This window comes from Impatiens glandulifera, chromosome 4 (assembly GCF_907164915.1).
Source record: "Impatiens glandulifera chromosome 4, dImpGla2.1, whole genome shotgun sequence".
NCBI lineage: Eukaryota > Viridiplantae > Streptophyta > Magnoliopsida > Ericales > Balsaminaceae > Impatiens > Impatiens glandulifera.
The window spans coordinates 37,120,442-37,192,530 of NC_061865.1; the positions used below are offsets into that span (position 1 = coordinate 37,120,442).

The 72,089-nt window shown below is 38.6% G+C and overlaps 2 protein-coding genes and 1 long non-coding RNA gene across 4 annotated transcripts; all 3 read right to left on the bottom strand.

Annotated features, from left to right (window-relative positions):
* Positions 1-13,408: 13,408 nt before the first annotated feature.
* On the bottom strand, positions 13,409-14,957 carry LOC124933511. Its single transcript, XR_007098987.1, has 3 exons — positions 14,759-14,957; positions 14,592-14,656; positions 13,409-13,693 (listed from the first exon to the last, which is right to left on the bottom strand). It is a non-coding gene; the product is annotated as an uncharacterized LOC124933511 (long non-coding RNA).
* A 9,952-nt stretch (positions 14,958-24,909) lies between these two features.
* Positions 24,910-27,105, bottom strand: LOC124935880. Its single transcript, XM_047476313.1, has 3 exons — positions 26,687-27,105; positions 25,320-25,467; positions 24,910-25,226 (listed from the first exon to the last, which is right to left on the bottom strand). The coding sequence occupies exons 1-3, from the start codon at positions 27,062-27,064 to the stop codon at positions 24,985-24,987; spliced, it is 768 nt and encodes a 255-aa protein (XP_047332269.1). The 5' UTR covers positions 27,065-27,105; the 3' UTR covers positions 24,910-24,984.
* Positions 27,106-45,938: 18,833 nt separating this feature from the next.
* LOC124934123 (probable glycosyltransferase At5g03795) lies at positions 45,939-50,021 on the bottom strand. Of its 2 annotated transcripts, none has more exons than XM_047474595.1 (3): positions 49,644-50,021; positions 48,881-49,451; positions 45,939-46,548 (listed from the first exon to the last, which is right to left on the bottom strand). In XM_047474595.1, exons 1-3 carry the CDS (start codon positions 49,951-49,953, stop codon positions 46,041-46,043), a joined length of 1,389 nt encoding a protein of 462 aa, XP_047330551.1. In that variant the 5' UTR covers positions 49,954-50,021; the 3' UTR covers positions 45,939-46,040. The 2 variants fall into 2 exon arrangements, with proteins under 2 accessions (XP_047330551.1, XP_047330550.1); XM_047474594.1 differs by having other exon boundaries at positions 49,596-50,021.
* Between the last annotated feature and the right edge of the window lie 22,068 nt (positions 50,022-72,089).

Consider the following 72,089-nt stretch of genomic DNA (forward strand, 5'->3'; position numbering starts at 1 on the left):
CTGGCGGTCAATCTCAGACCTGGCGGTCAATCTCAGACCTGGCGATCTGTTCTTCCGGTGTGTAAGACAAACCTGCTAGGTTTGTCTTTTACTCAATGTGGACACTGTCTGTTAGACAGTTGTCTGTACTTGGAAGATCTCCTTTCTGACTTATCCCGAAGTGGAAAGATCCTGTAGGACTGTCTTCTGCAGCCTGCAGACTTTCCTCAGACTTGTATGGATATGGAAGTGTTCAGTCTGTTCCTTTGGTATCATTCTCAACAGATACTCGAATTGACTTCTTGTATTGGTCGGTCATTCGACTTAACCTGATGGCTTCCGGTGTGAGTAGTTTAACCGGACATCTTCCGGTTATTTCTCTGTCTTGTGGCTGATCGGTTGTCTGATGTTTCCTGTTTTAAGCTTTGGCCGATCATTTCTTTATGCGGTCATGTTCCAAGTGTTCCTGGTCGGTTTAGTAGCTTGACCGACTAGTCTGCTTAGCCGGTTTAATTGTTTGACCGGTCCGGTTCCTTGTTCCTGCATGGAAGGTTTATTTAAGTTAGGTTATGTGAACCGGTCTAATTTTATCTAACAATTTCTCCCTTTTTGATTATTTTATTTAAAATTATCAAAACAATGTAAGTTTGCAAACGTAGGCCGGTTCTTTCTTTGACCGGATTTTTGAAACTGAATTGGGAGAGTTTTTCGAAAAATTTGGAAAAATTTTGAGAAAATTTTTGGAAAAGTCTTATCTTTTTATCCTATCAATTTCTCCCATTTTGATTATTTTATTTAAAATTATCAAAACAATGTAAGTTTACAAACGTAGACCGGTTTCAAAAATAACTTTATATATATTATAGATAACCGAAACTAATATATAGAAATACTAAGACAAGCATAGGTAAAAGAAAGAGAGCCCCTATTCCGAGTCCGAGAAGTCATAGTTGGCCATCAGATCGTTGTTCCGCTTTTTCTTTTCCGGTTGCGGTCGACTTGTCGATTCGGAGACTCGTTGTCTTGTAGACCGCCGCTGTAGGTGCACTTCATCTTCATCTTCGTTGTGAGTAGCCGGGTCCGGTTGATTCTGAATAACCGTTTCAGTGACCTCGTTCAGCAGCCCAGTTACTAGGTCCTTCTTAGATGGTTTTCTTTTCCGCTTTGCCGGTATCGAAGAGGCAGAGGCCTCCTTTTTCTTTTTGTTAGCGGCTGTAAAGCCTTCTAGCCTCTGTCTTTCCCTTTCTAACCGCTCAGCATCCTTCGCAGCTTGAGCGGCTACCGACTTTGCAAATCCCGGAAACTTAGCCTCTGTCGTTCGTACTCGCTCGGCTTCTTCCTCTTCGGTAAGTTGCGGTGGCTCCTTCTCTGTTCTTGCTTCGTCGTCCAGCGCATCATGGACCTTCTTAGCCGCTTGGGCATTTGCCTCCACAACCGCGGCATCCGCATTTATTTTTACTTTGAGTAATTCAGCAACCTGTGCGGAAAGCGTCTTGAGTTCGGCCTCGAGACCTGCATTCTTCTTTTCAAGGTCGGATACCCTTCCAAGTGTTGTGCCGACCAGATCCTCAGTAACCTCCGTCAATCGTTGATCAGTCTCTCTTTGAAGCCGGTCGAAGTTCTCTTTTATCTCGGAGGTCGTATCTTCCAAAATCACGGTTCTCCGAAGGTGGTTGCTGCGCAAAACCGCTTCTTCCTGTTGATCATCTTCGATTTCTGAGAACCGGTCATCTGTTCTTAACAAAAGTTGCCTTGTAGTGTTGGCGAACCGGAGTGCCGAGCTAACGGTTCTCTTGAATTTCTCCTCCAATGGGTGAACCGCGGAGTCTGCAAACTCTTGAAAAAGGCCATTGACCCATTCTTTTGTAACGCCCGGTTCGGAAGCCCCGGTTTGTTCAGTTTGTTGTTGCGCTGTAAGAGGGGTCTCCGTCCTTTAATCGGTTTCATTTGTTGCCGGATTCGCCCTTGGAGGGGTTGCCCCATTAGTTTGACCCTTTTCGATTCGTGGAGGTATATAGTGCGGTATTTCTATTTGTTTGTACATCACCTCCAGCCGCTCTATTTCTTTAACGAGTTCCTCTCTCGCTTTCTCAAGCCTTTCCAACACCAACGGTGTTAAGGTGTCCTCTGATGTTACCTCTTCGAATTTTGCCGTAATCTTCCGGATCCGTATGGTTAGCTTCCGTAGCTGTGCTCGCGGTCTTAAGAGGCAGGTTCGGCCCAGGGCCTCGTGAATGGTTTCGGAGTTTGTGAGGTCCATGACTACGTCCTCTACTTCCCTCAGCCTTTGGAAACATTCCTCGTCGGTGTAGCCCGGTAGGATGTGCTTATACCGTTTGCCGAACCGGTGCTCGTGCCATTCCCGGTATATCTCGCCAACCTTATCAGCTCGCTGTTCAATGACCTTTAGGGTTTTGCGTGCTATCTTATCGGCCTTTGTCGGTTCGTCCTCCTCCTCCTCTTCTTCACTGCTTTCTTCACCGCCCTCGGCGGTCTCAGGATTTGCGCCCGTACCGGTGTTATCGGGACTTGTGCCCGAATGCTCTTCATCATCCGGTCTTTCGTCATCGGTCTTCTCTGATTCGGTTCTTTCAGATGTGGAGGCCGACTCATCCTCCTCCGTTTGTTGGGGCGGTTCTGAGAATACTATCTTCTCTTTCCCCTTGCTTTCGGCTTTTTCTTTCGCCGGGGCCGATTTCTTGTCGGTTGTCTTTTTTCGGCCACCTGTGGAACCGGGGGCCGGTTGCTTCCTTTCCATGAATTGTTTGGCTCTAATTAGGCTTCTTGATGGGATGGTGACGCCGGGACCGATTTTGAGGTTATGGTGAAGGAAGATTTTACCGAGAGGAACAACGTATCCCCATGACCGGGAGGAATCCGGTTTTACCATATCCTTCAAGTTGTTGAACACCTCCTTCGCCCAGTTCACCTTTGTGCCTTCTATCAGGCCGACTAGCATCCTGATTTTGTCCTTGGTTAGGCTGCTGTAGTTTCCTCCTCTTGCTTGAACCGCCTTTGTGAAGATATCACAAATCGGTATATACTCCGGTCGTAACGTCGATTTGTTACCGGATACCTTTATCGGCTCCTTAGTCGCTGAGAGTATCTGGCATGCTGCTTCAAACGTCTTCAGCTCTATATCCGCCGTTGCATCCTGGCCGGGTGTTGGAAGGCGCAGGCTCTCCGCCACCGATTTCTCGGTTAGCTCCAATTCAGTACCGCCTACAGTTGCGGTGATCTTGTCGTCAGAGAGAGTTGCGGTGTTGAAAAATTCTTCAACCGTATCTCTATATAGAATATGAGGACCGCCGAGAAAATACTCCAGACCGGCTTCGGCTACCCGGTCAATGACCCCTTTTGCCGCAGGCGTGCCTCTCTGTCGGATTTCCTCGAAGTCCACTTGAGTCAAGTGTTTGAACAAGACCGAGTTGCGCCCCATCTTAGAGAGTTTAGAGAATTTGAAGAATACAAGAGCAGATAACCGCTTGAGAGAGAGTTTGAAAGCTTAGAGAGAGAAAGCAGTTTCGCGTGAGAGTGAAAGTGAATGGCCGAGATCCCCTTTTATAAGTGCGGTTTGGAAACCCAACCGTCCCATCAACAATGGGCGGGAGATTTCCCTCCAAGCCGAAAGGGCGACAAACCGTGGGCGGGAAACCATGGGCGGTAAACGAAGAGGCGCCAAACTGTGGGCGGGAAACCAGGAGCGGGAGATTTGGGCGGGAGTTTTGGGCGGGAGATTTCCCTCCAAAATTTCCGCTTTCGTTTTGGATGACGCAATCTTTTTTGAGACCGATTGATGCTGCGGTTTTCTAGAATTAACCCGGTTATTTTGAATAAGCATAATTTTGTAGTCTTTTAAGCGGTCTTTCTTTGAGACCGGATAGGAGCGCGGTTATTTTGACAATGTTAACCGTTACTTAGATAGATAGTCAAAGTATTTAGATGACCCGATCATTTAGACTGAAATGAAATTGCATTCAAGAAACATTGCAGAAAGGAAACCGAAAGATAGATCGGTGTGAAAACAAACATAAGATGGAAAAATACAACTTATGTAAAAACCATGTTGGAGATATTTTCTTCCACCGCATCCTTGTATGGAATGTTTGAGGAGGAGGCCGGTGTGCCCGGTCCAAATTCTGGCCTGTATTTAAGAATCAGCTTACTGATGTGAGGTGCATAACCGAGACCTTTCTTGGTCAGCACCATGTTCTTCAGATTTTGAAAAAGGACCGATGACCAGTTGATGGCCGTGTTGCTGTAGATACGGGTCATCATGTTGTAGGTGTTCTTTGAGTACCGCTGATTTGGAGACTGACAGAGAATAGACCGAGTCACAATCTCAAGAAGGAGTTGAGCGTGACGACCGAGGCGGGTTTTCAACCCATAGTTTTCCACCGAATCAATGGTTTCAGAGAGGAGTAGTGTGTAATAAAATGCCGTACTTCCCTCCAGAGTTGGAAAGTTAGAAAACCCTTCTGTGGGCAGGTTGAGTAGGGAGGCAAATTTGGCTTCATCAAGCCAGAAGGTGTGGTCTCTTACCGTAGAGACAATGTAATTGCCCCTGATGCAGGCGCTTCTGAAGAATGCCTTGACATCCTCAATCAGTATGGGACCGGATTCCTCGAGGAAGGTTCGAAGGCCGGTATCAATAAGGGATTCAAACATGATTTTCTTTGCATGATTTCCGTCCCATTCTTCCATGCATGAGTCGAAATCGACGCTCAAAAAGTTTCCTAAAGTTCTGCTCGGCATGTTTCTAAACTTTGATAGTAGAGAGAGAGGGAGTTTAGGATTTGAGGTGTGTTGATTTCATTAGGAAAGCTCCCTTTTTATAGAGCCGGTTTTGGAGGGAAAATGTATGCATTGAATGTCAGTTTGTCTCATTGGGGAAGATAATCTTTATGTTTCCAAGGTGCATTGGGAATAGGCTGATTGCGGAGCTCGAGGTAGGTGTTAGTTAAGAAGTAACCAATTCAGTTGGATATTGATTACTTGTGTTAATTGGGAGTTACCTCATTAATTTAAAGATTCCTTTTTCATTAATGCACTAAATGATGGAAAGTAGTCAAAATAGACCGAAAGAAACATGGATAGATCCGAAGAGAACGTAAATAAAGCTGAAGAGAACATTGATAAAACCGAAGCGATCATAGGTAGATTGAGTGAAGATACACCCGGTACGTGAAGCAAAATGACCGGGTGTAGGAAGAAGTGACTCAGTGTGCGTGGGAGTTGACGACACCGGTAGGGTTGTTGCGGCAGTTCCTCCTCCTCCAAGCCCTCTCAAACCGCTCATAGAAGGAGTCGGTTATCTCTTTGGTCAGCACTTGGGCTTGGTTCAAACCTTCGCCGGGACAGGTCGGAACACCAAGCTCCACAAGAAGGCATCTTAGTTGGGGAATGAGGCCTACTAATCGAATGCCAACCATCCAAATCAGGACGTCAAACAAGACCCTAGACCAGTTCACCGGTGTGCCGGTGGTGATTGCCGCCATCATATTGAAGGTCGCCGTACAGTAGGTGTTAGTGACATCTCTTCCGAAGATGCTCCTACCGATCACATCGTTGAGGAGCTGATATTCAGCTCCCAAGTGTGATTTAGTACCGTGATCCTCAACCGGTTCATCAGACCGTGCAAGGGTGAGGGAGATCTCGGCCTTTATGTTGGCCGGAACATTGAGATCTGTCAACCCTTGCTTTGGCAGGCTAAAGCACCGCGCAAAGTCTTTCTCAGTGAAATCAAAGATGATGCCTCCCACCTTAGATTGGATGTGAGTTTCAAAGTGGGGGGTCCCCCTAAACACCCTGGCGTGGTAGAAAAATTCTAGTATTGATTCAGGATATATGGTGTGCTTGTCGTCCAGGAAGTACCGAAGACCGGTATCTTCCAGGGATTTGATCATCTTATACACCTCATAGTGCTCTGTGCTTGAATAGGATTGAAAATCAACCTGAAGTATGTTGGGGAACTGAGACATCTTTGCCTTAGTGAGAGGATGATCTTTTGTCTTGTGAGTGTTTTGGTGAATGTTTGCTTCACTTAAATAATAGTTTGGGGAGTATCCTATTGTCCAGGTATTACATGAGATGATATCTATTAACTGCAGGATAAGAAGTATTGCATGAAATAGGTATGTTTGCAGTCTAGGGTGTTGGTCATAGACCTGGACTGTGAAAGATATCATCAGATCTTCACGTCTTTTTAGGTGCGACCAGTTTACTTTGAAAGGGAAATGTTTCAGAACAGATATCTTTAAACTGTGATAATTATTCCACTTCCGTTTGAAATTCAAATAATTTAGAATAACCTGCTTCCGAACCGGTCAGTTATCAGTTGTTCATCCCAATGCGGTTATTTGGTGCATGCACCAAGTAGCCGGTCGGTTTACTCTATCTGATACACTGGGCGGTTCTTCCATAGGTACCAAGAAAATTTGAAGTCCAACATCATGCATATAGGGTATTCTACCTTAGTTTTCCAGTCTACCTTGTAAATGTTACCTAACCTATTTTCGGTTAGTAGTATAATACCTTGAGAGTTCTTAACTAAGCATGCATGTTTAAGAAATTCTACCGTGTATCCAGCATCACACATTTGACTGATGCTTAGCAAGTTAAAACGTAGGTTTTCAACCAGAAGTACGTTATCAATAGTAAAATTACCATGGACAATCTTACCCTTGCCCATAGTTCTACCTTTTGAATTGTCACCGAAGGTAATTAGAGCACCGGTTTCTATTCTGATGTCGGTTAGCAGGTTGTTGTTTCCGGTCATATGCCTGGAGCAACCGCTATCCAAGTACCATTCAGAGTTTCCTAGCCGTTTCTTTAGATCCTGCAAAATATACATATTTACAACTATTTGGTACCTACATTTACTTGGGTCCACATGCGATTAGTCCCTTGGGTATCCAAACCTTGACAAACCGGACAACCTTCTTTTCTAAGGTTTTAATCGTCCTTTTGCCACTCGGTTTTGTGTATCTCGGTTTTCCTACAAAGGTCTTAAATGGTGGTGATCTTTGGTTTGACCTATGCGGTTCAGGATTGGCTTTCATATATTTGAGAATTTCGGCTTTTCTTTTCACAGGATCAAGCCACTTTTCAGAGTCGGTTGGACCAACATAGTCGTATTTTAGCTTTTCTTCCCTATAGTATGCGGTCAACTCTTCTTCAGCGGTCCAGGAGCTTTTAAGAAATCTTATAAGAAGGAGGTTACTTCTTGTAAACCTTACTTTCTCTACGGGTTTTTGGTCTTTGGAGCTATCCTCTGTGTATCCTAGGCCAAACTTGCAACGGGGATGTCTGTAATGACTACACATTTTCTTTACTATATCACTAGATCTCTTATATGCAGCCATCTTATATTGGAGTCGGGCATTTTCTTCTTCGGTTAGTTCTCTAGCCGGTTCACTGGGCTGTTCGGTACTAAGTGGTGGTTCAGGTTCTAGCTTGGTTTCTATGCTAGGGATTTCATCAGGTTCTATGATCTCTGATTCGGTTATGATGGGTACTTCTGGTTCTGTCGGAATGGGTACTGTAGGATCGGTTCTAATGTTGAGGTGCTTAGGTAGTATGGCTAGTAGGTTCTTATACTCTTCTACCATGTCATTCAATGCATTATATAACTCATCTTTAGTAAATTCTTCACAGGGAGAGTCAAATACCTGTTCCTCATTTGCCATGAGACATGTGAGTTCATCATCACTGTCACTGTGAGCCCATAAGCTTCCTCCATCATCGGCTATCAGTGCTTTCGGTACCTCACTTCCTTCACCGATTTGTTGATAATTGTTTCGGTTATTTTGGTAATCCGGTTTCCGGTCATCTCTCCTTGGTTTCCTGCATTCCCACTTAAAATGTCCCAAACAGTTACAATTATAACACCTTACATTGGATTTGTCGCCATAGTTGTAGTTGGTCGGTTGGCTTCTTTTCATGAACCTCCCAAACTTTTGTGCAAGCATAGCCATGGCATCCTCGATGAACTGTTCGGCGGTTCTGATCGGTACAGGTGCCGGTGCAGGTGCAGGTGCAGCCGGTTCTGTAGAGATGATTAGTTCTCTGGTTGATGTTGAGGCTGAGACTTCTTCTTCAGTTCTAGACCTCATTTCAAACTCATATGCCTTAAGATCTTCGAATACATCGTGTAGTTTCATCTTACGTAGGCTTTTTGATTCCCTCGTTACCATTGTCTTTATGTCCCATACACTTGGAAGAGATCTCAAAGCTTTCATGATGACCTCTTTGTTGTCATACCTCTTGTCAAGTGTCGCTAGCTCATCTAACACACCAGTGAACCGGTCACTGTACTCCTTCATTGTTTCTCCCGGTTTCATTTTGATGCTTTCAAACTTCTGAGTAGACACCATTATCTTGTTTTCCTTTGTTCTTTCATTTCCCTCAAAGATCTGAATGACCGTATTCCATGTCTCCTTTGCGATCTTACAGTCTCTGATCTTGCAGTACGTATTTCTATCCACACTGTTGGAGATCCGGTTTCTAGCATGGTTATCTAGGTTGTTTCTCCTTCTATCTTCAGCTGTCCATTCCTTTCTGTTCTTATCAATGATTATCGGTCCTTCGGCCAGAATGGACTCCATCTCATCATCCAAAGTGATTAGGTGTAGGTGCATGCGTGCCTTCCAGTTGGCAAAGTCATCACCTTCTAGAATTGGAGGCCTATTCTGAAACATGCTTGCTTGAGTATTGAAACTAACTGCTCTGATACCAATTGTTAGGATCTAGGTAGCCGCTGGAGGACCGGTGTTGGACCGGTTAGCGGTTCTTACTCGAAGGGTGGTGGTTAATCCGGTTAGAGATTAACACCGGGGTTTCAATACTACACAACCTGTCACAAACCCTTGAACTAGGTTCAAGCGCGGAAGAGGTTTGCTTTCAGGTTGAAGAAGCACACTTGTATGATAGGCAGAACCGGTTTCGGATGATGAAGGTTTGAAAATTGATGGGTCGGTTCGGTAACCTGGTAATTCGGCTTGAATAGAGTTAAGTCGGTTATAGCGATACAGGTCGGTTAGAAAATGGAACCGCCAGAAAGTAAATGACAAGACAGATTTTATGGATGTTCGGAGATAAAACTCCTACGTCACCCCTTCCTCTCGAAACCGCGAGAAGGATATTCACTAAGGAATACAAGTACAATCCGATCAAGACTTATTTTCTGCTTGATAACACTCTTACAATTTGCACCGAAATTGTAAGACACACACACTTCAACTTTAGCACTTAGGCTCTCTTTAAAGATAGAACACACTGTTTTCACTTGTAAATTAACTACTCTTAGAATCTCTCTTGTTATCCCGTTTGTCCCACATTTACTCTTCTTCAACTGCCCCCTTTTATAGGTGAAATATGCCAACGGTCATATTTCACTTCCTTGAATCTGATTGGCTGAGCAGAGGTGCAGAGGTTCAGTGATTCAGTGATTTAGACCCTGCGGTCATCTTTTCAGACCTGACGGTCAACCTCAGACCTGGCGGTCAATCTCAGACCTGGCGGTCTGTTCTTCCGGTGTGTAAGACAAACCTGCTAGGTTTGTCTTTTACTCAATGTGGACACTGTCTGTTAGACAATTGTCTGTACTTGGAAGATCTCCTTTCTGACTTATCCCGAAGTGGAAAGATCCTGTAGGACTGTCTTCTGCAGCCTGCAGACTTTCCTCAGACTTGTATGGATATGGAAGTGTTCAGTCTGTTCCTTTGGTATCATTCTCAACAGATACCCGAATTGTCTTCTTGTACTAGTCGGTCATTCGACTTAACCGGATGGCTTCCGGTGTGAGTAGTTTAACCGGACATCTTCCGGTTATTTCTCTGTCTTGTGGCTGATCGGCTGTCTGATGTTTCCGGTTTTAAGCTTTGGCCGATCCTTTCTTTATGCGGTCATGTTCCAAGTGTTCCTGGTCGGTTTAGTAGCTTGACCGACTAGTCTTCTTAGCCGGTTTAATTGTTTGACCGGTCCGGTTCCTTGTTCCTACATGGAAGGTTTATTTAAGTTAGGTTATGTGAACCGGTCTAATTTTATCTAACAATATGTCTCTTTCATTTGTTTTTCTTCCCATTTCTCTTTAGATCTGTTTGTGAATCTGTTCTCAAATCGTCATTATTCATAACTGAAATCCTTAATAGAACAATTTCAATTTTCTAGCATATGAAAAAAATTAAAAATATGAAAAAAATCGGATCAGCGGGTATCCGGCTGGCCGATCCGATCCGGTATTTTCGAATCGGATAGTGGTCGGATACCGGATCAGATACGGATCACAATTTTTGAAAAAAATAGATGCGGATATCCGATCCGAAATAACGGATCGTATCCGATCCGTAGGTTTGTCCACCCCTACTTTTGGCACAAACAATGGTGAAGTATTTCTATTCACCATCTTCACCATTTTTGGTCTCTACCTTTCAAATTCCTAATCTATTTGATTGAACATATAATTTATAGAATACACGAAGTTCTTCTTTAGAGAAAAAGGTCATTCCAAGTTAACTAAAAACAATATGCTAAAGCGATTAACATTTCTCTATAAAATGTTAAGCATGGCTTAGTTCAGCGTTGAACACGCCTCTATTCAACATTGAATATGGCCTTCAAAATTGAATTTTATTTTTTTAAAATAAAAATAGTGTTGAAGCGGCTCAGTTTAGCGCCGTACATGACTCTGTTTAGTGTTGAACATGAAATTAAAACCTGAAATTTCAAGTTATTTTTAGCATAAAAATAGTGTTGAAGCGTTGAACATGGCTCTATACATCATTGAACATGGCCTTCAAACTGAAATTCAAGTTTTTTTTGAAATAAAACAGGCTGTTGAAGTGCTTAACTTGGTTCAGTTAAGCGCAAAACATGGCTCTATTTAGCGCTGAACATTATCTTCAGAATTATAATTTCATTTTTAATTAGTTTAGGTAACTAATTCAATGTTGGAAAAAAGCATTAACAATAAACCTAAAAACAAGCCGTAACAATTTTATTTTCATATTAGAAACAATAAACCTAACTAAATTAGTAACAAAACAACGTTAGAAATAAAGTAATATCAAAGCAATACAACAAAGTATAAGTCTTAACCAAATAATAACACAATAACACTAAAATTTATCAACAAAACTACAAAAGTAATAAAAACGGTACATTTCAGGTTAAACGGACGATTTGTTCAATATTTCATCTTTTGCAACATTATTTTTGTTGTATTCCTGAACATGAAACTTGAACAAGTTTGTTATTTATACAAAATAAAAATAAAAAGTATTTTGTATAATTAGAGCTGAAAAACCTACCATTTTGGCAAAATTTGTAGTCTTTGAGTTCAAGCAATAAATAAATCAAGGAATTTGAGTTTGGAGAAAATTTTCGCTGGAGAGAATTTAGAGAGAGACGTTTGATGACAACGAGCAAAAATATATAATTTAGACATATTTTTTTTTTCTCTCCTACACACGTGACATGGCACGTCAAATTCATGACATTGCTTTCGTTCCCAATTCATTGTCCTATCATTAATAAAGTGCATTATCACAATTAACTTCTTGGTGTTGTCCTACTAATTTATTTTAATTCTTATTATTTTTAATTAAAAAAAAATTGTATTTTGAACTAGTTAAATAGATGAATAATTATTGTTGGTTAAAAGTTCAATTTTTACTCTTATTTTATTTAAATAATATTTTTTATGTTTTTGATCGGTTTGAACAATTTAGTAAAGTTAAATCGATCGAAACACTTAGGATCAGTTTAACCAAAAAAAAAAAAAATAATAATAATAATAACGAATTTGATGATCGGTTTGGTTTGAATGTTTAGTCAGTTTATTTACATCCTTAAAATCAACCATAGTTTACTTCATCCAAATATTTATTTTTCACTATCATTTATAATAATAATGGGTAGGATATTTAGATTCATATATATATTTTTTTCAATTTGTAAGAGCTGTTGGATTTTTATTTTGCTTTCTTCTTTTTGTCATATATATATATATAATATATTGTACTTGTTGACTTCCTTTATTTAATGATGTTATCTCAACGTGTTCATTTAATTATTAAAATTTGACTTTCCAAAATAGTGGATATATATATAATACTAGTGGTATACACAACAACTGCCAACAAAGCTCCACTAAAATTTGCCTGGGAATATACCCTTCAGGCTATAATACAAAAAGTAAAGATCAAATTTTGTATTCAATAACAAATCTTTAAACTTTGGACTTTTTCTTACACATGATTGATGATACCCAAGGGCCAAGGTTTGTCTAGTACAAATTCTCTTCTAATTGAAATGAAACTTCTTTTCTTTTAAACCAATAGGTTAGGTTAGATTAAGAGTTAATAATAGGTGGTTAAGAAATATATTATCTTAGATTCAATTGTCACTTCAAATTTATTAAGTTAAATGGAGCTCATGTTAGTTTGTTAAATTAAAAAAATATACATTATTTTGATTTTTTATTTATTTATTTAGAAGCACTTTTTTAATTTGGATATGTGTTTGAGTTGAATCATATAAAAAAAATATTAGGTGTGTTTAGTAGCTATTGAATTTAAATTGAAATTAAAATTAAAATTAGAATTTTCATAAGATTGGTAGAATATTTAAGATTAAAAATTGATATTAAAATTATAATTTCAATAAATTTTAATAATTATACTGTTTTTAGTTCATAATTATAATTTCAAATTTTCTTGTTTTTTATACAAAAAATATATTATTATTTTATCATTGAAACACAATTAACGCGTTAAACTGATAAAAACAGATTAATTTAGAAAGTTAAAATATTGAACCGTTTTTTTTGTTTAGGAAGTTAAATTCGATATATATTTTTTAAATTGGGTAATTTAACATTTCAAACTAATATTTTTATGAAATGTTTTTATAATTTAGAAAGATAAACGAATATTTTTTTAATTTAGTAAATTAATATGTCTAACACTCGAACCAATATATATATATATATATATATATATATATTTCTTTATGAGAATCGATCTTTAAACAAAAATTCTTAACACTTATTCCTCTTGTGTTAAATAAATATATTAATAATATGTATAATATATATTCAAATTATTTATATTGTATATGTTCAAACATTGAAATTAGAATTGAATTACAATTTTATAATTTTTTCAAATATAAAAATTAAAGTGTAATTTAATATTCAAGTGGAATTCCAGTTCCAGTTCCAATTCCAGTTCCAATTCCAATTCAAATTCCAATTGTCCAAACATATCTATAATAATTAATTAAATTATGTTCAAAAATATTTTATTATATAAATCAAAATCTAAATGAGATTGTTCATTTAAAAAATTTATTTAATATTTTTTCATTTAAAATCTAGTTCTAAAAAAAATGGGTCAAATATTATGAATGAATATATATTAATAGTTATTTAAGCATTTTATAAATATTTTTCAATGACTTTTCATTGAGGAATAGTCCCTTGTTACAAATGACTGGTTTATTATTTGACAAATAACTACTTGAATACTGGCATTCATTGATGCACAAATTAAACAGATGTAACACAAGTATAAATATATTTATTATGAATGGTATTAATTAACAATCAAACAGTTCCCGGAGGTTTTGGATTGTGCTGATTGTTGGCTCCTGTTCCTGGGTAATCTGTTAACTCTATCATCTTTCTTCTTTCCCCAAATCCATCCTTTTGGGTCTTCTGTATTATAAAATTAACATCCAAAATTTCAATCATTTCTGCCTAGAAGAAAATTGATTGTTGCTCTTACATTGTGCACGCACTCAAATCATGCATGTTCTTATCCATTGATTTTTTAATTGCTCAAATGCGTGCACCAAGAAATTCATGTTTATTTATTTGACATTTAATATTGCAAGTGATACTCATATATTAGTTTTCTTTTAAATGTTCAAAATTGAGTTTTTTTTTAAATGGGACTTTGCTAAATGTCGCCACATTGCAACCTTATGATACAAAACTATTTCCCCTCTTCTAGCCTAGCGGCAACAAGAGGTGGATATCCCCATGCCTCCATGAGGTCCTGAGTTCGAGCCCGTCAGACGGCAAGTTCTGCGCCTGGTTAAATGATTAAGTATATTTGCAGGTTATGTACTTAACCCGCGGGGATTAGTCGCACTCCATAGGTGCAGCAGAACCCAGCGTTCTAAAAAAAAACTATTATATATGAAATAAGAAGTAAACAAAAATTCCGCTTAGAATACCCCAAATATCTGGACTGTTAGCTACTGTGTCTAATTATTTATTATTATGTGATCAATCTTAATATCTTGAACCTTATAATCTAACATTGAACTAATTTAGCTGTCCATGTTAATGTGAATTTTGAAATTGACATGAACACTATTAGTTAAGAGAAGCTCATGCTAATTGGCAAGATCAAATTTATAATATGTGACGGTAGACGAATGAGTTCATCAATTCTTTTAAGCTTTTTTGAATGATTGTATTAGTATGCGATTCGGGTTTCTATAAATGATTTTGTCAACAAATATGAAACAGATTTAAATGTTTTCAAAGACAAAAAGAACATGCATATTATATATGTGAATTAGATGTGAGAGAGAAAGTTTACCAGTTGAGGCATGAACTCCTGGAATGATGGATGGATATTATAATCTGCACCTGACTTTAGGCTTCCTGGTTTCATATATATATATATATAATCACAAAACCCATGATTAAAGAATGAATTAAGAATGTTATGGTAATAATTTGGAGGCTTATAAGTTATAATAGTACTTGATGTAGGAACAGCTAAAGAGGAAAAGACGAAAGAGAGGACGAAAAGGAGGATCATGATCAGTAGTTTCGATGTCTTCTTCATCTTGGCTTGGTTTTCTTAGTGAAAGAAGAAAGAAAAAGAAAGTAAGAGAAGATATGGAAAAATAATTTGGTTGTTGGAGGGTTTGTTTTTCTTATATAGACAGAAAACCATTTCTCAACGTGGACAACCACCACCTATATAATATAAAAGAAAAATATAAATTTTCTTTCAAAATGTAGAACTTGAAACTTGTAATCAAGATAGATGATTTCAAAACACCCACCATCGAGTTCCGACCGGGAGATGAGCCAACCGAGATGTGGGATATATAGAGACTCACAAAATTTGGAATCCATAATATTCTTACTAAGTGTTGATACTTGTGATATTGTGTTACGATCCACGAATAAGAAAATGCACCATCCACGGTCCTATGGAACACTTGGCTAGAGACTCGGTCGGGAACTCTGTTTTTATAGCATAATAATATTTTAATTTTGTTTTTCTATTCCCACAAAACTGATTGTTGACTAAGTCCCTAAAGTTGTTATAACATAATTATAACCGACTCTTGGGTAATTCAGCCTCTATAAATGCTGATGCCTACCCCACTTTTTGGGCTATGAATTGAAGTTTGTGAAAGTTGTTTCTCTAAGTTATTCCCTCGACCTTGAACCTCTTTCTTGGACTACTAGGTGTATTCTAGTAGTATTCTTTTCTCACCCCGATTTCTTCTCTCTTTAACCTCGAATTCTCTTATCACGTTATGTCCGCTGCGCTTGATTAAAGAATTCTATACTCGGTCTCATCAATCAAGAATACGTTTCTTGAATCAAGAATTCAGAAAGTCAAGTTATAGTTTCAAGCTTAACATTATTGTCAAAACCACATTTAAAACTCGTTTGTGACTATGGTCTAATGATCATAACTTAATTTTTAATTTTATCCAAAACCAATAGGTTGGTAGAGGATTGAAATCTATCATGATAACATCTACTCATATTGATAAATTGAATTATATATATATAAATAATACATTCTTATTTTAAAACATTTCCTTATACAAAATTCATTACATCTATCGTAAGGATATTATCGGTATATCAAAAATACCATATTATAAAATATTGACAATATCGTCTTTTTTTATACCGAAAAAATGTAAGGTATGATTCTGATATCCAAATTATTATTACGATAAAAATATTAAATTTTTAAAATTTTCGATATAAAAAAATAAATAATGAATAATAAATTATAAATAATTATCCTTAATTTCAATTCAGAAATTAAATTACGCAGCCGTTATGAAATTTTCAGCAAAATCAATTGATTATTAACGAATCAACCAATTTTATTAAATTTATTTTTTTTCTCCAAAAACATATTTGAAACTCATTTAACTTTTGGTCTTTCTAAACTTTCCTAACAAATTTTGTTTTCAAATAAATTTTATATTAATTAATTTATAGAATAAATTTTCAAAATTAAATCAAAATATAATTATATTATTCAATATATAATTATATTATAATATTGTTTAATTATATTTTATATAGAAGATATTAAACTAATTTTATTTCACTATAAAACGTTGAATAGACTAGATGAAGTTTAATATTTTGCCAAGTTAATCTCAAATATAAAATTCAAAGAAATTTAAAACACAAGATTTCATGGCTAAATAAACTATATATTGGGTATTTTCAAAACGGAGTGCCTATGTTCAAAGTTTGGACATGCGTTTTTTCTAAAACCGAGTGTTTTCTATAAATTTTGTCCAAGAGGGGCATTCTGTAGACACTCATTTTTCACCTCCCAAATTTTATAGAAATCTGAGCCTATACAAAAAAAAATTAATTCATTCACGGGCTCATTGCACAATTTATTTTAAAGACGATTATTTTTAGAACAATTAAGTTTTTGAAAATAAATGATTTTGAATTTTTAATAAGTTAAGGTAGTAATTTGTCTATGTTACAACACTTAGGGAAGTTATTATACTTAGAATATTCAAAGTTTTATTTAATTGATTACCATGGATATTTATAAAAAAAATTTAAAAAATATAAACATTCACGTTTTATATAATATTTTTGTATTTTGTTTTTATTAATTAGATTAATTGTTTTGAATTATTAGATTAGTTGTCGACTAGATTAGTTGTTAGATTAAATTTTACGATTTTATTTTTATTAGTTAGTTAGCATTTTTATTAATTAGAATTGTTCCATTGAAATAGGAATAATTAAAAATAAAATTACCTGTTTGTTTTTCAAAAAAATCTTCTTGTTGTAGAATGAAAGGGTGTGTTAAAGGGGATAACGGTGCAAAACAAAAAAGTAACGGTTGAAGAATAAGCGTGAAGTCTCTCCATAACCGTGAGCTAAAATAGTAAAGGAACAAGTGCGATCAAAGGAAAAAAAAGATGTTGCTAAGAAAAAGGGGAAGTTGCCTAGAAAAAAAGAGGAAGTTGCCAAAGGAAGAATGATTCAGCCGCCATGCGTTGAAGAGAAGCATGAAGCCTTGGAATTTTTTTTTTATTAAAATCAAAATGACCAAGTATTGTATCATATATCAATTAAATCTTAAATCCTATTGAATATTGTTAAATGAAGAGAAAGCTTGTATTGAATCGTTATTTATGGTTACATAGATTATGTGTATTATATAGACATTATAATTGACATATAAGGAAACTAAATAATATAATATTGTGTTAAAGCTTGAATTATAACTTAGATTTTTGAGTTCTTTATTTTAAGAATCGAGTTCTTGATCGCTGGGACCAAGTGGGAAATTCTATAATCAAATGGCAGCAGAAAAGATGTTTTGTAGTGGAGAATTTGAGATGAGGGGAAAAGAAGAATCAAGGGTGAGAAAAGAATATTGCTGGTCTATACCAAACAGTTCAAAACAAGGTTCAAAACCTAAAATAAAATATGGGTGAAGAACTTTCACAAGAGAATTCAAATATTTATTTTCATAGCTCCTTGGAGAAGAAAGATCATCCTTATATAGTTGTTGTCTTGCCCCCACAATATTTAGAATTATTGTTGTAACAACATAACAGAATTCAGTTTGAGAAATATAAGAGAAGAGAAACAAAACAGAATATTAAAACAAAAAATAGAAATGTAGCCCAAGTGCACATTAGGACCGATAAAGAGTGCTGAAATTATTCTAGGACCGATGATGAGTGCTGAAATTATTCTAGGACCGATGCATTAATTTGGAGACTATAACATATTGATATTATCAAAATTTATAAATATTGTGATAATATCTTACAAATATATTATATTATACTCTAACATCCATACTCAAACTTACGATGCAACAACAATAAGCATTGAGAGTTTAACCGTCAGAAAACGAAATCATGAACAATAAAAAGTTACGCATCATTCTTAATCTTCTTCTCTTCCTTCTCTTCTCTCTTCTTCCCAATCCAATAACCATCCACCAAAAAAATCAGCTCTTCTTCGATTCAGACCAACCAAAATTAACAATCAAACCAAACTCATTAAACCATCATCCTCCTCAAAAACACCAAAAAATTTCACAACAATCAATCTAAACTCAATAAATCATCCTTCAAAAATACAGGGAAAAACCAAACAAATTCAACTCCCCATTCTTAACAATAACCAAAACCAATCAAACCATGTTTCAAAAACATAGGGAAACTCAAACCAAATTCAACTCTCTATTCTCAACAATAACAACCAAAACCAATCAAAATACCAAGACCAATCAAATCAAAACCAATCAAACCAAACTTCAAAAACTCACTTCTAATTTTCTCTCCTCCAAGACTAATAATAAAACCAACATTATTCTAGACCATTTAATTCAACCAAATCAACATTCAATATGTCCAAGTTACCCTCCTCACTCAAGAACAAAAATAACCAAACTCATTTCCACCAGGCTATCACAATCCCCAATCCAACTAGACGAAAAAAAAATTACTCAAACAAAATCTAACACCTCAGATAAGCTTCTTAAGACCACCGTCAAAAAATAATATTAATAATAATGATTAGAGCCCTCTATCAATGGCCTATCACTTTATCGACTCAAGAACAATAACAAGGCTCTGATACCATGTTAAATTAAGAGAGAAAGCTTGTATTGAATCGTTATTTATGGTTACATAGATTATGTTTGTTATATAAACATTATAATTAACATATAAGGAAACTAAATAATATAATATTGATATTATCATAATTTATATACTGTGATAATATCTTACAAATATATTATATTATACTCTAACAGATATCACTTGATATTTAGTGACATGTCAAGTAGAGATTTCTCCATTTTTTTAAACATTTATAAATGTTTAAAATGATTTTCTCTTTCTATGTGAAGTGTGTTAAATGGGCCTTTGGGCCATAGGATTTCATATCTTTGCCTATAAATACCCCTCTAAAGTCTTTTTTTTTTTCATTCTCACGTGCCCTTAGGCTGCCAAATTGAAAAACTCTCTTTAGCACCCCTAGGCTGCCCTTTCTTTCTCTAGAAAAATAATGTTGTTGAGTCACAAGCCTCTTGTTTAGAATCTTCATTCCTTTTGTAAAGTAAAATAGCAGTCCCATTGTAAGCCTCTTTGCACAACTCTTTTATTTGAATTAGAATTAGAATTAGAATTTTATTTTTCTTTACATGCATGATTTCTTTTTAAGTTTGTTGTTTTTATTTTCATGCATGATTAATTTATTTTTTGTTTGTATATAATGTAACCTAAAATAAAAATAAAATAAAAAACTTATACATTATTTGTTTTAAAACCGATAGCCTCTTTTATGTAAAAAAATTCTTTTAAATGTCTTAGTTTTGGTAATCCTTGGACTAACCATTTGAATCTGTTCCAAGCCAATGTGGTCTGAAGCTTATTGAGTTTAAACCAAGTTGATTTGAACCTTTAAGATTTAGAGAAACCCTCTAGTTGATGAAGATTTAAAATAATTAGGTCAAAAACCATCCAACGTAGCCTAAATTATGGTTCTCAGGCCATATACATTTTAAAACTTTAAAATTAAATTTTATTCGAGCTGAATTTTCTCATTTTAAAAATAAAAGCAGTTTAACCAAACCGAAATTTTAATTAAAATTTTGAACATATAAATGACCGATGATGAATCTCATTTGTTTAAATCCTATCGGTCAATGTACTTTGAAAAATAATTAAAACTGAAATTTGTTCTAACAATTTTTATTTATTTATAATATAAACTAATTTAGCTCAAGTAAAATTTCAAAAATTAAAATAAAAAGGTCACTTGACCGAAAAAACTCAATAACTAGATATATTCCCATTTTGTGCATTAAATAATTCTGTTTCGTTTTTATTTAATTCTGGGTTTTGAGTATGTTTTGATTGTTTCTTTTTAATTCATATTCTTGTTTATATGTGTTACAAACTGTTCTGGAAAATTTTATACAATTTTGGATCAATCTTGATCACCATAAGTATGTTAGATTAGGGCTAGGTTAAAAAAATGTAACATGTCATCCAGCCAACTGAGGAGCCTCTCTACACGCAAAGTCCGACGCCTTCCCGAAATTTCTAGTGCTTCTGAATATCTCTGTGCATATAAAGACTGAGAAATCTAGCCTAGCTTCGCTCCTATGCTGGTTTTTTGACGCTCAGGACCCTAAAACTAGACCTAAGCCTTTTTCTGACTGAAAAAACCTAGCCTTTTTCTTGAATCTAGTTCCTTTAGACCTCCTTAGGATTTTATTTTATTTTATTTCCTTTATTAGCCTTTTTGGGTTGCAATTTGCACCGAAAAAGGACTTACCTCCCGTTTATGACCGAAAGGGAGAGTTGTTGCAGACCTAAGACCACGGATTGATGCATCCGAAGACTGAGGATCAACATTTTTCTACACCTGGTGACCGAGGACCGCTACTGTTTACTGCAAGGGACTGAAGACCAAAGTTTTCCGCACTTGAAGCCTGATGTTTGTTGCGCTTGGAGACCGAAGACCGACATTTTCCACACTTGGCGACTGAAGATTTCTGCACCCAAATGTTGAGGACCACTACTTCTGATCACAAGACCGACACTAGCTGCACTGAGGACCAACATATAGTACAATTTTTAACCGAGCTGGATTTGCACCTCAGTTAAAAATCAGGTATAGGACCGTGGAAGCTAACCACGATCCATTTGCTTTATTTTTCATATTTTTTGGGGTCTTGTTTGGTTTAATTTGGTTGGTTTTATTAATTTATGTAAGTTTATGATTTATGTGATCCTAGGTTAACATAAAATTATTTTTTTCTTTCTAAAAAGTAAAGCGTAAGAATGTTTTAAACAAATGCTAAAATTAACTAGTAAAGACCTGAGGGGCGTTGTGGGACATATCGTCTAAAAAAACTTTTCCTACACGTAACCAAATATCGAACTCATTTCTCTTAGTTTCTTAATTTTTAAAATTAGATGGTGACGATTAATTAATATTAAAAAAGTTAAAGTAGACCTATGACATACTTCCCATTAAAAAACTCTCAATCTCTCCCAGATTTGACATGAATGTAAGATATGGAATTGTCTATAAAACCTCATTTTTTTAAACTTAAATTTTCAAACATTAAAATTATTTCCCCTCACGTTTTCAAAATATTTTTTTTAAAAGCGTCCCAGAACTTTTTCAAACTAGTCAATCAAAAATGTTTTTTTAAAATCAATCACAACACTATTTGCATAATCCTAGCATTGCTAGAGGTCACGGTTTGCTCTGTGGAATTTTAAATTCCGACAAGGCATAGGCGAAGTAATTTAGGTCGTTAATCCTTAAGTTTTCGCTTAAATTTGGTTAAGTTAGTTAGGTGATCATGTAAGAAGTATTATCTTGTTAGTTAGAGCACCAAAGCGCTCATTCGTGAGACGAATCTCAAGAACAATGTTGGCGATGCTTGATGTTCTTCAACAAAGAATTTGATGAGTTCTATTTTCAAACTAGGACTAAAAATTACCTAAACTAGCTGCTAGGTTTAACAAAACATCACATAAACAAACACAATGCAATCAATCGGTGTAATTCACTAATACACAACAATTTAAACGAATAACTGCATTTGATCGGTGAAATTGAAGTGTATTGGCTTAAGAGCCTTACATGGATTCTAGAATTACCTAAATGTTATGAAGAAGTAGTGTAGAGATGACGTCATCTAGCTGAAGAACTTTTGATCAGAGGAGAAGGTGCAACGAGAAAAGATATTCAAGTTCCCGTGCAGTTGCTCTAGAGCGGTTACAAGTTCTTTCTCCAGATTTTGGAAGTCTGAAGTTAGTTAGGCAATTAGGAAGAGAATCCCAATTTATATCAAATATTGAGTGCAATTTTTCCATTTGAAAATTAAATGAGTTTACCGATTAAATGGTAAAATAAAATTTGTTTCTGAACCAATTTAGTTGTACTTGGGCTTTTTGGAAATTTGAGTTGAATAGACTAGCACAACTTATGTCATTTGTTGATGAAGAAATTTGGTCTAATTTAGTCTTCTTCATTTTGGATGGCTAAAGATAAATTAGAAGCTGAGATTGGTACCATTGGAAAGGTATGATGACACTTCGCTACAACTTTCGTGTTAAATATTTTGACTAAGGTGGCTTGCAGTTCAACAAATCATCGGATGAACACTTGTAGCCTCGAACTGAACATATTGACGTACATGCGACTTAGCGTGTGCTATGGTATGAACCATATATCATTCTTAGTGTCAAAAGAAATCTGACATTCAGATCTTTCCATTAGTATCCCATTAGCCTTGATTGATTGAGTATATATAAAGTAATGGCTGTAGGAAGTGCAGTCTATTTTTAGTTGGCTCCTACGACAATTGAGTGTCATGCATCTTATATCTTCTTGTGATCAGATTGTATAAAAATCTAATCCTTTTTGAGATAAAAATCAGCAAAGATTTAACAAGCAGGTGGAGTATGAAAGCATATAAGAATTTGAACCTGAAACACTATCGTCAATTACACTAGAGTTGTCAGATACTTCACTACTTGCATCACAATATCATATTGCTGCAGATAAAGCCCATATATGAAATTGGACCTTTCTTGAAGACTCGATAAGGAATGTTATAGTCAAATTCTGGTGATTGATTTTATTGACGTATTTTCTCCAGTTGTGAAACATATTTTGATTCGAGTATTACTTGAAATCATGCGATGCATATTTTGGAGCTTTAATAACTTTAGATGTGAAGACTGTTTTTACATTAAGCTTTAAATTAAGATATATATGTATCAACCTAAAGGATTTACAGTCTTAAGTGAAGATGATTGTATTTTTTATTTGAAGAAGTTCCTTTATGGTTTAAAGAAAATCGCCAAGGCAATGATATAAAAGTTTCAACTCTTTTATGACCACTTATGACTTCAAGAGAAGTGATTTTAATAGTTTTGTCTACTTCAAAATCTTTTATCCGTTCAACATTCTTTATATTAGTCCTATGAGTTCTCCATTTATAATTCACTTTAAACTCTCTTTCAACTATGTCACCTCACTCTAATGAAGATATCGAGTATTTATTACGAGCTCCATTGGTTCACTTATGTATTCAATGGTTTATACTCAATAAGATTTGACATATTTAATAAATACAGTTAGCACTAGAAGATACCTAATCAATTTAAGTAAAGAGTACTGGAGAGCAGTTCATTGGATTTTACGTTATTTGAAAGGTTCAACGAATGTTCACCTACAGTTTGATAGAACTAGAGATGGAATTGTCGGTTATGTTGACTCTAATTATGCTAGCGATCTTGACAAAAGAAGGTCGCTTACATGTTTTGTTTTCTGTATTGGCGGTTGTACAGTTAGTTGAACATCTACTCTACAGAGTTCAGTCGCATTGTCTACTACTGAGGTAGATTGCATGATATTTATAAAGCTGATATTTTCCTGAAAAGCCTATTCGGAGAATTCAAGAAGGATTTGTAGATGATAATATTTTGTTGTGATACTCAGAATGATATTTTTTGACGAATCACATTGATGTACGATATCATTATGTACGTGATGTTATTGTTAGTGTGATATTGATGTGAGCAAAATCAGTACTATTGATAATCTTGTTGATATGATGATGAAGACGCTTCTCATTACTAAGTTTGAGCATTGCTCGAACTTAGTTGGTCTTGGTTGTTAAATCTCATAGGCTTTTGAAAGAGGCCGAGACTACTATGATTATTGTCTATATTTTGAAGATCAAATTTTCTTTTGACATATTGGATCCATGTTAAATTGTAGATTGTTAGATTATGGTGACTCAAATGAGTTTTGATCGGGGTCTGGGCCTAGACTCGCGATATAATAATATAATATAAAATAAAATTCTAATTGTTTGATATTGGGTCTGCATTCCAATAGGCCCAGTTATGTGACCTATAAATATAGAGTCATAGTTAGAGTTACACACCAAATATTTGACATTATTATTTTCTCTCTCTAAATTATAATATTCTATTTTAACCATAGAGATTTTTCCTCTTCTGACTGTGAGTTTTTCCGTCTTGGATGTCCACGTAAATTTTGTATTTTTTTACGTGTTTTCTTGTTTTATATTCTTTTCTTATTTATCTTAATTAGTCTCAGATTCATATCATGTTTTTAACGTACTGTTTATTCAATTATTCATCAGCAAATCACAAATTCACAATATTCAATATATATTTTTTTTATTTAATAATACAATTTTCTTTAAAGATTTTAATTTTATCAATAAAAATAACAAAGCTCAAACCGGTGCAATCTATTTGGTTCAGCACTTTCTTGTGCTTGAACCACTTATGTTTGGTTTCAGATTATTTTAACTGCAATCTAATTGGTTCAGCACTTTAGTTTTTGGTATAACTGGTAGGATTGGTTTCCCTGTTTCACCCCTTTTTTATTACCATCATAATCTAATCCCATAAAGAAATGCAACTATGCAAGACATCTATTATAGTCTAAGCAGAAAATTACTAACACTTGGTCTATGTTTGGATCCAATTTGCATAGAAAACAGACCCCTTTCTTTCAATAATTTGAGGAAATAGATTTGGTCATTTAAAAATCCCTGCATTAGCAATATTACAATTCTGCCACAGTAAGTGAAAAGTATATCTAGTATTTACAATTTTACATCACAATGCAGGCATGCAGAAAAGAGTTATCTCCTCTCTTCAGAAGTAGCGAATAAATTCAGTCTGCATAAGGTGATCTTCGGATGCGCGGAGAATGGGAAGTTTAGCCCTTGGTCGCTCCCCTTCACGATCATAAGATTTCTCATCAGGTGAAAACACAATGAAAACTGTTTTATTGAGATCACTTTGTAAAGAATATAGACGTTGTCCTCTAGCAAAATTGCCAAGAAGCTGGTAAGATTTGTCTGATTGATCCATTGTCAGACAAAAATCATCAATGCCTGTTGGGTGGTGTAACCATTAGAGACTGTTGGAATGTTATTGAAAAAGTTAATTGTTAGTTTTATTAAATTGCGCACAAAAAATAGACTTACAGGCAGCAAGCTCTAGCTGTGTCTGGTAAATGAATTCCAAAACTGCTGAAATATCTTGTTCGAATTGGAGGAAAGGCCCACTCTCAAAATTCAATTTTCGCAACTTGCATAAACCCTCTCCCAGCTCCATCATGGCTCCCTTGTGATTCTAATTGCAAAACATATATATATATATATATAGAAAGTTCAATAATTCCTAAAAATTAAAGCCAGGATCAAATTAAGGCTAACTAGGATTTCAAAATTGCTAAAACCACCACAGGTAAGCTCATACTCTTAGGAAAGAAGATCAAATATCCCATTGAACTTAATGATGACATATATAAAATAATCCACTAAACTTGGAAAGAAAAGTTATTGCTCCCTAATAAGAAGTTGTACAAGAAAAAATAATCAATAACTATGGTTTCCATCTACATAAACGATATTGATATTAAAATAAATATACTAGTTCCGATGATTGTCCTACATACCCTCAGACAATCGAGTTAGAAACAAGAAAAAATGTGTTTCCAAATATAGTGCTGCATTGTTGTTCTTGAAGCAACAAATTGCCGTTGAACTGTCAATGTTTGGAATCTGTTCTTTTGGACAAAATACACTTAGAAACCAAACCTTGGTTTTACCAAGAATGTCTAAGACCTTGTTTGATGTGGATTATTTGGAATTATTTTAAAATAACCCAATATCCATCAGCAATCTATTTATCAATCAAATCATTCAAAACATTAATCAAATATCAAAATACTCTCTGTTTTTAATATATATATATACACTCCTAATGTCTCTTTTTACTCACATAACCTGATTTAAAAAATATATTTATATCTAACAACCACCTGTTTATTCAAATAACCCCAAATAAAAAAATGCCAAATGGCCCAACTTCAGCTGTAAATCATCCACATTTTGGAAGACAGTAATGTAAAACCTCATACATCCATTTGACAGAACTGAGGCTTTATGATTTCACTAATAAAGAAGAAATGAACTTGAAGCCAAAATGATCTGATGCTTCCACCAGGAAGGACTTATTACATGTTCTACATGATATTTTGGAAGTTCAAACAATCATTGGAATTATGCTAATGGATTAACATCAGCAAATGAGACAACTAATGTATATGGATCCGGATATTGCTGAGAAATTGCCAACTAATGTAAACAGATCCAGATACGTTTTAAGAAATGTGTGGATGGCTTGGATATTGTCAGCACCTTTTATAATTGTATCTCTGAATCTTAATTTGAATCAAAACTGACTAATGTAAACTGAACTCGGTGAAGAAATTATTGATCATTTAATGACTTAACGTATCAAAAATCGATTGAGTTATATTCCAACTTTAAACGACTGACTTATTAACCTGGTTGAAGAGGTGATGAAACCCTACGGCACACTGAAGGATCCCGTGAACTAGAGTTCGAGTAGGCTCTTCTGAACCGTACCAGAGACTTTCGAGAATATCGTGGCACTTGTAATAATCACCTTCATTGAAGAGAGCGACTGCGTCGTTGAAGCTTCCTTGGCAATTGTCGTGATCATCGTAATTTCTACGGGACGCTACGATGAGTTGTGAAGAGAACCTCATCTTATGAGAGCTTGAGTACTGTGGAGGATGGATTTTGGTAGTAGGCGGACAAAGGAGTGAAAACGGAGCCGTGGATAACGCCGGAGCTACGTTGGAAATAGGTAAGGAAAGAGGGCGATTAGCATGGCTGGAAGAAAAGAGGAGAGTTGTCATCTTCCTCTTCCTTCTCTTTCTCCTTCCACTACTATAAAATCAATTCAATAGTATAAAATGACAGTTTTCTGTTGTATGGTTGAGAATCTTTTAAATAATAATAGAAGATTTTTTTTACATTTTTTGGTATGAAAAAAAATTTAAAAGTAATATATTTAATATATATATTTAATATATATATATATAATTTAAAATAAATAAATAATAAAAATAAAAATTCGAAGGAATACTTCAATTTTATTTTATACATGAAACCAACCAGAATAAGAAAGAAATAGAAAATAAAATTTGTATATATTCAAAAAAAAAAAATAATCATGTGAAAAATAATGGAGGATGTGGCTAGGAATGATAATTATAACATCTCCCGTGGTTTTTTTTATTTTAATTGTCTAGACGGTTTTTTCTAGAAACCAAATGGCAAATAGGGATGGGGGAGAATGATATTTGTGTCCCCGCCCTCGACTCCGCCCTAATTTCACCATGATTCTGCTCTGTATATGATTCTGCATATTAAAAACTTTATTATTTGCAAAAAGAACTTTTTTTTTAAATCATAATAGGATTTCGTAAAAATAATATACGTAACCAAAGTAGGATTTCCTAAATATGAACAAAACTTAGCGATTTCATTGTCGAAGTAGGATTTCATAAATATGAACAAAAAATACGATTTGTTGTACGTACCATTTTCGCGAACTTTAGAGTTTTTTACGGCAAAAAACTTTGAAGTAGAGTTAGAAATTGTGTATAGCTATGCACGAAGCTGGAGAGAGATTATGGAAATAAAGAAGAAATTTGTAATTATAATATAAAATTTATATTATAAATTACAAGCAAAGCGCAACCGAGTGACACTTGCTTCACTTCTATTAGCAACGTTAATAGAAGTGAAACAAGCTTCACTCAATAGTAAATCTCTGGATCGATCGAAGTGAGGTCTCGAGATTAGTAATATGAGATTATAAATAGAGATATAATATATATATATATGTTAGGATCTAGGTAGCCACTGGAGGACCGGGGGTTGGACCGGTTAGCGGTTTTCACTCGAAGGGTGGTGGTTAATCCGGTTAGAGATTAACACCGGGGTTTCAATACTACACAACCTGTCACAAACCCTTGAACTAGGTTCAAGTGCGGAAGAGGTTTGCTTTCAGATTGAAGCAGCACACTTGTATAATAGACAGGGCCGGTTTCGGATGATGAAGGTTAAAGAGAATGGTGGGTTGGTTTCGGTAACCTGGTGAATCGGCTTGAATAAAGTTAAGTCAGTTATAGTGGTACGGATCGGTTAGATAATGAAGCCGGCAGAAAGTAAATGACAAAGGCGATTTTATGGATGTTCGGAGATAAAACTCCTACGTCACCCCTTCCTCTCGAAACCGCGAGAAGGATATTCACTAAGGAATACAAATACAATCCGATCGAGACTTATTTCCTGCTCGATAACACTCTTACAATTTATACCGGAATTGTAGAGTACACACACTAGCACTCAGGCTTTCTCTAGAACATCACTGTCTTATTACTTGTAGAATAAATGCTCTTAGAATTTCTCACTTGTCTCACTGTATGTCTGTGTTGCTTGTCACTTGTCACCTCATTTACTCTTCTTCAACTGCCCCTTTTTTATAGGTGAAATATGCCAACGGTCATATTTCACTGTCTTGAATCTGATTGGTTGGGCAGGGGTGCAGAGGTTCAGTGATTCAGAGATTCAGACCTACGGTCGTTTCCTCAGACCTGATGGTCAACCTCAGACTTGGCAGTCTGTTCTTCCGGTATGTAAGACAAACCTGTTAGGTTTGTCTTTTACTCAATGTAGGCACTGTCTGTTGGACAGTTGTCTATACTTGGAAGATCTTCTTTCTGACTTATCCCGAAGTGGAAAGATCCGGTAGGACTGTCTTCTGCAGCCTGCAGACTTTCCTCAGGCTTGTATGGATATAGAAGTGTTCAGTCTGTTCCTTTGGTATCATTCTCAAAAGATACCTGAATTGTCTTCTTGTACTGGTCGGTCATTTGACTTAACCGGATGGCTTCCGGTACGAGTGATGTAACTGGACTTCTTCCGGTTATTCCTTTGCCTTGTGGCCGGTCGGCTGTCTGATGTTTCCGGTTTTTGGCCGATCCTTTCTTTGTGCGGTCATGTTCCAAGTATTCTTGGTCGGTTTACTAGCTTGACCGGCTAGTTTTCTTAGCCGGTTGTTTTGTTTGTCCGGTCCGGTTCCTTGTTCCTGCATGGAAGGTTTATTTAAGTTAGGTTTATTTGAACCGGTCTAATTTTATCTAACAATTTCTCCCTTTTTGATTATTTTATTTAAAATTATCAAAATCATGTAAGTTTGCAAACGTAGGCCGGTTGTTTTGTTTGTCCGGATTTTTGAAACTAACTTAGGATAACTTTTCGAAAAAATTTTGAGAAAAATTTTGGAACGGTCTTATCTTTTATTTTATCAATTTCTCCCTTTTTGATTATTTTATTTAAAATTATCAAAACCAAGTAGAGATGCAAAAGATGGTCGGTTTCAAAAATAGCTTTATATATATGATAGATAACCGAAAATAATATATAGAAATACTAAGACAAGTATAGGTAAAGGAAAGAGAGCCCCTATTCCGAGTCCGAGAAGTCATATATGTTCCACTTTTTCTTCACCGGTTGCGGTCGACTGGCCGGTTCGGAGACTCGTTGTCTTGTAGACCGGGGCTGCAAGTGTTCTTCATCCTCCTCTTCGACTTGAGTAGCCTGCTGCGGTATACTCGTAATGACCGTTTCAGTGACCTCATTGAGCAGGTCGGCTATTTGAACTTTCTTTGAAGGTTCCCTCTTTCGCTTTGTCGGAACTGAAACTGAAGAGGCCGCCTTTTTCTTTTTGTTGTCTTCTGCGAAGCCTTCCAGCCTCCGTCTTTCCCTTTCTAACCGCGCAGCATCCTTCGCAGCTTGAGCGGCTGCCTTCTTTGCAAGTCCCGGGAACTTGGCCTCTGCCCTTCGAATTCGCTCGGCTTCCTCTTCCTCTTCGGTAAGTTGCGATGGTCGCGGTGCCTCCTTTTCCTTTCTTGCTTCGGCGTCCAGCTCATCCTGGACCTTCTTAGCCGCTTGGGCATGAGCCTCTACAGCCGCGGCATCCGCATTTATCTTAGCCTTCAGCAGTTCGGCAACTTGCGCGGAAAGCGCCTTGAGTTCGGCCTCAAGACCCTCATTTTTCTTTTCAAGTTCGGAGACCCGTCCGAGTGTTGTGCCGACCAGGTCCCCAGCCACCTCCGTCAATCGTTGATCGGTCTCTCTTTCAAGCCGGTCAAAGTTCTCCTTTAACTCGGAAGTCGTATCTTCCAAAATCACGGTTCGCCTAAGGTGTTTGTTGCGCAAGACCGCCTCTTCCTGTTGATCTTCATCGATTTCTGAGAACCGGTCCTGTGTTCTATCCAAAAGATACCTTGTGGTGTTGGCGAACTTGAGTGCCGAGCAAACGGTTCTTTGGAATTTCTCCTTCAAAGGGAGAACCTCGGAGTCTTCAAACTCTTGAAAGCGGCTCTCAACCCATTCTTTTGTGAAGTCTGATTCGGAGACTTCCGGTTGTGTAAGTGGAGATTGCTCGGTGAGATGAGGATCCGCCCTTTCATCGGATTCCTCTGTTGTCGAATTCGCCCTTGGAGGTGTTGGACAGTGATCCGGACTTGTATCAATCCCGGGAGCTGCATAGACCGGTATTTCCCTTTGACTGTACATTGCCTCCAGCCGGTCAATTTCTTGAATAAGGTCTCCTTTGGCTTTTTCAAGCCTTTCCAACACCAGCGGTGTTAAGGTGTCTTCCGATCCCACCTCTTCGAACTTCGCTGTAATCTTCCGGATGCGTATGGTTAGCTTCCGTAGTTGTGCCTGTGGTTTTAAGAGGTAGGTTCGGTGTAATACCTCTTCAATGGTATTGGATTTTGTGAGATCCATGACCACGTCCTCCACTCTCTTCAGTCTTTTGAGGCATTCCACGTATGTGTAGCCCGGTAGGATTTGCCTATACGGTTTGCCGAACTGGTGCTCGTGCCATTCTAGGTATAACTCCTCAATCGTCTCGGCTCGCTGTTTAGTGCCCTTTAGGAGTTTCAGAGTTACCCTATCGGCCTCTACTTCTTCGTCCTCCTCATCATCTTTCTTACCGCCTCCATCACCGGCTTCTTCACCACCTTCTTCACCACCCTCGGTGGCCTCAAGATTGGTGCCAGGACCGGCATTATCGGGACTTTGACCCAAATGCTATTCGTCATTGCTCGATCTTTCATCATTGGTCTTTTCTGATTCTGATCTGTTAGAAGTGGAGGCCGACTCTTCCTCCTCCGTTGGCGGTGGCGGTTCCGAGAAAATTACTTTCTCTTTTCCTTTGCTTTCGGCCTTTTCTTTGGCTGGGGCCGCTTTCTTGCCGGTTGCCTTCTTTCGGCCACCTGTGGAACCGGGGTCGGCTGCTTCCTTTCTAGGAATTGTTTGGACCGTATCAGGCTTCTTGAGGAGATGGTGACGCCGGGACCGATGTTGAGATTATGATGAAGGAAGATCTTACCGAGAGGAACGGCGTATCCCCAAGACCGGTTTGAGTCCGGTTTCACCATTTCCATCAAATTGTGGAACACTGCCTTCGCCCAGTTAACCTTTGTTCCTTCTATCAGGCCGACTAGCATCCTGATTTTGTCCTTGGTTAGGCTGTTGTAGTTCCCTCCCTTTGCTAGAATCGCCCTTGCAAAGATATCACAGATTGGAATATACTCCGGTTTCAATGTTGATTTGCTACCGGATACTTTTATCGGCTCCTTAGTCGCTGAGAGTATCTGGAAAGCTGCCTCAAAAGTTTTAATCTCGATATCCGCCGTTGTATCCTGGTCGGCCGTTGGAAGGCACAGGCTCTTTGCCACCGATGCCTCGGTGAGCTCTATTTCAGTACCGCCTACAGTTGCGGTGATCTTGTTGTCAGAGATAGTCGCGGTTTTGAAAAATTCCTCGACCGCATCTTTGTAGAGAACATGAGGACCGCCAAGAAAATATTCCAGACCGGCTTCAGCTACCCGGTCAATAACTTCTACCGCCGCAGACGTTCCCTTCCTTCGGATTTCCTCGAAATCCACTTGAGTCAAGTGTTTGAACAAAGACGAGTTGCGCCCCATCTTAGAGTGTTTGAAGAGTTTGAGAGCAGATAACCGTTTTGAGAGAGTTTGAAAGCTTTAGAGAGAGAAAGCAAATGCGCGTGAGAATGAAATGAAATGGCCGAGAGTCCCTTTTATAGATGCGGTTTGGAAGCCCAACCGTCCCATCAGCATTGGGCGGGAAATTTCCCTCCAAAACAAATGAGCGGCAAACCATGGGCGGGAACGGAATAGGCGCCAATCCATGGGCGGGGGTTTTTTTTGAGCGGGAAACATCCCTCCAAAACTTTTGCTTTCGTCATTGATGACGCAATCCTCTTTTGAGACCGATTGATGCTGCGGTTTCTAAATTTAACCGGTTATTTAGAGTGTGTAGAGTTTTGCAATATTTTGAGTTTAAGCAGTTTTTCTTTGAAGCCGGATAGGAACGTGGTTGTTTTGATAATGTTAATCAGTTACTTAGATATTTTAGATGTTAAGAAAACTCGGTCATTTAAACTGAAATGAGATTGTATTCAAGGACACATTGCAGAAAGGAGACCGATAGATAAATCGGTATTGAAATAAGCATACATAAGCAATGGAAAAGTACAGCCTATGGAAGAAACATTCTGGAAATTCTTTCTTCCACCGAATCCTTGTCAAGGATGTTCGAAGAGGAGGCCGGTGTGCCCGGTCCAAACTCTGGCCGGTATGTGAGAATTAGTTTGCTGATGTGAGGTGCAAAACCAAGACCTTTCTTGGTTATCACCATGGATTTCAGACGTTGGAAGATGACCGTGGACCAGTTGATGGCCTTTTGGCTAAATATGTTGGTCATCATGTTGTAGGTGTTCTTTGAGTACCGCTAATTAGGGGACTGACAAAGAATGGACCGAGTGACGATCTCAAGAAGAAGTTGAGCATGTCTCCCCAGAAGGTTTTTGGGCCCATGGTCTTCCACCGGTTCCATGGTTCCAGAAAAGAGGAGTGAGTAATAGAATTCGTCAAGCCCCTCCAGAGGTGGAAAATCAGAGAACCCTTCTATGGGCAGGTTGAATAGAGTGGCGAATTCGGCTTCATCGAGCCAGAAAGTGTGGTCCCTTACCGTAGAGACAATGTAATTGCCCCTGATGCAGGAGCTTCTGAAGAACGTTTTAACGTCCTCAATCATAATCGGACCGGATTCTTCGAGGAACGGCCGAAGGCCGGTAAAGATGAGGGATTCGAACATGAGTTTCTTTGCGGGCAGCCCGTCCCATTCCTCCATGCATGAATCGAAATCGATGCTTAAAAAATTTCCCAAGGTTCGGCTCGGCATGATTACGTTTTTGAGAGAGATAGAATTCAAAAGGTGATATATGTGTTAGGATGTGTTGAGTTGAGTGAGGGATGACCCTTTATATAGGATCGGTTTTGGAGGGAAAACATGAGTTTTGATTATCAGTTTTGTTTTATTAGAGAAGAGAATCTTTATGTTTCCAAGGTGTATTGGGAAGAGGCAGATTGCGGAGCCCGAGGTAGGTATTAGTTGAGAAGTAACCAAGTTGGTTGGATAGTAAATGTTCAGGTGGTTGGGGGTTATCTCATTAATTAAGGATTCTTTTTTCATTAATTGCGTGAACACGACCGAGATTAATTAAAGGAGACCGAAAGCAACATAGATAGTGTCGAAAAAAGGCATGAATAACAACGAAGAAAGCATAAAATCAAAAGGAACATAAGTAAAACCGAAGAAGACATAGATCAAGCCGAAACGATCAAAGATAGGTTGGATAAAGATACACCCGGTGCATGAAACAAAACGACCGGGTGCAGGAAGGAGTGACTTAGTGTTCATGAGAGTTGACTACACTGTTGCGGTTATTGCGGCGGTTTCTTCTCCTCCAAGCTTTCTCGAACCGCTCATAAAAAGAGTCGGTTACCTCTTTAGTCAGCACTTAGGCTTGGTTCAAATCTTCTCCGGGACAGGTCGGAACACCAAGCTCCACAAGAAGGCACCTTAGTTGGGGGATGAGACCGACTGATCGGATGCCAACCATCCAGATGAGGACGTCAAACAACACCCTGAACCAGTTCACCGGTGTACCGGTGATTATAGCCGTCATCATGTTGAAGTTCGAGGTACTGTAGGTATTTGTGACATCTTTCCCGAAGATGCTCCTACCGATCACATCATTGAGGAGCTGATATTCAGCTCTCAAGTCTGATTTTGTACCGTGATCTTCAACCGGTTCGTCAGACCGTGCAAGGGTGAGGGAGATCTCGGCCTTTATGTTGGCTGGAACATCGAGATCTGTCAACCCTTACTTTGGCAGGCTAAAGCACCGCGCAAAGTCTTTCTCCGTGAAGTCAAAGAGAATGCCTCCCACCTTAGATTGGATGTGAGTTTCAAAGTGGGGGTCCTTCTGAACACCCTGGCGTGATAGAAAAACTCTAGTATCGATTCAGGATAGATGGTGTGTTTGTCGTCCAGGAAGTACCAAAGGCCGGTATCCTCCAGAGATTTGATCATCTTATACACTTCATAGTGTTCTGTGCTTGAACAGGATTGAAAATCAACCTGAAGGATGTTGGGGAACTGAGACATTTTATCTTAGTGAGAGAATAATCTTTTGTCTTGTGAGTGTTTTGGTGAATGTTTGATTTACTTAAATACTAGTTTGGGAATTATCCTATTGTCCAGGTATTAAATGGGATGATATCTATTAACTGCAGGATAAATATGTATTGAATAAAATATGTATGTTTGCAGTATAGGGTGTTGGTCATAGACCTGGACCATGAAAGATATCATCAGATCTTCACGTCTTTGTAGGTGCGACCACTTTACTTTGAAAAGGCAATGTTTTAGAACAGATATCTTTAAACACTGATAATTATTCCACTTCTGTTTGGAATTCAAATAATCTAGGATAGACTGCTTCTGAACCGGTCAATTATCAGTTGTTCATCCCGATGCGGTTATTTAGTGCATGCACCAAGTAACCGGTCGGTTTACTTTATCTGATGAACTGGGCGGTTCTTCCATAAGTAACTTGAAAATTTGAAGTCCAACAGTTTAAGAGGAGCTACCTGTTTTATCTGTCTGAACCGGTTTCCCTTTAGGCATCCTTAGGAAGGATCTGACTAATGTCGGTTAAACCGAGAGTAAGTCTGAATTGAGAGAACTTAGCTTCATGTAGAGGCTTCGTGAAGATATCGGCTACTTGTTGGTCAGTCGATACGTATTCCAGCCGGATATGCTTCAGCGTGACATGTTCCCTGATGAAGTGGTGCCTTATGTCAATATGCTTGGTCCTAGAGTGGAGAACCGGATTGTAAGTAATTGCTATGGCACTTGTGTTGTCACAGAAGATCGGGGATTCTTCGGCTGTGACACCGAAGTCCTTCAGTTGTTGTTGTATCCAAAGTAATTGTGAACAGCAGCTTCCGGCCGCCAGGTATTCAGCTTCTGCAGTGGATGTGGCCACCGATGTCTGTTTCTTGCTATGCCATGAAACGAGCCGGTCACCTAGGAACTGACATGTTCCACTGGTGCTTTTTCTGTCGATCTTACAGCCTGCATAGTCTGCATCCGAATAGCTTGTTAGATTAAAGGACGAGTCCTTTGGATACCACAGACCGACATCAGGTGTGCCCTTTAGATACTTCAGTATCCTCTTTGCAGCTGTGTAGTGGGATTGTTTTGGATTTGCTTGAAATCTCCCACACACACCGACTGCAAATAAAATGTCCGGTCTACTCGCTATTAAGTATAAGAGAGAACCGATGATGCCCCGGTATGCGATCTGGTCTACCGATTGGCCCTCATCATCTTTGTCCAATTTAATTGATGAGCTCATTGGAGTGGCCGCTGAGGAGCATGTGTCCATTCCAAACTTCTTTAGAAGTTCCTTGGTGTACTTAGGTTGGCTTATGAAAGTTCCTTCCTTGAGTTGTTTAACCTGAAGACCTAGGAAGAAGCTTAATTCTCCCATCATACTCATTTCAAACTTGTCAGACATCATTTTTGAGAATTTATCACATAGCTTAGGATCAGTGGAACCGAAAATGATATCATCTACATAGATTTGAACAAGTAGGATATGTTCCTTCTTTTCAAATTTAAACAACGTTTTATCTACCGAACCGATGGTGAAATCATGTTGTAACAGAAATGCGGTTAGTGTATCATACTAGGCTCTAGGTGCTTGCTTTAGACCGTATAAAGCCTTATTTAACCGGTATACATGGTTTGGAAATGCAGTGCTCTTGAAACCGGGTGGTTGCTCAACATACACCTCTTCACGTAGGTCACCGTTCAAGAATGCACTTTTAACATCCATTTGAAAAACCTTAAAGTTTTTGAAAGCAGCAAAGGCAAGAAAAATTCTAATGGCTTCAATCCTAGCTACAGGGGCAAATGATTCTTCAAAATCAATTCCTTCTTCCTGTTTGTAGCCTTGTGCCACTAATCTGGCTTTGTTCCTCGTGACCAAACCGTCCTCATTGAGTTTGTTTCTAAATACCCATCTTGTTCCTATGACCGATTGATCCTTCGGTCTAGGGACTAGGTACCAGACTTTACTACTCTCGAACTGGTTTAGCTCTTCTTGCATTCCCAAGATCCAATCAGGATCTGACAATGCTTCATCTATTCTTTTTGGCTCAATCTGGGATATAAAATCGGAATTCAAGTATCCTTCCAGAAGTTGACCCCTAGTTCGAACAGGTTCTGAAGGGTCACCTATAATTTGCTCAGGAGGATGTTTACTGTTTCTTCTGAGATTCAGTTCAGGGATGTCTACCAAATTACCGTTTATTTGATCAAGGCTAGACATGTCGGTAGGCTGAACAGGATTGTCAGACCGACCGACTTCCTCGGATTGGACCGAAGTGTCTGCTTCCTGTTGTGGAACATCTTGATCCGGCTAGGTTTCAATATTACCCATTTGGTCATGGACAAACCGCCTGAAGACCGGAGTCTCATCCTCATTGTCAGAATGGATATTGTTGTTTTCCAATCTGTTGTGTAGATCAAAGAATGATGCAGTATTACTTTCAACCGATTCATCGAAAACAACGTGAATTGTTTCCTCCATGGTTGAGGTTCTATTATTATACACTCTATATGCCTTACTTACTGCGGAATAACCTAGCATGATCCCGGTATCGGTTTTTGCATCAAAAGCAGTGAGTTGGGTTTTACCATTTATATGTATATAACACTTACAACCGAAAATCTTGAGGTACTTAAGTTTGGGAACCCTATTAAAGTAAACCTCATACGGTGTTTTGTTGTAAAACTTGTTAATTAAAGACCGATTTTGTGTATAACATGCAGTGTTAATAGCCTCAGCCCAAAATTTCTGAGCAATGCCCGAATCGGCTATCATGGACCGTGCGGCTTCCTTGAGAGTCCGGTTTCTTCTCTCGGCCAGGCCATTTTGTTGAGGAGTCCTAGCACTAGACAACTCGTGTCTAATGCCGGATTCATCAAGATATGCGGTTAATGTACTATTGGTAAATTCGGTACCTCGATCACTTCGAATGCTATTAATGCGAGTTGATTTTTCATTTTGCAGGCGCTTAAGAAGTGTAATCAGGTTTGATACGGTTTCACGTTTAGATGGTAGAAATATTACCCATGTAAATCTAGAATAATCATCAATAACTACCATGGTGTAGAGCATACCTCCTAGGCTAACAACCTGAATCGGTCCAAATAAATCCATGTGAAGAAGATCTAAGCATCGGCTAGATTGGATATTTCCTTTACTCTTAAAGGTTGACCTAGTTTGTTTACCCATTTGACATGCTGAGCAAACCTTATCTTGATTAAATACTATATCAGGAATACCCTCAACTAGCTTTTTACCGCGAATGTAGTTTAAAGTTTTCATGTTTAGATGGTTTAGTCTCTTATGCCACAACCAGGTTTGATCAGTCTTAGCTATCATGCATATAGGATATTCTACCTTTGTTTTCCAGTCTACCTTGTAGATATTACCTATCCTATTTCCGGTTAGCAGTACAATACTTTGAGAGTTCTTAACTAAGCATGCATGTTTAAGAAATTCTACCGTGTATCCAGTATCACACATCTGACTAATGCTAAGCAGGTTAAAACGTAGGTTTTCAACTAGAAGTACATTATCAATAGTTAGGTTACCATGGACAATCTTACCATTGCCCACGGTTCTACCTTTTGAGTTGTCACCGAAGGTGATTAGAGCATCGGTTACTGTTCTGATATCGGTTAGCAAATTGTTGTTTCCGGTCATGTGCCTGGAGCAGCCGCTATCCAAGAACCATTCAGAGTTTCCTAGCCGTTTCTTTAGATTCTGCAAAATATACATATTTACAACTGTTTGGTACCCACATTTACTTGGGTCCACATGCGATTAGTCCCTTAGGTATCCAAACATTGATAAACCGGACGGTCTTCTTTGCTAGGGTTTTAACTGTCCTTTTGGCACTCGGTCTTGTGTATCTCGGTTTTTCTACATAGGTCTTAAATGGTGGTGATCTTCGGTTTGGTGATCTTTGGTTTGGCTTATGCGGTTCAGGATAGGTTTTCATATATTTGAGGATTTCGGCTTTTCTTTTCACAGGGTCAAGCCATTTCTCAGAGTCGGTCGGACCAATATAGTCGTATTTTAGCTTTTCTTCCCTATAGTATGCGGTCAACTCTTCTTCAGCGGTCCAGGAGCTTTTAAGAAATTTTATAAGGGGGAGGTTACCTCTTGTAAACCTTACTTTCTCTACGGGTTTTCGGTCTTTGGAGCTATCCTCTGTGTATCCTAGGCCAAACTTGCAACGAGGATGTCTGTAATGACTACACATTTTCTTTACTATATCACTAGATCTCTTATATGCAGCCATCTTATATTGAAGTCGGGCATTTTCTTCCTCGGTTAATTCTCTAGCCGGTTCACTGGATTGTTCGGTCTTAGGATCTAACTCGGTTTCTAAGGTATGGGTATCATCAGGTTGTACGACCTCCGGTTCGGTTATAATGGGTACCTCTGGTTCTGTCGGAATGGGTACTATGGGATCGATTCTAATGTTGAGGTGCTTAGGTAGCATGGCTAGTAGGTTCCTATATTCTTCTACCATGTCATTCAATGCATTGTATAATTCATCTTTAGTAAATTCTTCACAAGGAGAGTCAAATACCTGTTCTTCATTTGCCATGAGGCACGTGAGTTCATCATCACTGTCACTGTGAGCCCATAAGCTTCCTCCATCGTCGGCTATCAGTGCTTTCGGTACCTCACTTCCTTCACCGGTTTGTTGATAGTTGTTCCGGTTATTTTGGTAATCCGGTTTCTGGGTATCCCTCCTAGGTTTCCTGCATTCCCACTTAAAATGTCCCAAACAGTTACAGTTATAACATCTTACATTGGATTTATCACCATAGTAGTTGTTTGTCGGTTGGCTTCTTTTCATGAACCTCCCAAACTTCTGTGCAAGCATTGCCATGGCATCCTCGGTGAACTGTTCGGCGGTTCTGATCGGTACAGGTGCAGGGGCCGGTGCAGGTGCAAGTGCAGCCGGTTCTGTAGATGTGATTAGTGCTCTGGTTGATGTTGAGGCCGAGACCTCTTCTTCAGTCCTAGATCTCATTTCGAACTCATATGCCTTAAGATCTTCGAATACATCGTGTAGTTTCATCTTACGTAGGCTCTTTGATTCCCTCATTACCATTGTTTTTATGTCCCAAGTACTTGGAAGAGATCTCAAAGCTTTCATAATGACCTCTTTGTTGTCATACCTCTTGCCCAAAGTTGCTAACTCATCTAACACACCAGTGAACCGGTCACTGTATTCCTTCATAGTTTCTCCTGGTTTCATTTTGATGCTTTCAAACTTCTGTGTAGCCACCATTATCTTGTTCTCCTTTGTTCTTTCATTTCCCTCAAAGATCTGGATAACCGTGTTCCATGTATCCTTCGCGGTTTTACAGTCTTTGATCTTGCAGTATGTGTTTCTGTCCACACTGTTGGAGATCCGGTTTCTAGCATGATTATCCAGGTTGTTTCTTCTCCTATCTTTAGCCGTCCATTCCTTTCTGTCCTTATCAATGAATATCGGTCCTTCGGTCAGAATGGACTCCATTTCATCATCCAAGGTGATTAAGTACAGGTGCATGCGTGCCTTCCAGTTGGCAAAGTCATCACCTTCTAGCATTGGAGACCTATCTTGAAACATGCTTGTTTGAGTATTGAAACTACCTGCTCTGATACCACTAATAACTCTTAGGAGAACCACACCTTAAAAGCTAGCTGATAAGGTGGGAGAGCCTAAGAGTTATTAAACCAAACCCAGAATCACTCTACATTACCGCCCGACATCCACGCGGCCAAGGTCACGGCAATCTCCCTGATTCCGCTCAAACCTCCCCGCGCTTCGTCGCACCAACGGTTCAATGTAAAGACCTGCTCTGATACCAATTGTTAGGATCTAGGTAGCCGCTGGAGGACCGGGGGTTGGACCGGTTAGCGGTTCTCACTCGAAGGGTGGTGGTTAATCCGGTTAGAGATTAACACTGGGGTTTCAATACTACATAACCTGTCACAAACCCTTGAACTAGGTTCAAGTGCGGAAGAGGTTTGCTTTCAGATTGAAGCAGCACACTTGTATAATAGACAGGGCCGGTTTCGGATGATGAAGGTTAAAGAGAATGGTGGGTCGGTTTCGGTAACCTGGTGAATCGGCTTGAATAAAGTTAAGTCAGTTATAGTGGTACGAATCGGTTAGATAATGAAGCCGGTAGAAAGTAAATGACAAAGGCGATTTTATGGATGTTCGGAGATAAAACTCCTACATCACCCCTTCCTCTCGAAACCGCGAGAAGGATATTCACTAAGGAATACAAATACAATCCGATCGAGACTTATTTCCTGCTCGATAATACTCTTACAATTTATACCGGAATTGTAGAGTACACACACTAGCACTCAGGCTTTCTCTAGAACAACACAGTCTTATTACTTGTAGAATAAATGCTCTTAGAATTTCTCACTTGTCTCACTGTATGTCTGTGTTGCTTGTCACTTGTCACCTCATTTACTCTTCTTCAACTGCCCCTTTTTTATAGGTGAAATATGCCAACGGTCATATTTCACTGTCTTGAATCTGATTGGTTGGGCAGGGGTGCAGAGGTTCAGTGATTCAGAGATTCAGACCTGCGGTCGTTTCCTCAGACCTGATGGTCAACCTCAGACTTGGCAGTCTGTTCTTCCGGTATGTAAGACAAACCTGCTAGGTTTGTCTTTTACTCAATGTAGGCACTGTCTGTTGGACAGTTGTGTGTACTTGGAAGATCTTCTTTCTGACTTATCCCGAAGTGGAAAGATCCGGTAGGACTGTCTTCTGCAGCCTACATACTTTCCTCAGACTTGTATGGATATAGAAGTGTTCAGTCTGTTCCTTTGGTATCATTCTCAAAAGATACCCGAATTGTCTTCTTGTACTGGTCGTTCATTTGACTTAACCGGATGGCTTCCGGTACGAGTGATGTAACCGGACTTCTTCCGGTTATTCCTTTGCCTTGTGGCCGGTCCGCTGTCTGATGTTTCCGGTTTTTGGCCGATCCTTTCTTTGTGCGGTCATGTTCCAAGTATTCTTGGTCGGTTTACTAGCTTGACCGGCTAGTTTTCTTAGCCGGTTGTTTTGTTTGTCCGGTCCGGTTCCTTGTTCCTGCATGGAAGGTTTATTTAAGTTAGGTTTATTTGAACCGGTCTAATTTTATCTAACAATATATATATATATATATAAAAATCTTATTGCGACCTCTTTACCACCAATCGACATTTTATCTTGTGACTCACACTTTTTCATACTCCTCTTTATCAACTCGGAAAATCACCCATAAATCACAATCAACTTTTAATCTCGTGATTTCACACACTTTTACAATTCAATTAATCAACATCTCAAACATATATTTTAACCAATAATATCTCATTTATTATCATCATATTTTATCTTACCGCGACCTTTATTTTTACCCCACCTCATTAAATCAACCACCAAATTTTAATCGACATCTCAACTCGTGACCTTATACAATTTCACACACATCTTATCCTCTTCAAACCAACACTATTCTCTATAATCGACCTCTTATCTTGTGACTCACATTTTTTCATGTATTTTTGTCCCCTCGACAAATAACTTGTCAATCATAATCGACCTCTAATCTCGTGACCTCACATACTCTCACATTTCGGTCAATCAACATCTCATTCATATATTTTCTTAACCACTAATATCTCTCATTAGTTACCAACCTCTTAAATTTATTCTCCACTTCCGGCAAATCAACCATCAAATCTCAATCGACATATCAACCTTACACACCATTTTCACACACTTTTATATCTCTCGTCAAACCAATCATCAATCTCCCCAATCGACCTCTCATCTTGTGACTCACACTTTTTCATATGCCTATTTATCCCCCTGGCAAACCACTTACCTAATTTCGACCTCTAAACTCGTGACCGCACACACGTTTACACTATGATCAATCAACATCTCATTTTTAAATTTTTAACCGTCGATATCTCCTTTTATTATCGGCTTCTTATCCCGACAAATCAACCATAAATCTTCACCTCGCATCTCATCATATGTACACTTATCGCGACTTCTTTTACCCCCACCTCAACAAATCAACAACCAATCCTCCAATCGACATTTCAGTCAACCAACATCTCATTCATATATTTTTAACCACTAATATTTAATTTGTTAAGAAGACCACTTTTATTTACACTCACTTCGACAAACCAACCACCAAATCACAATTGACATTTCATTTTCGTTACCTCACACACTTTCACACGCCTCTTATCCCACCGAAAAACTACACACCAATCTTAGTCGACCTCTTGTGTCTCACACTTTTTCATATCTCTTTTTCCACTCAGTAAATCACCCACCAAATCTTAGTCGACCACTTGTGACTCATACTTTTTCATATGTCTCTTTATCCTCTCGACAAACACCCATCAATCTTAGTCGACCTCTTTTACACTCACTTCAACAAATCAACAACTAATTTCAGTCGATTACACACCTCTTATCTCTCGTCAAACCAACCATTAATTCCCCAATTGACTATTATCTTGTGATTCACACTTTTCATATGCCTATTTATCCCTTCATATGCCTTTTTACCTCCTAGGTAAACAACTTACCAATCATAGATGACCTCTTTACCCCTACTTTAACAAATCACAACCAATATCAATTGATCATACGCCTCTTATACCTCGTCAAACCAACCACTAACCCATAATTAACCATCATCCCGTGACTCACACTTTTGTATATGTCTCTTTATCCTTCGGCTGACAAACCACACGATCTTCATCTTGTGACCTCACACTTTCAAATACGCGTCAAACCAACCAATAAATACGACCTCACACTTTCACATTACTCTTATTCCTTGCTTAAAAAATTATGTTACCATATACTATATTCAAGAATACATTCTTTAACATCGATCTCTCAAATTATTATGATACTCACTTTTAAATTTATAGATTTGGAGATTCGAATTTTAGTTTTAAACATGAAATATGAACACCTTAACCGTTAGACCACTTGATATTATTGAAATAATTTTATAATTGTGTATGCATATGTATTTAATATTTATTACCAATTAGTTAATTAGTCGAAATATTATGACTCGCAATTTTTCATTTGTCTTTTTATTATATTTTCACATGCCTCTTATCTCTCGGTAAACCAACCACCAATCTCAATCACATTTTTAAACGAATGTTATTCCTCAAAAACCAACCACCAATCTTAATCACATTTTTAAACGAATGTTATTCCTCAAAAACCAACCACCAATCCTAATCACAGTTTCACACGCCTCTTATCCTTCACTAATCTCAATCGACCTCTAATTTTGTGACATCACGATCCTTTGTTACCTAGCTTTTATCATTTGGCAAACCATATCTCAATCACACCTTCACACGTCTCTTATCCTTAGGAAAATAATTCACTAATCTCAATCGATATTTAACCTCGTGACCTCACACTTTGGTCAATCTAATATTTGATTCATATTTTTATCACTCTAATTTATTACCGACCTATTATCTCTAAAAAAACTACACCACAATCACACTTGGTTAAAGAGCTGTACTTGTTTTGTTAGGTTGTAAGTTCGAAACATAGCTATAACATTTTTTATTTTATTTTTAACCATTTCAAGTTTATAGGCGGGGCAACCCACGATTCGAACAAATATCTATTTACTCTCATATATATATATTCAAATTAACCACAGCTCTCGACACAACAAACCAAACAAATTAAAATTAAACATTATTACTTATATTTATTAGTTAGTTAAAAATCTAAACTTATATGGTGAGAAATATGGCGCGTGCATCAAATTTAGTGTTAATTTAAAATATAAAATATTATTAGTTTAATTGGTTAGAATGTTGTCCTTATTTTTGTTATATTGTAAATTCAAAACATACATATAAAATTTTTAATTTTATTTTTAACCGTTTCAAATTTATGGACGGGTCAACCCACGATCTAACCCAAGTATCAATTTACTCTCACATGTATCCAAAATAACTACATCTCTCGACCCAAAAAACTATTCAAATTAAGCATTATTATAATATATATATATATATATATATATATATATATATATATATATATATATATATATATATATATATATATATATATATATATATATATATATATATATATATATATATATATATATATATATGATGTAACTTATACCCATAATCATTAACTTACAATCGGGTTTATGATAAAAATCAAACTCAAATTTTTTTTTTATCTCACATAAATATTCAAATTAATCACGTGCTTCGACCAGCAATTAAAATTTAAGCATTATTTATTTATTTATATATATATATATATATATATATTCTATTATTCATTTATCCTATCTATATTATTAACTTAGAATCGAATTTATTTTTAAATGAATTAACATGGTTAATTTTTTCTAAGAAAAAAAAAAATTCAAATCAATGTTTAATAACATTGATATATATAAAAGAAAAATATCAAAAAAGAAATACCCTTCTATTTAAAAAGAACACTAAACTAAATTTTAATTTTTTTTAATAAATCAATGTTTAATAATTTTAAAATTTTTTTTTTTGCTGGACTTGAGCTCATCTGAGTCCAAGAACCCTTCTATTTCTTATATAGTTTCGTGTAGTAAGAGGTATAATAATGCTTTATCTTTAATAAGAAAGAATAATGATCAAATAGCAATAAACTTGAAAACCTCAAATAAACCACCGATCACAAGTCCAATTTAACTATCTTTCATGCAAGTTCAATACACTATTTACATTTTTTTCATTTCATAACTTGTCCTCATATTTTAAGCATCTCAATGCATGGACCCAATTAATCCTATTCTATCTTTGGAGGTGTATAACTGAAATTATAATTTCAATTTTGTATGAATTAGAATCCAAAGAATTGCAATTATGAAGTCAGAGGATGAAATTGAAACATAAAAACGGTACAAATCCGTTTCCTTATTTTAAGTCATCAATCAACACAGAATTTGGAATCAGACCTCCAAAAATTCTAAAATTTCTAATTTTGAATGAACCAAACATAGTCTTATGGTCTTCTCTGTAATAACCCCATTCACTCACATTAATGGTTCAATTTTGACTTATCTTCTTGGTTTTGGTATATCCAAAATTAATTTAGGCCAGACCCATCACAATGAATCAAGTATTATTTCTAGCTAGTAAATGGATAATGTGATAACTAATATATTGACATGGAAAACCTTACCTTCATTAGCAATTGTTCAAATAAGTTATATATTTGCATCCATGAAATCACTCAATGGAACCCTCAAGAGGGTTCTCCGGAGCCAAAGCTCGTACATAACCATGTAAAATGCATCATAATCAACAGGAGAAGTATGCCATTGGAAGTGTTTTCGTACCTTGAAAACATTACTTTGTAACTTCTGGTATTCACTGGAGTTAATTTGTTTCAAGACTTTCTTCAGAATTGGTATGTCCAATGTGGCAACAACGACTGAGAAGCTATTCCAATTTAGTATATCTGAAAATGGGAGATCATAATGGTTTGCTATGATCACAGGTACACATCCGTAATATATTGCATCGCTAATCCGGGCAGTGTTGACTTCATAGCCTTTGACGTGTAGGCAAAACTTGCTTTTAAGAATTTCTTGATCATAGGATGTTGTGAGCCGACCAAAATGGACTGAGATTTCAGAATCAATTCCCCATAATTCATGAAGCTTATGACGAACTGGAGAGTTGATTGATCCAGCAAAAAAGGCAAGTTGTTCCCTGAAAAATGGTTTAAAAGTGGCGTTTTTAAGGAAAGTAATACTGGGTTGTTTGGTTATATAAACTTTTTCATGTGGATTGTGTTCAGGAAAATCGACATTTGTTATGCTTACCAAAAAAAATGTATAAAATAATATGGATCATGATTCATACCAAATTTCTCTATACCAAATGAAGCAAAAAGCACAATATAATTTGCACCATCATTAAAAAATAATTTATATACCAAATGAAGTAACAAAAATCACACTTTAATCAAGATCATGATCCATGAAAAATCTTGTAACAAAAGGAAAATAAATAAAAATATCATTTTCAACTTTGACGAATTTTCAATGAAATCATGTTTGTGACAGAATACCAGTTTTTAAATAGGCTCATTATCATGACTTCTTATTCTTTATTCTAGGTTGAATTTGGCAATATTAATATGACAGATGTATGTTTATTGTTTCACAAGGCCACAGTACTGCTATTTCCAAGCTACAATTGCAAATAATACAATACATAATAGATAAGAAGATAGATGTCATACTCAAAAAAAGATTTTCTTTACACTTATATCAAATTTTATCACCCCATGTGAACACTTTGGATTCTATATTCCCATAGTGACAAGCCACAAAGAGATTGGCCCCATTTGAAAACAATTTTTAATTTTTTTTTTTATCTGAATCCATATAATTCTGAATCTGTAACTAAATTTAGTTTCCAAACGCTTATGTATCTAGATTCAGATCTATATGCATAAACAAAAATAAAATGTGTTTCCAGTTGGGGCCATTATCTTTCTTACATAGGGCATGGTAAAAAACCACATATTTATCGCGTTTAACATTGAGTTTCTTTCTTGATTACATGTAGGACAAAATCAAACAATGTCGACATTGGGTGATAAATCAAAATAAGGTGGAGGCAAGGAGACAAATATTATTATTTTTCTTACTCAAACTATCTTATAAAACAGTTCATATGATTTCATGCATCATTGTTGTATGTTGGTTGAATCAGCAACTACAAGACTTTCTTTACAAGGAAGATAATAGCACATTATCCTGTATGAACTATGTATGCAAAATGAAGGAACTAATTGACATGAAGTAGTACAGTTGCAGGAAGATAAAAGCTCAACGAGTAAATGCCAGCAAATTTGCATTGATGATCATTTGGAAGCAAAATGTGAGTGAGTTTAGTAACTCTAATACCTAAGGTGGCCCAAAGTTTGCCCTAGGCGAAAAAACAAATTGTTCTATATTTTTTTTGTTAACTTGTTATATTTTATTTTATATTAAAAATATATAATAATTTTGTATTATAATTAACAAAAGTAATCTAGTCTAGTTAAATGCTATAGTAATGTTTATTATGATCACAGGTTCAAACCTTGCAAAGTAGGTTTTTTTTTAAATTACGGTGTCCGGGAATGAGGGTGGCCTAGATGGCTGCCTAATTGGCCTAGGGCCGGCCCTGACTGCTTTTATAATAATAACCAAATAGGATTTTTCACTCAACTAATAAATTCACTATTAAGATTAGATCACCTGAAAATCTATACAGTTGAAGAATAAGAAGAACTGAATGTTATGGTCTATATAGTAACTTGAGGAACTATTGGGCCATGAATCTTACCTAGTTGCAGATGTTGCAAGGTTAACTAACCCACTAGCGTAGCTTAAGTGGAAAGAGTCGGTTCTCAGTTAGAACGCCTTAAGTTGAAGTGGAGGTCTTGCTAGCATACAAAATATAACGTTGGGCCTTGTTTGGTGTTGGTTAATAGGAATTATTTCCAAATGGCTCACTTCCAATCTACCATACCCTCAATATACAATCATTGAAATCATCAATAAAAATTACCCTTTATTTTTATAATATTCTAAAGTATTAAATAATAGGAACATTTTGATTATTTTAGCAAATAACCCACTTCTTCCACCAAACAAAGTTATTTGAAAATAACCAGTTGATTATTCTAATAGTCCAGATCAGTCAAGGCCTTGATTTCTAGTTTCAGAAGTCAGAACTGATGGGGGGCATGAATCATATCATAGATACTGGTTTTTACTACATAATCCTTATCCCTGATGAATTTCTGAAAAGTATTTTGATACAAAAAGAGATTAGAGTTTTGAAGAATCAATCAAGCAATGACATATGACAATTAATTAGAAGTATACACATTTCCCCATTGAATTCTACAAACCCAATTTAGGGCGCATACCATATTCGTCCTGAACAACTATATGGCCTGAATCAGCACCATTTCCTAATGTGGAAATTGAAAAATGAAACATAACAATATAAATTTTGTAAGCTACTAAAACATAATCATTACCTCTTTGAGGAAGCAACATCAAGTGGTTCATCATGTCTTGGCCATATCTGTGGCAATGAAGCATCCTTGTGAGGAATATAACCAGAAAGGAAGTAGCTGGAGGAGCACACGACTTGAATAGCATTGAATTTAACTTCTTCTGCTTTGTCCATTGCTGAACGTCCTATCGAATGACATGCTACATAAAAGTGATCAGCCCCACCAGTCCGGTTCCAGTAAGGATAAAGATGACTGATATTGAAGATGTATTCCTTAACAAAATCTTGGATTCCTTCTACACCTACCCTGCTATCATGTCTCAGCCTTGCAATCGAGAAAGGCATAAAGAATAAATCCGCTTTAGAAGCATCCTTGGTAATGAAATGACTTTTCATAAGAACCTTTTTGAAGTAGCTTTCACTTGCATAGTTACCTCCAGGTTCGAAGTCTACAGGCAAGAATGCATGAGCAAATTGATCGGTTTTCCTGTGAGGATAAACAAATATCTTGAAGCTTTTATTCATCTCCTCATAATTCTTCAGAAATATATCTCTAGTATTATGGAACAACTCATCACTCTCCAAATAGCTCCCTGAACCACAAAATTTAATGATCTCACTATCTATGAATGAAATGAATAAGCCAAGCATGTAATTCTCCTACTACCGACTCCTTGCCCTATCCCAGAAATTAGAGCGAGGAACTATTAAGTTATCACTGATAAAGTAATTCTTACCATCTGAACTTGTTCCAACTGTCTTGAATGGTTCAACTTCAACCGTACCTTGGTTATTTGGCAATTGAGAATTTGTATCTGGTTCGGCAAATTTCGGCGATAGAAAAGAATCGATTGAGTAAGAAATTTGAATGGTGCGTGTGGTCGGTTGAAAGAATGTGGAAAGGTCATCTGGATGTATGAACTGAAGACTAGTTTGATGGGTATGGTAGAAGAAATTGGATGTGGAAGATATGTACACAAGAACGGAAAGGGACGTAACGAGTGCTAAGGCTGCAGGGATGAAGAAAAACCCTCTTAATGAATCCGTGAACCGGCGATGAGACATATAGTAGAGTAACAGCAGTGGTCGAGCCATGGAGTCGGTAGCTTTTGCACACCAGAGAGAGAGAGAGAGATCGGAAGGAGAAGAAGACACTTGCTTGTAAGCTGTAACAAAGAAACAATGGAGTTCCAAAATATTAATTAATTCATCATTAAAGTGTCAACTACACAAGGCGTTGAAAATTCAAATTGACCCTCAATATTGAAATTAACTCTCACAGTTTCAAAAGATTAAGAGACTATTTTCTAAACTCAAGGAAAATTTGACGAAATGACCCGAAGGAGATATTTGCTTCGGTGGTTACCGCAAATTTATATTGATTTGGTGATCACTTTAATTTTTTTTAGATGAAATTATCTTTTTCGCGTAACGTGATCGCGAAGTGGAATAGTGTGAAAAGTCCAGAATACTCTTACTATTTAATATAACCCCATCCCTTTTTTTCTCTCTTCCCGCTCTTCTCCTTCTCTCTCTTCCCGCTCTTCTTCTCAATCTCTCTAAACTTGCCGGCGACGGTGGCGATACAGACAATGAGCTCCACGACGAGCACGAGCACTATTCCAGTTGGTAAGTGTATCCTATGATACTTGAAGATTATTGTTGTTCGTTTTTTCATTTTCGAATCATTGTGTTGTTTAGGGTTTTATCCGATGACTCATCCCGTTTCGCGAAGCCCTTCCCGTTTCGCAAAGTCCTTCGCGTTTCGCGAAGGTCTTCCTGTTTCGCGACGGTCTTCCCGTTTCGCGAAGGTCTTCCCATTTCGTGAAGTCCTTCCATTTCACAGTATTAATTATCCCGTTTCTAAATCATGTTTTTTATTGCAGCCGAAGTTTTCGTTTTCTATAATGGAGAGTGGAAATTTGATGCTAATGGAATATTGTAATTTGATGCCTCTTCAATCAAAACATTGGATTTACCCCAAAGTACTCGGTATGCTGAATTAGTTGATAAACTCTATGAAAGACTTAACGTGCAGAAATCTACATATGATTTAGTGTTGCAAGTCAAGTATGATATTCCGAATATCACAAATCCTAGACCTGTTTTTATTGATGAAGATGAGGATTTGAACACATATTTATCACGCCTGATTTTGGGTCGAATTGTGTCACTATTGTGTGTCTCTGTAGTAGAGAAGTCACCATTTACTAAAGAAAAGATACCACTACTTACATACTCAACTCAAGAAAGTATACTACCTCCATCACTTACTCAAAAAATTGTACCAGAAGTTGTACACTCGGATGTCTTTGTTGAAAGTAATGAAGCCGGAGATAACTCTTTGCCTCACATCCCACTTACTCAGGACTTGCATGCATCAATACCTACACCAACTAGTGCAAGAAGAGCATCAACGGGTACACCAAGTAGTGCAAGAAAAGCATCAATATGTGTTAGGATCTAGGTCGCCGCTGGTGGACCGGGGGTTGGACCGGTTAGCGGTTCTCACTCGTAGGGTGGTAGTTAATCCGGTTAGAGATTAACACCGGGGTTTCAATACTACACAACCTGTCACAAACCCTTGAACTAGGTTCAAGCGCGGAAGAGGTTTGCTTTCAAGTTGAAGCGGTACACGTGTATGATAGGCGGAGTCGGTTTCGGATGATGGAGATTTGAAGAATGATGGGTCGGTTTCGGTTATCTGGATATTCGGTATGGTCAGTATGGAGTTGGTTTGGAGCGGTATGGTTAAGTTAGTCGGTTATGTAATGGAGCCAACAGAAAGTAAATAACACAACAGAGTTTATGGATGTTCGGAGATAAAACTCCTACGTCACCCCTTCCTCTCGAAACCGCGAGAAGGATATTCACTAAGGAATACAAATACAATCCGATCGAGACTTATTTCCTGCTCGATAACACTCTTACAATTCACACCGAAATTGTAGCACACACTTAGAATTTAGCACTTAGGCTTTCTTAGAATACCACACTGTTATCACTTGTAATAAATGCTTTCAACGCTTCACTTGTCTCACTTAATGTCTTGCTTGATAACTCTTAGTGACTGCCTTGATGTCCCGCATTTACTCTTCTGCAACTGCCTCCTTTTATAGGTGAAATATGCCAACGGTCATATTTCAAAGCCTTGAATCTGATTGGCTGATCAGAGATGCAGTGATTCAGTGTCTCAGACCTGCGGTCTTCTCCTCAGACCTGACGGTCAATCTCAGACCTGGCATCCTGTTTCAGACCTGCCGGTCTGTAAAGCAAACCTGCCGGGTTTGTCTTTTACTCAATGTAGGCACTGTCTGCTTGGACAGTTGTCTGTACTTTGAAGATTTCCTTTCTGGCTTATCCCGAAGTAGAAAGATCCGGTAGTACTGTTTTCTGCAGCCTACAGTCTTTCCTCAGACTTGCATGGATATGGAAGTATTCAGTCTGTTCCTTTGGTATCATTCTCAACAGATACCCAAAGTGTCTTCTTGTGCAGGTCGGCCTCTTGACTTGGCCTAGGTTGGCCGCTTGACTTGGCCGAATATCTTTTGATAGTGAAGTGACCGGGCTTATTCCGGTTATGTTTGTCTTGAGGATTGATCGGCTATTTGATGGATCTGGCTTTTAGGCTTTTGGCCGATCCTTCCTCTGTGCGGTCTCGTACCGAATACTCTTGATCGGTTTGGTAGCTTGACCGGTTCGGTTTCTTCAGTTGGTTTTCTTTTGTTCATCCGGTCCGGTTCCTTGTTCCTGCGTAGGAAGTTTGTTTAAGTTAGGTTTATTTGAACCGGTATGAATTTATCTAACAATTTCTCCCTTTTTGATTATTTTATTTAAAATTATCAAAATTATGTAAGTTTGCAACCGTAGGCCGGTTGTTTTGTTTGGCCGATTTTGAAAAAGATTTAGAGAATTTTTCGAAAAAATTTTGGGGGAGGGGTTTTGGAGGAATCTCTATCTTTTATCTAACAATTTCTCCCTTTTTGATTATTTTATTTAAAATTATCAAAATCATGTAGAAATGCAAAATAAGGCCGGTATTCAAAAATAACTTTATATATTCATAGATAACCGGAAAGTACTAAGCAAAAATACTAAGGTAAGTAAGAAAAAGAAGGGTAGTCCCTATTCTGAGTCCGTGAATTCGTAGGCACTCTTCTTTCTCTTTGGTTGCGGTGGCGGTTGCGGTTGCGGTTGCGTGGAGTGTCGTGGTCTTTTAGATCGGTACCGCAGCTGTTCTTCGAGCACATCCTCGACTTGGTCGTCTTGCTGCGAAGTACCCGTCTCGACCGGGTCAGAAATTATATTGAGCATCTCCACAATCCGAACTTTCTTACTAGCCGGCTTCTTTCTCTTCTTCGGTTCTGAGGCAGAGGCGGCCGGTGCTGAAACGGAGGCGGCCGCTTTCTTCTTTTTCTCGTGTTCCTTCGCAAATCCCGCCAGCCGTCGTTGCTCCGTTTCTAATCGTTCGGCATCCGCTGCGGCTTGTCTTGCTATTTGCTCAGCAAACCCTGGATACATGATCTCAGCCCTTCTTACTCTCTCGGCCTCTATTTCTTCTTCGGTCAGCTGAGTCGCTCGCGGCGCCTCTTTGTCTCTGCTAACTTCGGCGTCCAGGCTTTCCTGGACTCTCTTAGCAACCAGAGCATCGGCCTCTATAGCCGCGGCATCCGCGGCTTCCTTAGCTTTCAGGATTTCGGCCATCTGTGCAGTAAGTGCCTTTACTTCGGCCACGAGATCTTCGTTCTTCTTTTCCAGTACCGAGACTCGTTCAATTGTTGGGTCGACCCGTTCGAAATCCTTCTTTAATTCCGAAGTGAGACCCTCCAGAGCTACAATATGCTGAGCACAGTTTTCTCGCTCACCGGCCTCTTCCCATAGTCCGGTGCTGAGTTGCTCCAGGCGTGTTTGAGTGTGATCCACAACCAGCTTCGTCGCATTGGCGAACTGTATGGCCGAGTCAAATATTTTATCGGCGCTATCCTTGAATGGTTGAAGCTTAGAGACGTTGTGGTCAATTATCCGGTCATCAATCATCTCTGATATTGATGCCTCAAATTTCTGAAGCCGGTCTTCCATTTGCCCTGACGTGGACACTTCAAATTTCTTGAGTTGTTCATCAATCCGCCCCGAAACGGATGCTTCAAACTCTTGGAGCCGGTCTTCAATCCATTCCTTAGGGGGAACTGAAACGGTGGCTGCCGGTGGTGGAGTAGGATGGGACTGCTTGGTTGGATCAGGATCGGCTCTCTCATCGGAGTCTGTTATTTCAACAACCTCAGTAGGTGTTTCTAATGTGACCGCCTCCTCCAAGTTCGTAACCGGAACTTCCGAGATCGGTACCTCGACATTTTCTAGAGTTTGTACCTCAACAGTCTTTGAAGTCGGTACCTCATCATTTTCTGGCAGTGGTGTCTCAATGTCCCTTGGTGTCACAGTGTCCTCTGTTGTCCAGTCTGTTTGAAAATCTTCGATGACCGGAGCGGTATACACCGGAACTTGTTTCTGTTTGCATATAGCCTCTAACCGCTCTATCTCTTGGCGTATTTCCAATTTGCCCTTTTCAAGCTTTTCTAATACTAGCGGTGCTACTGTAGACACCGATCCCCCTTCGGCATATTCTTCCTTAATCTTTCTGATACGCCTTCTTATCTGTCGAAGATGACTCCTCGGTATCAGTAGACAAGTTCGGCATTGTATTTCCTGAATGGTATTGGATTTGGTGAGACGTAGGATATTGTCCTCCACTTCCTCCAATCTGGCGATGCAGTGTTCTTGCGAGTGGTCCGATAGGATGTCTTTATACTTTGTATTGAACCGGTACTCATGCCACTCCAGATATAGGTCAATGACATCCTCGTCTCTTCTGATAATGCCCTGAAAGATATTCTGGGCTAGTCTTTCGGCCTCCGCTTCGTCGGCCTCCTCTCTGTTGAAGTTTCCATCATCGGCTCTTTCATCATTGTCTCCTTCATCAACCCCGTCCTCACCCTCGGTGGTCTCAGGATTGAAGCTTTGTTCGGCATCGGTCGGACTCCGAGCCGAAAGATCATCGTCATTGTCCGTTCTGTTTTCGGTTCCCTCTGTGTCGGCTTCCTCATCGTCCCACTCCTCATCCTCTGTTTGTTGAGGTAGGTCTTCGAAAATTAATTTTTCTTTTCTCTTTCCTCCGGTGCTTGCTTTTGCCGGGGTATTTTTCTTTGCGGCTTTCTTCTTTCGGCCACCTGTGGAACTGGAGGCCGATTGCTTTCTTGGAAGAAAATGCCTTGATCGGATGATGCTGCGTTTTAGTATTCCAACACCGGGACCGACTTTAATCTTCAGATGTAAGAAGATCTTGCCGAGTTGTACTGCATACCCCCAAGACCTATCTGAGTCCGGTCTCACCATTTCCATAAGATTGCTGAAAACCGATCTTGCCCAGTTGATCTCTGTGCCTTCCATTAGACGAAAAATCATTCTGATTTTGTCTTTGGTCAGATTGCTGAAATTTCCTCCCCTTGCCAGTATCGCCCTGGCAAAGACGTCACACGCCGGGATGAGCTCCGGTTTCAGCAGTTGTTTCTTTCCGGATGTGGGAACCGGCTTGTTTGTTGCTGATACACGGCGGCAAGCCATCTTAAAAACGTCATCGTCCATCTCTGCTGTTGCGTCCATACCGGTGGTTGGGAGATGCAGACTTTCGGCCACTACAGCTTCGGTGATTTATATTTGGGAGCCGCAGACCGTTGCGAGGATCCTGTCGTAGGAAACGGTTGCCGTTTTGAAGAACTCTTCAACCGCGTTCTTGTAGATTACGTGAGGTCCCTCCAGAAAATATCCCAGACCGGTTTTAATGAGTCGGTCAATTACGTCTTTTGCCTCGGTTGTTCCATTTTGCCGAATCTCATCAAAGTCCACTTGAGAGTATAGTTTGAACAATGCCGCATCACGACCCATGTTTGAATAGTTTGAGAATGAGAGAAATCGGTTTCGAAGGATTTAGTAGCTTAGAGAGAGAAAGTGAATTTCTGTGAAAATGACAAATGTGATGAAGGCTTTCCTTTTATAGGCACGGTTTGGAAGCCAAACCGTCCCATCATGAATGGGCGGGAGTTTTCCCTCCAAAATGAGAGGACGTGGTTTTGTGCGAAACGGTGTGCGGTGTCTTTGAGCGGGAGTTTTTCCCTCCAAAACTTTGCCTATGTCATCGGTGACGCAATCTTTTCTTTGAGACCGAATGGCAGATCGGTATCTAATAGTGTTTCAGATATTTTGATTGTTCGGTGTTTAATATTTTTAAGCAGATTTTATGAAACCGGATACGAACGATATCAAGCCGGTTATGTTAGATAGATACAAAGAGTAAAGAGAAGAGATCAAAACTGAAACGATATTTCATTAGAATGGAAATCGATAGGACGAAAGAAAGACATTTAAATAAAGATGTTTAAGCAGTAAACACCATTCTGGAATACTTTTCCACCACGGCATCTCTATCGAGAATATTTGAGGGGGATGCCGGTGTACCCGGTCCAAAATCTGGCCGGTACTTGAGAATCAGCCTGCTGATGTGGGGTGCAAAGCCGAGACCCTTCTTGGTCCGCACCATTTTCCTTAAAGTTTGAAAGAGGATCGCTGCCCAATTAATGGGCGTGTGGTTGTAGATGTGGGTCATCATATTGTAGGTATTCTTTGAAAACCGCTGATTTACAGATTGGCACAGAATGGACCGAGTGACAATCTCAAGAAGTAGCTGAGTGCTACGACCGAGACGGGTCTTTAACCCATGGGTCTCCACCGTATCGAAGGTTCCTAAGCAGCGGAACACATAGTAGTATTCATCAGTGCCCTCCATGGCCGGAAAATCAGAGAACCCTTCTTTGGGCAGATTGAAGAGGGTGGCAAATTCGGCTTCATCAAGCCGGAAGGTATGATTCCTTACAGTGGTTACAATGCGATCTCCCCAGTTGACGGCATTTCTGAAAAATTCCTTGACATCCTCAGTCAGTATGGGACCGGATTCGTCAAGGAAGGCTTGAAGACCGGTAACAATGAGACTTTCAAACATGTATTTCTTTGGGTGGTCATAGTCCCATTCGGCCAAGCATGAGCCGAAGTCAACACTTAGAAAATTTCCCAAAGTTCGGCTTGGCATGATTATGATGTAGAGAGAGAGAGAGATTCAAGAGAAGTGCAAGTGATTGTGGATGTGAGAAAGTGAAGGGAGGATGGCTCCTTATATAGAATCGTTTTTGGAGGGAAAATCAGAGCATTGATGGTTAGTTTTGTTTTATTAAGGGAAAGAATCTTTTCCTTTCCAAAGTGCATTGGGAAGTGGCGGTTTGCAGATCTCGAGGTAAATATTTGTTGGAAAGTAACCAGATTAGTTGGGAATTAAATATGCGGGTGGTTGGGAGTTATCTCATTAAATGGAATAATCTCATTAAATGCATTTAACACATAATGATATAGATTAGATGGAGACCGAAAACGGTAGAGACAGTACCGAAAATGACATACAGAAGTGATAAAGGTAAGAAAAGCACAAATAAAACCGAAGTGGTCATGGATGAGGCCGATGTGGTTAATGATGCATAGGTTAATGACACATCCGGTACATGCAGCAAAACGACCGAATGCCAGCCGAAGTGATTTAGCGAGGAGGGTTGAAGTTTCTCCTCCTCCATTCTCTTTCAAACCGACTGTAGAAAGAGTCGGTCATTTCCCTAGTTAGCACCTGAGCCTGGTTCAGGCTTTCGCCAGGGCAAGTTGGAACGCCGAGTTCCACCAGAAGGGTGCTCATTTGGGGAATGAGACCGACTGACTGGACGTTAATCATCCAAACTAAGGTGTCGAACAGCACCCGGGACCAGTTTACCGGTGTGCCAGTAATGATGGCGCCCATCATATTGAAACTTGCCACGCAGTAGGTGTTAGTGACATCTCTTCCAAAGATGCCCCTTCCTAACACATCATTGAGGAGCTGATACTCAGCCCTCAAGAGAGATTTAGAACCATGATCATTGACAGGTTCATCCGACCGGGCAAAGGCTAGGGATACCTCAGCCTTAATGTCTGCAGGAGGATTGAGATCTGTGATCCCTTGCTTGGGCAGACTGAAACACCGACCAAAGTCCTGCTCGGTGAAGTCGAAAATTACCCCCCCAACTTTGGATTGGATGTGGGTCTCAAAATGGGGTGTTCCCCGGAATACTCTGGCATTGTAGTAGAATTCCATAACGGATGCAGGGTAGATGATTTGCTTATCATCCAGAAAATACTGAAGACCAGTATCTTCTAACTTCTTAATCATCCGATACACTTCATAGTGTTCGGTACCGGTACAGGATTCAAAATCTACTTGGAGGATGTTTGGGAATTGAGACATGGTTAGTTTGCCTTAGTGAGAGAGTATTCTTGTGACTTGTGAGTTTTGTGGTGAGTGTTGCCCTCTCTTAAATACTAGTTTAGGGGCTAGCCTATTGTCCAGGCATTAAATGGAATGACATGTATTAACTGCAGGATAAAAGGTTTTTCACCAAAATGGGTATGTTTGCAGTCTAGGTGTCGGTCATAGGCCTGAACCATGAAAGATATCAAAAGATCTTCACGTCTTTTTAGGCGCGACCAGTTTTCTTTGAAAAGGCAACATTTCAGAACAGACATCTACAAACATTGGTAGTTGTTCCACATCTGTGAAATTCAAATAATCTAGGATGACCTGCTTCAGAACCGGTCAGTCATCAGTTGTTCATCCCGATGCGGTTAGCTGGTGTGTCCACCAAGTAGCCGGTCGGTTTACTCTGTCTGATGAGCTGGGCGGTTCTTCCATAGGCATCTTGAGAATTCAAAGATCAGCAGCTTAAGAAGAACTACCTGTTTTATCTGTCGAAGCCGGTTTTCCTTTTAAGTATCCTTAGGGAGGATCTGACTGATGTCGGTTAAACCGAGAGTAAGTCTAAATTGAGAGAACTTAGCTTCCTGTAGAGGCTTTGTGAAGATATCAGCTACTTGTTGATCGGTGGGTACGTATTCCAGCCGGATATGCTTCAGCGTGACATGCTCTCGAATGAAATGATGCCTTATGTCGATGTGCTTGGTTCTGGAATGGAGAACCGGGTTGTATGTAATCGCAATGGCACTTGTGTTGTCACAGAAAATTGGGGACTCTTCGGCTGTGATGCCGAAATCCTTCAGTTGTTGTTGGATCCAGAGAAGTTGAGAACAGCAACTTCCGGCCGCCAAGTATTCAGCTTCTGCGGTTGATGTAGCCACGGATGTCTGCTTCTTGCTATGCCATGACACCAGTCGGTCACCGAGGAACTGACATGTTCCACTGGTGCTCTTTCTGTCAATCTTGCAGCCTGCATAGTCTGCGTCTGAGTAGCTCGTTAGATTGAATGATGAGTCCTTTGGGTACCACAGACCGACATCAGGTGTGCCCTTTAGATACTTCAGTATCCTCTTTGCGGTTGTGTAATGGGATTGCTTTGGACTTGCTTGAAATCTCCCACATACACCAACTGCAAACAGGATGTCCGGTCTACTTGCTGTCAGATATAGCAGGGAACCGATCATGCCCCGGTATGCAATCTGATCTACTGATTGCCCTTCATCATCTCTGTCCAATTTAATTGATGAGCTCATTGGAGTGGCCGCCGATGAGCATGTGTCCATACCGAATTTCTTCAGAAGCTCCTTGGTATATTTAGGTTGACTGATGAATGTTCCTTCCTTGAGTTGTTTAACCTGAAGACCTAGGAAGAAACTTAATTCTCCCATCATACTCATTTCGAATTTATCAGTCATCATTTTTGAGAACTTGTCACAGAGCTTTGGATCGGTGGAACCGAATATAATATCATCTACATAAATTTGAACAAGTAGGATATGTTCCTTCTTTTCAAACTTAAACAAGGTTTTATCCACTGAACCGATGGTGAAGTCATGCTCTAATAGAAATGCGGTTAGCGTATCATACCAGGCTCTAGGTGCTTGCTTTAGACCGTATAAAGCTTTGTTCAGCCGGTATACATGGTTTGGAAATGCCGCATTTTTGAAACCGGGTGGCTGTTCAACGTACACTTCTTCACGTATATCACCGTTTAGAAATGCACTTTTAACATCCATTTGAAAAACTTTGAAATTTTTGAAAGCAGCAAAGGCAAGAAAAATCCTAATGGCTTCAATCCTGGCTACATGAGCAAATGACTCTTCAAAGTCAATGCCTTCTTCCTGTTTGTAGCCTTGAGCCACTAATCTGGCTTTGTTCCTCGTGACCAAACCGTCCTCATTGAGTTTGTTTCTGAATACCCATCTTGTTCCTATGACCGATTTATCTTTCGGTCTGGGAACTAAGTACCAGACTTTACTACTCTCGAACTGGTTTAGTTCTTCTTGCATTCCCAAAATCCAATCCGGATCTGACAATGCTTCATCTATTCTTTTCGGTTCAATCTGGGATATAAAAGCAGAGTTAAAATATCCTTCCAGAAGTTGACTCCTAGTTCGAACAGGTTCTGAAGGGTCACCAATAATTTGCTCAGGAGGATGTTTACTGTTTCTTCTGATATTCAGCTCAGGGGTGTCTACCAAGTTACCGTTTATTTGATCAAAGCTAGACATGTCGGTAGGCTGACCAAGATTGTCAGACCGACCGGCTTCCTCGGGTTGGACCGAAGTGTCAGCTTCCTGCTGTAAAACAGCTTGATCCGGCTGGGTATCAATATTACCCATTAGGTCATGGACAAATCCCCTGAAGACCGGGGTCTCATCTTCGCTATCAGAATGAATATCGTTATTTTCCAGTCTGTTATGTAGATCAAAGCATGAAGTAGTGTTGCTTTCAACCGATTCATCGAAAACAACGTGAATTGTTTCCTCCATGGTTGCAGTTCTATTGTTATATACTCTATATGCTTTACTTACTGACGAGTATCCTAGCATAATGCCGGTGTCGGTCTTTGCATCAAAAGCAGTGAGTTGGGTTTTACCATTATTATGAATATAACATTTACAGCCGAAAATCCTGAGGTATTTAAGTTTAGGAACTCTGTTAAAATAAACCTCATATGGTGTTTTGTTGTGAAATCTGTTTATCAAAGACCGATTTTGTGTATGGCATGCAGTATTGATAGCTTCAGCCCAATATTTCTGAGCAATGCCGGAGTCGGCTATCATAGACCGTGCGGCTTCCTTGAGAGTCCGGTTTCTTCTCTCGGCCAGGCCATTTTGTTGAGGAGTCCTAGCACTAGACAACTCGTGTCTAATGCCGGATTCATCAAGATATGCAGTTAATGTGCTATTAGTAAATTCGGTACCTCTATCGCTTCGAATGCAATTTATACGAGTTGATTTTTCATTTTGCAAACGCTTAAGGAGGTTGATTAGGTTTGATACCGTTTCACGTTTAGATGGTAAGAATATTACCCATGTATATCTAGAGTAATCATCAATAACTACCATGGTGTAAAGCATACCTCCTAGGCTTATGACCTGAATTGGTCCAAATAAATCCATGTGAAGAAGATCTAGACATCGGCTGGATTGGAGGTTTCCTTTGCTTTTAAACGATGACCTAGTTTGTTTACCCATTTGGCATGCTGAACAAACCTTATCCTGGTTAAATACTATATCTGGGATGCCTTCAACTAATTTCTTACCACGAATGTAGTTTAAGGTTTTCATGTTTAGATGGTTTAGTCTTTTGTGCCATAGCCAGGTTTGATCAGTTTTAGCTATCATGCATATAGGATGTTCTACTCTAGTTTTCCAGTCTACCTTGTAGATGTTACCTATCCTATTTCCGGTTAGTAGTACTATTCCTTGAGAGTTCTTAACTAAGCATGCATGTTTAAGGAATTCTACTGTGTATCCGGCATCACACATCTGACTAATGCTAAGTAGATTAAAACGTAGGTTTTCAACTAGAAGTACATTATCAATAGTTAGGTTACCATGGACAATCTTACCCTTGCCCACGGTTTTACCTTTAGAGTTGTCACCGAAAGTGATAGGAGCACCGGTTACTGATCTGATGTCGATTATCAAATTGCTATTTCCGGTCATGTGCCTGGAGCAACCACTGTCCAAGAACCATTCGGAGTTTCCTAGCCGTTTCTTTGGATCCTGCAAAAAGTACATATTTACAACTATTTGGTACCCACATTTACTTGGGTCCACATGCGATTAGTCCCTTAGGTACCCAAACCTTGATAAATCGAACGGTCTTCTTTGCTAAAGTTTCAACTGTTCTCCTCACACTTGGTCTGGTGTATTTCGGTTTCCCTACAGATGACCTAAATGATGATGATCTATAATTTGATCTACGTGGTTCAGGGAAGTCTTTCTTATATTTGAGGATTTCTGCTTTCCTTTTCTCAAGGTCAAGCCATGAATCGGTTGGGCCAACATAGTCATACTTTGTCTTTTCTTCCCTATAATATGCGGTCTCCTCTTCTTCAGCTGTACATGTGCTCTTAAGGAATTTTATAAAGGGAAGGTTTCCTTTTGTAAGCTTTGCTTTCCATATGGATTTTCGGTTTTTAGATCTGTTCTCTGTGTATCCTAGGCCATTCTTACAACGTGGATGCCTGTATTCTTTATTCAGGTTCTTTACTATATCGCTAGATCTCCTATAGGCGGCCATCGTATACTGAAATCTGGCATTCTCTTTCTCGGTTAGTTCTCTAGTTGACTCGCTAGGTTGTTCGATCTTAAGGTCTAATTCGGTTTCTAGGGTATGAGTATCATCAGGTTGTATGGCTTCCGGTTCGGTTATGATGGGTACCTCTGGTTCTACTGGGATAGGTACTATAGGATCGGTTTTGATGTTGAGGTGCTTAGGTAACATGGTCAATAGGTTCTTATATTCTTCTACCATGTCATTCAATGCTTCATATAACTCATCTTTAGTAAATTCTTCACAAGGAGAGTCAAATACCTGTTCCTCATTTGCCATGAGACATGTGAGGTCATCGTCACTGTCACTGTGAGCCCATAGGCTTCCTCCATCATCGGCTATCAGTGCTTTCGGTACTTCACTTCCTTCACCGGTTTGTTGATAGTTGTTCCGGTTATTTTGGTAGTCTGGTTTCTGTGTATCTCTCCTTGGTTTCCTGCATTCCCACTTAAAGTGTCCCATACAATTACAGTTATAGCATCTTATATTGGATTTGTCACCATAGTAGTTGTTTGTCGGTTGGCTCCTTTTCATGAACCTCCCAAACTTCTGTGCAAGCATTGCCATGGCGTCCTCAGTAAACTGTTCGGCGGTTCTGATCGGTGCAGGTGCAGGAATCGGTACCGGTGCAGATGTGGATATAGGAGCAGGAACAGGTGCAGCCGGTTCCGTAGATGTGAACAGTGCTCTGGTTGACGTTGAGGCCGAGACTTCCTCTTCAGTTCTGGAATTCATCTCGAACTCATATGCCTTAAGATCTTCGAATACATCGTATAATTTCATCTTACGTAGGCTCTTTGATTCTCTCATGACCATCGTCTTTATATCCCAAGCACTCGGAAGAGATCTCAAGACCTTCATGATGACCTCTTTATTGTCGTACTTTTTGCCCAGATTTGCCAACTCATCTAATACACCAGTGAACCGGTCACTGTATTCCTTCATAGTTTCCCCTAGTTTCATTTTGATGCTTTCAAACCTCTGTGTGGCCACCATTATTTTGTTCTCCTTTGTTCTTTCATTTCCCTCAAAGATCTGGATGACCGTGTTCCAAGTCTCCTTCGCGGTTTTGCAATCTCTGATCTTGCAGTATGTATTTCTGTCCACGCTGTTGGAGATCCGGTTTCTTGCATGGTTGTCCAGATTGTTCCTTCTCCTATCATCAGCTGTCCATTCTTTTCTGTCTTTATCAATGACTATCGGTCCTTCGGTTAGAACGGATTCCATTTCATCATCCAAGGTGACTAGATGTAGGTGCATGCGTGCCTTCCAGTTGGCAAAGTCATCACCTTCTAGCATTGGAGGCCTATCTTGATACATGTTTGCTTGAGTATTGAAACTAACTGCTTTGATACCAATTGTTAGGATCTAGGTCGCCACTGGTGGACCGGGGGTTGGACCGGTTAGCGGTTCTCACTCGTAGGGTGGTAGTTAATCCGGTTAGAGATTAACACCGGGGTTTCAATACTACACAACCTGTCACAAACCCTTGAACTAGGTTCAAGCGCGGAAGAGGTTTGCTTTCAAGTTGAAGCGGTACACGTGTATGATAGGCGGAGTCGGTTTCGGATGATGGAGATTTGAAGAATGATGGGTCGGTTTCGGTTATCTGGATATTCGGTATGGTCAGTATGGAGTTGGTTTGGAGCGGTATGGTTAAGTTAGTCGGTTATGTAATGGAGCCAACAGAAAGTAAATAACACAACAGAGTTTATGGATGTTCGGAGATAAAACTCCTACGTCACCCCTTCCTCTCGAAACCGCGAGAAGGATATTCACTAAGGAATACAAATACAATCCGATCGAGACTTATTTCCTGCTCGATAACACTCTTACAATTCACACCGAAATTGTAGCACACACTTAGAATTTAGCACTTAGGCTTTCTTAGAATACCACACTGTTATCACTTGTAATAAATGCTTTCAACGCTTCACTTGTCTCACTTAATGTCTTGCTTGATAACTCTTAGTGACTGCCTTGATGTCCCGCATTTACTCTTCTGCAACTGCCTCCTTTTATAGGTGAAATATGCCAACGGTCATATTTCAAAGCCTTGAATCTGATTGGCTGATCAGAGATGCAGTGATTCAGTGTCTCAGACCTGCGGTCTTCTCCTCAGACCTGACGGTCAATCTCAGACCTGGCATCCTGTTTCAGACCTGCCGGTCTGTAAAGCAAACCTGCCGGGTTTGTCTTTTACTCAATGTAGGCACTGTCTGCTTGGACAGTTGTCTGTACTTTGAAGATTTCCTTTCTGGCTTATCCCGAAGTAGAAAGATCCGGTAGTACTGTTTTCTGCAGCCTACAGTCTTTCCTCAGACTTGCATGGATATGGAAGTATTCAGTCTGTTCCTTTGGTATCATTCTCAACAGATACCCAAAGTGTCTTCTTGTGCAGGTCGGCCTCTTGACTTGGCCTAGGTTGGCCGCTTGACTTGGCCGAATATCTTTTGATAGTGAAGTGACCGGGCTTATTCCGGTTATGTTTGTCTTGAGGATTGATCGGCTATTTGATGGATCTGGCTTTTAGGCTTTTGGCCGATCCTTCCTCTGTGCGGTCTCGTACCGAATACTCTTGATCGGTTTGGTAGCTTGACCGGTTCGGTTTCTTCAGTTGGTTTTCTTTTGTTCATCCGGTCCGGTTCCTTGTTCCTGCGTAGGAAGTTTGTTTAAGTTAGGTTTATTTGAACCGGTATGAATTTATCTAACAATATGTACATCAACTAGTGCAAGAAGATCATCATTTGATACACCATCTTGTGCAAGAAGATCATCATTGGGTACACCACCGACAGACATATCACCGACATACCCGACAAACATATCACCGACAGACCCCTCATTTGCGTTGACATTAACTACTGAAACCGTATTGGAAGTCGGTGCGTTGTTTGAAAATAAAAAAAACTACAACTGATGCTATATAAATATGCGATGACTAATCATTTTGAATTCAAAGTGGAGAAGTCAAGAAAACATCTTTGGTATGTGAAATGTTTGGATGAGACATGCAAGTGGAGATTGCGTGCCGTGAAAGGTAAATTATTTGAGATGTTTGAGATCCGGAAATTCGACCAACAACACTCATGCTCAGTTCTGTCGAGGCCAGAGAAAAAAATGCAAACACCAGCATAGGTTATTCGGCAATGCGTGAAGAGTAAGTACATGGATCATCACCATAACCACTTGCCTAAGAAAATAATTGAATACATGCAGTCAACTTATATGATATATTTGACTTATAATAAGGCTTGGAGGGCAAGGGAAATGGCTTTAATGGCAGTGCGAGGAACAATATAGCATTCTTATGAAAAATTACCATCATACCTTTACATGTTGGAGAAGAATAATCCTGGTACCATAACAGACATCTAGACAGACGAGCTCGACCACTTCAAGTATATGTTCATGTCCCTAGGCCTCTTAATTAGGGGTTTCAAAGCCTTTTGCCGTCCCGTATTGTGCGTTGATGCCAGTTTTCTTAAGCACAAGGTGAGAGGTCAACTATTGGTGGCTATTGCATTGGATGCGAATGAGCAACTATATCCTGTCGCATTCGGCGTTGTTGATTCAGAGAATAGTAACTCTTCGACTTATTTTATGAAAAAACTGAGAGAAGCAATTGGATTAGTTGATGATCTCGTCTTCGTATCCGATAGACACCCAAGCATCGCCAATGCCTTGTGTGCTATTTTTCCAGAAGCAGACCACGGTGCGTGCACATATCATATAAAGATGAATATTATGGCGAAATTCAAAACTGATAATTGTCATGTGGAGTTTGATATGGCTTCTCGTGCGTACATTATCCCCTAGTTTAATCTGTTTTTTGACAAGATCAGGGTTAAAGATCATATGATTACTGCCTATTTGGAAGAAATTGGATTTCAAAGATGGAGTAGAGCATTTTTCCCCGGTAAGCGATATAATCAATTCACAAGCAATTATGCTGAGAGTTTTAATAGTCAAAGCAGAGAAGGCAGAAAGTACCCCATTTCCGCAATGGCTGAGTATTTAAGATTGACAATACAACATTGGTTTAATGATAGAAGAGAAAAAGCGTCCAACCACCAAGAAGTTTTATCTCCAACTTTTGAAAAGTTATTACTTGAGGGATTCGAGAAGGCCAGATTCTATACAGTATCATCGCTTAACCGATTCGAGTTTTATGTGCATGACAATCAGTCCCATTTTAAAGTCAATTTGAAAGACATGAACTGATCTTGTAGGGTATTTGAAGTTTCCGGTCTTCCTTATACGCATGCAATGGCTGCTGCCCGTCACTGCAATTTGGTTTGTTATGACTTCTGTTCAAGGTATTATTCAGCTCACATGTTCAATCTATTTAACCAATTGTTTAATCGTTTTATTTTCCATGCTGACAGGTATTACACAACTGAATCTTGGATGAATGTATATGCAGAGACATGTTACCCTGCTGGCGATGAAGACGATTGGGATATTCCCGAAATAATCAAGGAACACGTGTGTATAAAACCACCTGTTAAGGTTAAGAAAGGGCGCCCACAAACAAAGCGTAGGTCATCCCAAGGTGAGGTCTGTAAGGCCCCGAGACGATACAACTCATGTGCTAGACTAGGACATAATATGGTAACATGCAAATCAGTCATGCCTGCACCATCTACTGTAAGAGCATCATCATCTAAGCATCATGAGTCATCATCTCAACCGCACGAGCCATCGTCTCAACAGTATGAGCCTTTAGATTGATTGTGGTGATACGTTGTAGTGTTCCTTTGTTAATTGAACTTAAATAGTGTAGTGTGTTTGGGATAAGTTGTAGTATGTTTCTTGTATCTCGTTTATCTGTGTACTGATCAATACTTAGCGAAATGGGAAGTACATAGCGAAATAGGAAGTACATAGCGAAACGGGAAGTACTTAGCGAAACGCGAAGTACGCTAAGTCAAAAGTTGAAGTTAAAGCTAAAAGTTAAAAGTTAAACTTAAAGTTAAAAGTTAAAGTTAAAGTTTAAAGTTAAAGTTAAAGTTAAATTTATGTTTTTATAAATAGTTGTAAAGTTACACATACACACGTTGTAGATTGAAGGATACCTTCAAGTCTAAATAGAAGGCAATGAAAGATACACAGTTTAGTTTAGTTTGAGTATCCTCCCTTACTGCTATTCAGCCTTGAAATTTCTTCACATTGAAGTGCAGGCTTGAAGTTTCACTTGAAGTTTCTTCACATACACTGCTTTGGTATGTTATGTACATTGAAGTATATGTTCAATTCTTTGGTATGATTTTAGTATGTTTTTCACAAAAAACAAGTATGTACACAAAAATCAACTTATAATGTATATCTAAAGAAAAACGTGAAGCACTTAGCGAAACACTAAGTCCCTAGCGAAACTCTAAGTCCCTAGAGAAACGCAAAGTACCTAGCGAAACGCGAAGTTATTCAAAATTTCATCCAATTCAACCAGCCAGAATACCAGACTATACACACTAAACACTAAATTAAAACTACAAATATTTTAACATTACATGTAACTTCAAGTTCAAGTTCTATCCAAAATTCAATAGAAGATTACAATACTAAGGTTCGATAATTTGATGGAACAACCTGACCGCCATCTTCTGTCTAAAAAACTCCAGTTCATCGGAGGTCACCTTCTCTACTCCTAAGTTAGCAGTCAAGTATTCCATATACATAAGCATAAATACACCACAGTCCCCGCTCTCGGCTGCTCTAGGGACTTCCCCTACCTTAGCGACTACATTTTTGGATGGGTGTGGAAACCTTTTGTATGTCATTTTCTCTAAGTTAAAATTAGAAAACCTTTATATCTCAGCATCAATGGCTCCCATTGTAAATAATCGTAGAATCATCTCACACAAAGGTCTCATGTATGGATCGAGATTAATATAAATACTAGAGTCGCAATCATAAACGTCAATGTGATTATTTTGTAGACTAGCGACGCATAGTACCCAGTGTTTGTTGGCAATGTTCAAAGGAACGTATATATCGTCGATTGATGGCCACTCTGGCATGTATCTATGGTCCACACCTAGGAAATACTGATCAAATTCTTGTACCATTAGATAATTTTCAGGATCCTTTTTAAACACCGGGTACTCTCGCCTCATCTTATCTGCTAATAAGCAATCCCCTATTGTTACTTTAGAATGTTTATATGTCTTGGGATATAGCGCAATCCTTTTTCGCAACAAGTGGCAGAATGCGCCGACTTCCTGCGAAATGGGAAAAAATGCAGTATAAATTAAACAATATTAAGAAACAACTTAGAATAACATTAATGAATTATGAATTGCACGACTTACAAGATCTTTAAGCCATGTGCACTTTGTTAGAACTCTAACAAACAACTTCTTCGCTGCTTCGCAAGTATATAAAGTCTTTTTCTGATCATTGGTGGTTAGATCTTCCAACCAATTATTTAATTGAACCAGTAGCTCATCATCAAAATTTTGAAGGGAATTGATAGTTAATGGTTCATTTGTCTTTGCCTGTTTTGACAAAGAAGGGTTGGTGTAGTCTTCATCTTTTTTCGGCTTCCTCAGTCTCTTTTTTTTTCACAACTCCTTTAGGTGGAGTGTTGTATAATTGGAAATCATCATCATCGTCCACCTTCTCATCTTTCTCAACCTTGACCTTATCCTTCTCAACCTTGACCTTATCCTTCTCAACCTTGACCTTATCCTTCTTATTCTCAATTATTTGTTGCATCATATCAGAGAGCAACATCTTCCCACCATCCACCTTCCCATCACTATCAACCTTCACATCCATCTCATTCGTCTTCATCTCCTGCAAAAATAGAACAACATTGGGGTCAACGTTTACTTCCCGAAACAACATTTAAGTTCACTAAGTATAAATTACCTCAGTTTTATCCTTCACATCCACACTCTCCTCAACCTTTTCATCCACTCTCCTCCACCTTTGCATCCACACTCTCTTCCACCTTTACATCCACACTCACCTCCACCTTTACATCCACACTCTCCTCCACCTTTGCATCCACACTCTCCTCCACCTTTACATCCACACTCTCCTCCACCTTTACATCATTCTCATTCTTCACATCCACACTCTCCTCTACCTTCCCATCATTCTCATTCTTCACATCCACACTCTCCTCCACCTTCACATCCACACTCTCCTCCACCTTTCGATCCTTCAACTCCATATCATTCGTCTTCATCTCCTCCACCTTCCCATCCTGTAAAAATAGAATAATATTGTGGTCAGATATGAACAACAATCGACTAAGTACTTAGCGAAACGCTAAACGCGAAGTACTTAGAGAATCGGGAAGTACTTAGCGAATTGGGAAGAACTTCGTGAAACGCTGAGTTTTATTATCTTAGCTCAGTCTTGTCCTTCTTGTCCACTTTGATCTTCTTCTTCTTCTTCTTCTTCTCCTCCATATTATCTAATCTGGCTATTAAAATGTCCATCCTTTGGTTGTATTTGGCTAATAACTGTTCGGACATACTAACAACCAACTTTTTCATAAAAGCATTGTGATGTGCTTGAGTTTCTTCGTAAGTGGTTTTCATTTCTTTGATCAGCTCTGTTTTCATCTCTTTGAGCTCCTCCTTCACCTCTTTGATGAGCTCCTCCTTCAACGCTTTTACCTCCTCCTTCAGCTCTTCACATTTACATCCAACAGAAGATGTTGGAGGTAATTCAAGAGTTGACGTCGCAGTGGAGAGACTAGGAATTTTGGGAGGACTCGATTCATAAGAAAGCTTCCTCTTCAGGTTTACTACTTCTTTGATAGAGGCTTCAACCTTTCTCTTCCTGGTGGCAGGTTTGGGAGTAGGTTCTTCATCTTCATCATCATGTTCACTTTCCTCTTCAGCAAAATCCTCTTTGACTATCTTCCCTTCTGTAAATCCCTCAAAAAATTGATCAGTTGACTCGTCTATTTGTTCAAAGTTCACACCAATGTATCGCCTCTTCTCCATGGAGGACTCTTTCATCTCAGTTAGATCCATAGTCTCAAGGGCAGACTTTATCTCGATCAAGGTGTTCTTCATGTTGGAATGATAGACTAACAACCTTGGGCGTAGAGGATCATTAAGCTGATTCTTTCTGGCAAAGTTAGGGACAAAGCCTTTGATGACCTCATATGTCCACACTTAAAATGCCAGTGCAAACCCATAAATGTTATAAGCAAAAGGAGCATAAGGATCATCACTCTTTTACTTCTTCTCATAATATTAGTGACTGAGATGTTTCATGTTCTTGTTGAAACCCTTGAGGGTGGCTCTAAAGGTGACCTTCCCCCATAGAAATCGGAGGAAAGTTTCCTCGTCTTCCACCATGTTGAGGATTTTTGGAAATACCACCCTCCTTGAGTCAAATGAAAATAGGTACTCGTAAATCAGGCATACCAGCCCCATCTTCCATGCATATTCCTTATCTTTGCATTTCAAAAAAGCATTCTCCAACTTTTGCATTCATACACTCGTCTTTCCTTTAAAATATTTTACCGAGAGAGGTGGACAACCTCGGCATTCTTCTTCGTTCACCTCAGGAAACCTGTCGAAGTTTAGGCCCGTGACCAAGGCGTACTCTTTCATACCAAATATAAGTTGCTGCCCATTGACATTGAAAGTTATCTCCTTGGAGTTGGAGCTTACCTTCCTAAGCAACATGTGATGTACAATAGTTCCTGAGAACTGCAACATTAGGGATGAGAATATACACCTGAATTGGGTATTATACACCTTCTCCACAAGATCCATTTCCTCAAACTTCATAACAATCTTCTTCAGGCAGAGGGCGCTTTTCCAAGAAATCCGACCAAGAAACTCAGGAACTGTGGTTTCTGCCATCTACAAAGGAACAACAACAAAAATGTAAGAACAAATACATAAACCATCGCAAACCATAAGCACTTAACGAAACGCTAAGTACTTAGCGAAACGCGAGGTACTTAGCGAATCGGGAAGTACTTCGCGAAACCCTAATATGGGATATGACCATTTCTCAAACCATGAACATTAAACTTAACATAAGACGAGCAAAAACCCTAAACCTAAACCAATAACCATAAATAGACAAGCAAAAACCCTAAAACTTAACATGCAAAAACCAAAACCCATAAACAAAAAACCATAAAAAGACAAGCAACAACCGAAAAACTAAACAAATCTGAGATTAATGACGGACGAGAAGAGGGGCAGAAAGGATCGACCTTGGTAGGGAGGAGTTTAGTGAAGTTTCGGTTAGAGTGAGAGTCGTCGAGGGATAGAAGAAATGAAATGTTCACATGCAGAATTTTTTTAAAATATAAGGTATAATGCGTGCAGAAACGCGTGCCTCTTCAACTTGCCTAGAGAAACTCTAAGTACCTAGAGAAACGCTAAGTACCTAGCGAAACGCTAAGTCCCTAAAAAAATGCTAAGTACCTAGCGAAACGTGAAGTACACAATTTTTATTTGATTCATAGATAATCTATCTCGTTTGACAAGGTATCAACAACAAAGTCATGGTTTTAAAGAGAAACTGTGTTAGCAAAACAAATCTTATTAATTTTACTTGAAAACATTTAGATTCTTTA

What these genes read in the sequence shown, in the direction of transcription:
- LOC124935880 (XM_047476313.1), bottom strand. Translation starts at nt 27,064, where the DNA reads ATGACAACTCTCCTCTTTTCTTCCAGCCATGCTAATCGCCCTCTTTCC. An exon ending in TTCATCACCTCTTCAACCAG is followed by an intron (nt 25,468 to 26,686) that starts GTTAATAAGTCA and finishes TTTTGCAATTAG; the next exon opens with AATCACAAGGGAGCCATGAT. An exon ending in ACAGCTAGAGCTTGCTGCCT is followed by an intron (nt 25,227 to 25,319) that starts GTAAGTCTATTT and finishes ACCACCCAACAG; the next exon opens with GCATTGATGATTTTTGTCTG.
- LOC124934123 (XM_047474594.1), bottom strand. Translation starts at nt 49,953, where the DNA reads ATGGCTCGACCACTGCTGTTACTCTACTATATGTCTCATCGCCGGTTC. An exon ending in AGTTGGAACAAGTTCAGATG is followed by an intron (nt 49,452 to 49,595) that starts GTAAGAATTACT and finishes TTTGTGGTTCAG; the next exon opens with GGAGCTATTTGGAGAGTGAT. An exon ending in GATGTTGCTTCCTCAAAGAG is followed by an intron (nt 46,549 to 48,880) that starts GTAATGATTATG and finishes ACCATTTTTCAG; the next exon opens with GGAACAACTTGCCTTTTTTG.